Source organism: Dendropsophus ebraccatus, chromosome 8 (genome assembly GCF_027789765.1).
Source record: "Dendropsophus ebraccatus isolate aDenEbr1 chromosome 8, aDenEbr1.pat, whole genome shotgun sequence".
NCBI lineage: Eukaryota > Metazoa > Chordata > Amphibia > Anura > Hylidae > Dendropsophus > Dendropsophus ebraccatus.
The window spans coordinates 5952004-6024092 of record NC_091461.1 but is presented as its reverse complement, the minus strand read 5'-3'; the positions used below and the strand labels follow the sequence as shown (position 1 = coordinate 6024092).

Below are 72089 nucleotides of genomic sequence, written 5' to 3'. Positions count from 1 at the left end.
CAGTAGTCCTCTATACTATACTCTTACCCCAGTACTCCTCTATACTATACTCTTACCCCAGTACTCCTCTATACTATACTCTTACCCCAGTACTCATCTATACTATACTCTTACCCCATTCTCCTCTACACTATACTCTTACCTCATACTCCTCTATACTATACTCTTACCCCATACTCCTCTATACTATACTCTTACCTCATACTCCTCTATACTATACTCTTACCCCATACTCCTCTATACTATACTCTTACCCCATACTCCTCTATACTATACTCTTACCCCAGTATTCCTCTATACTATTTTCTTACCTCATACTCCTCTATACTATACTCTTACCCCAGAACTCCTCTATACTATACTCTTACCCCAGTACTCCTCTATACTATACTCTTACCCCATACTCCTCTATACTATACTCTTACCCCAGTACTCCTCTATACTATACTCTTACCCCATACTCCTCTATGCTATACTCTTACCTCATACTCCTCTATACTATACTCTTACCCCAGTACTTCTCTATACTATACTCTTACCCCATACTCCTCTATACTATACTCTTACCCCAGAACTCCTCTATACTATACTCTTACCCCATACTCCTCTATACTATACTCTTACCCCAGTACTCCTCTATACCATACTCTTACCCCAGTACTCCTCTATACTATACTCTTACCCCAGTACTCCTCTATACTATACTCTTACCCCAGTACTCCTCTATACTATACTCTTACCCCAGTACTCCTCTATACTATACTCTTACCCCAGTATTCCTTTAAACTATACTCTTACCCCAGTACTCCTCTATACTATACTCTTACCCCATACTCCTCTATACTATACTCTTACCCAAGTACTCCTCTATACTATACTCTTACCCCAGTACTCCTCTATACTATACTCTTACCCCAGTACTCCTCTATACTATACTTTTACCCTAGTACTCCTCTATACTATTCTCTTACCCCAGTACTCCTCTATACTATACTCTTACCCCAGTACTCCTCTATACTATACTCTTACCCCAGTAGTCCTCTATACTATACTCTTACCCCAGTACTCCTCTATACTATACTCTTACCCCAGTACTCCTCTATACTATACTCTTACCCCAGTACTCATCTATACTATACTCTTACCCCATTCTCCTCTACACTATACTCTTACCTCATACTCCTCTATACTATACTCTTACCCCATACTCCTCTATACTATACTCTTACCTCATACTCCTCTATACTATACTCTTACCCCATACTCCTCTATACTATACTCTTACCCCATACTCCTCTATACTATACTCTTACCCCAGTATTCCTCTATACTATTTTCTTACCTCATACTCCTCTATACTATACTCTTACCCCAGTACTCCTCTATACTGTACTTTTACCCCAGTACTCATCTATACTATACTCTTACCCCAGTACTCCTCTATACTATACTCTTACCTCAGTACTGCTCTATACTATACTCTTACCCCATACTGCTCTATACTAAACTCTTACCCCATACTTCTCTATACTATACTCTTACCCCAGTACTCCTCTATACTATACTCTTACCCCATACTCCTCTATACTATACTCTTACCCCATACTCCTCTATACTATACTCTTACCCCATACTCCTCTATACTATACTCTTACCCCATACTCCTCTATACCATACTCTTACCCCAGTACTCCTCTATACTATACTCTTAACTCATACTCTTCTATACCATACTCTTACCCCAGTACTCCTCTATACTATACTCTTACCCCATACTGCTCTATACTATACTCTTACATCATACTCCTCTGTACTATACTCTTACCCCAGTACTCATTTATACTATACTCTTACCCCATTCTTCTCTATAATATACTCTTACCTCATACTCCTCTATACTATACTCTTACCCATACTCCTCTAAACTATACTCTTACCCCATACTCCTCTATACTATACTCTTACCCCAGTATTCCTCTATACTATACTCTTACCTCATACTCCTCTATACTATACTCTTACCCCATATTCCTCTATTCTATACTCTTACCCCAGTACTCATCTATACTATACTCTTACCCCATACTCCTCTATACTATACTCTTACCCCATACTCCTCTATACTATACTCTTACCCCAGTACTCCTCTATACTATACTCTTACCTCATACTCCTCTATACTATACTCTTACCCCATACTCCTCTATACTATACTCTTACCCCAGTATTCCTCTATACTATACTCTTACCCCATACTCCTCTATACTATACTCTTACCCCAGTATTCCTCTATACTATACTCTTACCCCATACTCCTCTATACTATACTCTTACCCCGGTACTCCTCTATACTATACTCTTACCCCATACTCCTCTATACTCTACTCTTACCCCATACTCCTCTATACTATACTCTTACCCCAGTACTCCTCTATACTATACTCTTACCCCATACTCCTCTATACTATACTCTTACCCCAGTACTCCTCTATACTATACTCTTACCCCATACTCCTCTATACTATACTCTTACCCCATACTCCTCTATACTATACTCTTACCCCAGTATTCCTCTATACTATACTCTTACCCCATACTCCTCTATACTATACTCTTACCCCAGTACTCCTCTATACTATACTCTTACCCCAGTACTCCTCTATACTATACTCTTACCCCAGTACTCCTCTATACTACACTCTTACCCCAGTACTCCTCTATACTATACTCTTACCCCATACTCCTCTATACTATACTCTTACCCCAGTACTCCTCTATACTATACTCTTACCCCAGTACTCCTCTATACTATACTCTTACCCCAGTACTCCTCTATACTATACTCTTACCCCAGTACTCCTCTATACTATACTCTTACCCCATACTCCTCTATACTATACTCTTACCCCAGTACTCCTCTATACTATACTCTTACCCCATACTCCTCTATACTATACTCTTACCACAGTACTCCTCTATAGTATACTATTACCCCAGTACTCCTCTATACTATACTCTTACCCCAGTACTCCTCTATACTATACTCTTACCCCAGTACTCATCTATAATATACTCTTACCCCAGTACTCCTCTATACTATACTCTTACCCCAGTACTCCTCTATACTATACTTTTACCCCATACTTCTCTATACTATACTGTTACCCCAGTACTCTTCTATACTATACTCTTACGCCAGTACTCCTCTATACTATACTCTTACCCCAGTACTCATCTATACTATACTCTTACCCCATTCTCCTCTATACTATACTCTTACCTCATACTCCTCTATACTATACTCTTACCCATACTCCTCTATACTATACTCTTACCCCATACTCCTCTATACTATACTCTTACCCCAGTATTCCTCTATACTATATTCTTACCTCATACTCCTCTATACTATACTCTTACCCCATATTCCTCTATTCTATACTCTTACCCCAGTACTCATCTATACTATACTCTTACCCCATGCTCCTCTATACTATACTCTTACCCCATACTCCTCTATACTATACTCTTACCTCAGTACTGCTCTATACTATACTCTTACCCCATACTCCTCTATACTATACTCTTACCCCATACTCCTCTATACTATACTCTTACCCCAGTACTCCTCTATACTATACTCTTACCCCAGTACTCCTCTATACTATACTCTTACCTCATACTCCTCTATACTATACTCTTACCCCATACTCCTCTATACTATACTCTTACCCCAGTATTCCTCTATACTATACTCTTACCCCATACTCCTCTATACTATACTCTTACCCCAGTACTCCTCTATACTATACTCTTACCCCATACTCCTCTATACTATACTTTTACCCCATACTCCTCTATACTATACTCTTACCCCAGTACTCCTCTATACTATACTCTTACCCCATACTCCTCTATACTATACTCTTACCCCAGTACTCCTCTATACTATACTCTTACCCCATACTCCTCTATACTATACTCTTACCCCATACTCCTCTATACTATACTCTTACCCCAGTATTCCTCTATACTATACTCTTACCCCAGTACTCCTCTATACTATACTCTTACCCCAGTACTCCTCTATACTATACTCTTACCCCAGTACTCCTCTATACTATACTCTTACCCCATACTCCTCTATACTATACTCTTACCCCAGTACTCCTCTATACTATACTCTTACCCCAGTACTCCTCTATACTATACTCTTACCCCAGTACTCCTCTATACTATACTCTTACCCCAGTACTCCTCTATACTATACTCTTACCCCAGTAGTCCTCTATACTATACTCTTACCCCAGTACTCATCTATACTATACTCTTACCCCATTCTCCTCTATACTATACTCTTACCTCATACTCCTCTATACTATACTCTTACCCCAGTACTCCTCTATACTATACTCTTACCCCATACTCCTCTATACTATACTCTTACCCAAGTATTCCTCTATACTATACTCTTACCTCATACTCCTCTATACTTTACTCTTACCCCATACTCCTCTATACTATACTCTTACCCCATACTCCTCTATACTATACTCTTACCCCATACTCCTCTATACTATACTCTTACCCCAGTATTCCTCTATACTATACTCTTACCTCATACTCCTCTATACTATACTCTTACCCCAGTACTCCTCTATACTGTACTTTTACCCCAGTACTCATCTATACTATACTCTTACCCCATACTCCTCTATACTATACTCTTACCCCATACTCCTCTATACTATACTCTTACCCCAGTACTCCTCTATACTATACTCTTATCTCAGTACTGCTCTATACTATACTCTTACCCCAGTACTCCTCTATACTATACTCTTACCCCAGTACTCATCTATACTATACTCTTACCCCATACTCCTCTATACTATACTCTTACCCCATACTGCTCTATACTATACTCTTACCCCATACTCCTCTATACTATACTCTTACCCCAGTACTCCTCTATACTATACTCTTACCTCATACTCTTCTATACTATACTCTTACCTCATACTCTTCTATACTATACTCTTACCCCATACTCCTCTATACTATACTCTTACCTCATACTCCTCTATACTATACTCTTACCTCATACGCCTCCATACTATACTCTTACCCCAGTACTCCTCTATACTATACTCTTACCCCAGTACTCCTCTATACTATACTCTTACCCCATACTCCTCTATACTATACTCTTACCCCAGTACTCATCTATACTATACTCTTACCTCATACTCTTCTATACTATACTCTTACCTCATACTCCTCTATACTATACTCTTACCCCAGTACTCCTCTATACTATACTCTTACCTCATATTCCTCTATACTATACTCTTACCTCATACTCTTCTATACTATACTCTTACCCCATACTCCTCTATACTATACTCTTACCTCATACTCCTCTATACTATACTCTTACCTCATACGCCTCTATACTATACTCTTACCCCAGTACTCCTCTATACTATACTCTTACCCCAGTACTCCTCTATACTATACTCTTACCCCAGTACTCCTCTATACTATTCTCTTACCCCATACTCCTCTATACTATACTCTTACCCCAGTACTCATCTATACTATACTCTTACCTCATACTCTTCTATACTATACTCTTACCTCATACTCCTCTATACTATACTCTTACCCCAGTACTCCTCTATACTATACTCTTACCTCATACTCCTCTATATTATACTCTTACCTCATACTCCTCTATACTATACTCTTACCTCATACTCTTCTATACTATACTCTTACCCCATACTCCTCTATACTATACTCTTACCTCATACTCCTCTATACTATACTCTTACCCCATACTCCTCTATACTATACTTTTACCACAGTACTCATCTATACTATACTCTTACCCCATACTCCTCTAGACTATACTCTTACCCCAGTACTCCTCTATCCTATACTCTTACCCCAGTATTCCTCTATACTATACTCTTACCCCATACTCCTCTATACTGTACTCTTACCCCAGTACTCCTCTATACTATACTCTTACCTCATACTCCTCTATACTATACTCTTACCTCATACTCTTCTATACTATACTCTTACCTCATACTCCTCTATACTATACTCTTACCCCATACTCCTCTATACTATACTTTTACCCCAGTACTCATCTATACTATACTCTTACCCCATACTCCTCTATACTATACTCTTACCCCATACTTCTCTATACTATACTCTTACCCCAGTACTCCTTTATACTATACTCTTACCCCAGTACTCCTCTATACTATACTCTTACCCCAGTACTCCTCTATACTATACTCTTACCCCAGTATTCCTCTATACTATACTCTTACCCCAGTACTCCTCTATACTATACTCTTACCCCAGTACTCCTCTATACTATACTCTTACCCCAGTACTCCTCTATACTATACTCTTACCCCAGTACTCCTCTATAATATACTCTTACCCCATATTCCTCTATACTATACTCTTACCTCATACTCCTCTATACTATACTCTTACCTCATACTCCTCTATACTATACTCTTACCCCAGTACTCCTCTATACTATACTCTTACCCCAGTACTCCTCTATACTATACTCTTACCCTAGTACTCCTCTATACTATACTCTTACCCCATACTCCTCTATACTATACTCTTACCTCATACTCTTCTATACTATACTCTTACCCCAGTACTCATCTATACTATACTCTTACCTCATACTCTTCTATACTATACTCTTACCCCATACTCCTCTATACCATACTCTTACCCCAGTACTCCTCTATACTATACTCTTACCCCAGTACTCCTCTATACTATACTCTTACCTCATACTCCTCTATACTATACTCTTACCCCATACTCCTCTATACTATACTCTTACCCCAGTACTCCTCTATACTATACTCTTACCCCAGTACTCCTCTATACTATACTCTTACCCCATACTCCTCTATACTATACTCTTACCCCAGTACTCATCTATACTATACTCTTACCTCATACTCTTCTATACTATACTCTTACCCCATACTCCTCTATACTATACTCTTACCTCATACTCCTCTATACTATACTCTTACCCCATACTCCTCTATACTATACTCTTACCCCATACTCCTCTATACTATACTTTTACCCCAGTACTCATCTATACTATACTCTTACCCCATACTCCTCTAGACTATACTCTTACCCCAGTACTCCTCTATACTATACTCTTACCCCAGTATTCCTCTATACTATACTCTTACCCCATACTCCTCTATACTGTACTCTTACCCCAGTACTCCTCTATACTATACTCTTACCTCATACTCCTCTATACTATACTCTTACCTCATACTCTTCTATACTATACTCTTACCCCATACTCCTCTATACTATACTCTTACCCCATATTCCTCTATACTATACTCTTACCTCATACTCCTCTATACTATACTCTTACCTCATACTCCTCTATACTATACTCTTACCTCATACTCTTCTATACTATACTCTTACCCCATACTCCTCTATACTATACTCTTACCTCATACTCCTCTATACTATACTCTTACCTCATACTCCTCTATACTATACTCTTACCCCATACTCCTCTATACTATACTCTTACCCCAGTACTCCTCTATACTATACTCTTACCCCAGTACTCCTCTATACTATACTCTTACCCCAGTATTCCTCTATAATATACTCTTACCCCAGTACTCCTCTATACTATACTCTTACCCCAGTACTCATCTATACTATACTCTTACCTCAGTACTCATCTATATGCTCTTAGGCTGCGTTCACACTACGTATATTTCAGTCAGTATATGTATAGTTCAGTCAGTATTGCAACCAAAACCAGGAGTGGATTAAAAACACAGAAAGGCTCTGTTCACACAATGGTGAAATTGAGTGGATGACCGCCATATAACAGTAAATAACGGCCATTATTTCAATATAACAGCCGTTGTTCTAAAATAACAGCAAATATTTACCATTATATGGCGGCCATCCACTCAATTTCAACATTGTGTGAACAGATCCTTTCTGTGTTTTTAATCCACTCCTGGTTTTGGTTGCAATACTGACTGAACTATACATATACTGACTGAAATATACGTAGTGTGAACCCAGCCTCATGCATTACTTTCTAGTACTCATTTATACTCTGCTTTATGGTATAGTTCAGTTCTCATCTATAGCCTGCTTTAAATAATAATGTAACACTTATCTTGTCTGTATTCTGCCATATTTATAAGTACCCGTTTACACAGCTATAGAATACAATGTAACCTTTATTGGATCAGTTAAAAGGTTACTGGAGGATAAAGATAAGTGCAGGAACGCTCTGTGCGCGGCAAATTAAAACATACGGACAATTGAGCCGCAGGTCTGAGTGTAAAAGCCGTGGACTCCTTCTGGCAGACATATGGAGAAGAGAAATGATCTGGACATTGAAAGGCACAGGAAACCCCTACATACAAAACACTACACGTCTGTGTGAAACGCCAGGGTATAAAAAGGCTTCTAGTGCTTTAAGGGTCTTTCATATGGGGCGATTATTGTGTAAAATATTACCGTACTGTGAGTACAGGTTTGCAGTAATTGGCCGCTGCATCAGGTGGCTTAATGGAAAGGAACATGGCTCTGTAGGAAAGTGGATGTGGCCTGGGGGCAACCTTTTGTTCTTTAGAGGATGGCCGGCTGTAGACTTGTCCAGTCTTAGTTTGCAGAGTATTAGTAAATTTGACATAAATTACTAAAGCCACTTTTACACAGGCCATTTATTAGCAAGGAGTATTGCTAGAAACGCTACTGTGGTCAATAATTGGCCTGTGTGAAAGTTTCAGCCCAGCTCTCATCTATTATCTGCTTTTTATTACACCCCAGTACTATCTGCTCTATATTATAACTCAGTACTCATCTGTACTCTGCTCTGTATTATACTCCAGGAATCATTCATACTCCCCAATGTATTATACTTCAGTACTCATCTATACCCTGCTCTATACCCCAGTACTCATCTATACCCTTCTCTATACTCTGCTCTCTACTCCAGTACTCATCTATACTCTGCTCTATACCCCAGTACTCATCTGTACTCTGCACTGTATTATACTCCAGGAATCATTCATACTCCCCAATGTATTATACTCCAGTACTCATCTATACCCTGCTCTATACCCCAGTACTCATCTATACTCTGCTCTATACCCCAGTACTCATCTATACTCTTCTCTATACTCCAGTACTCATCTATACCCTGCTCTATACCCCAGTACTCATCTATACTCTGCTCTATACCCCAGTACTCATCTATACTCTGCTCTATACCCCAGTACTCATCTATACTCTTCTCTATACTCCAGTACTCATCTATACTCTTCTCTATACTCCAGTACTCATCTATACCCTGCTCTATACCCCAGTACTCATCTATACTCTGCTCTATACCCCAGTACTCATTTATACCCTGCTCTATACCCCAGTACTCATCTATACCCTGCTCTATACCCCAGTACTCATCTGTACTCTGCTCTGTATTATACTCCAGGAATCATTCATACTCCCCAATGTATTATACTTCAGTACTCATCTATACTCTGCTCTATATCCCAGTACTCATCTATACCCTGCTCTATACCCCAGTACTCATCTATGCCCTGCTCTATACTCCAGTACTCATCTATACTCTGCTCTATACCCCAGTACTCTGCTCTATACTCCAGTACTCATCTATACCCTGCTCTATACCCCAGTACTCTGCTCTATACTCCAGTACTCATCTATACTCTGCCCTATATCCCAGTACTCATCTATACTCTGCTCTATACTCCAGTACTCATCTATACTCTGCTCTATACTCCAGTACTCATCTATACTGTGCTCTATTCCCCAGTACTCATCTATACTCTGCTCTGTATTATACCCCAGTACTCATCTATACTCTGGCCTTTATCCCAGTACTCATCTATACTCTGCTCTATACTCCAGTACTCATCTATACCCTGCTCTATACTCCAGTACTCATCTATACTCTGCTCTGTATTATACCCCAGTACTCATCTATACTCTTCTCTATACCCCAGTACTCATCTATACCCTGCTCTATACCCCAGTACTCATCTATACCCTGCTCTATACCCCAGTACTCATCTATACTCTGCTCTATACTCCAGTACTCATCTATACCCTGCTTTATACCCCAGTACTCATCTATACTCTGCTCTATACCCCAGTACTCATCTATACTCTGCTCTATACCCCAGTACTCATCTATACCCTGCTCTATACCCCAGTACTCATCTATACTCTACTCTATACCCCAGTACTCATCTATACCCTGCTCTTTACCCCAGTACTCATCTATACTCTGCTCTATACCCCAGTACTCATCTATACTCTGCTCTATACCCCAGTACTCATCTATATCCTGCTCTATACTCCAGTACTCATCTATACTCTGCTCTATACTCCAGTATTCATCTATACCCTGTTCTATACCCCAGTGCTCATATATACTATGCTCTATACTCCAGTACTCATCTATACTCTTCTCTATACTCCAGTACTCATCTATACCCTGCTGTATACCCCAGTACTCATCTATACTCTGCTCTGTATTATTCCCCAGTACTTATCTATACTCTGCTCTATACTCCAGTATTCATCTATACCCTGTTCTATACTCCAGTACTCATCTATACTCTTCTCTATACACCAGTACTCATCTTTACTCTGCTCTATACCCCAGTACTCATATATACTCTTCTCTATACTCCAGTATTCATATATACTCTTCTCTATACTCCAGTATTCATATATACTCTGCTCTATACTCCAGTACTCATCTATACTCTGCTCTCTACTCCAGTACTCATCTATATTCTGCTCTATACCCCAGTACTCATCTATACTCTGCTCTATACTCTGCTCTATACTCCAGTACTCATCTATACCCTGCTCTATACCCCAGTACTCATCTATACTCTGCTCTATACCCCAGTACTCATCTATACTCTGCTCTATAGTCCAGTACTCATCTATACTCTGCTCTATACCCCAGTACTCATATATACTCTTCTCTATACTCCAGTATTCATATATACTCTTCTCTATACTCCAGTACTCATCTATACTCTGCTCTATACTCCAGTACTCATCTATACCCTGCTCTATACCCCAGTACTCATCTATACTCTGCTCTATACCCCAGTACTCATCTATACTCTGCTCTATACTCCAGTACTCATCTATACCCTGCTCTATACCCCAATACTCATCTATACTCTGCTCTGTATTATACTCCAGTACTCATCTATACTCTGCTCTATACCCCAGTACTCATCTATACTCTGCTCTATACTCCAGTACTCATCTATACCCTGCTCTATACCCCAGTACTCATCTTTACTCTGCTCTTTACCCCAGTACTCATCTATACCCTGCTCTATACTCCAGTACTCATCTATACTCTGCTCTATACTCTGCTCTATACTCCAGTACTCATCTATACCCTGCTCTATACCCCAGTACTCATCTATACTCTGCTCTATACCCCAGTACTCATCTTTACTCTGCTCTTTACCCCAGTACTCATCTATACCCTGCTCTATACTCCAGTACTCATCTATACTCTGCTCTATACCCCAGTACTCATCTTTACTCTGCTCTATACCCCAGTACTCATATATACTCTTCTCTATACTCCAGTATTCATATATACTCTTCTCTATACTCCAGTATTCATATATACTATGCTCTATACTCCAGTACTCATCTATACTCTGCTCTATACCCCAGTACTCATCTATACTCTGCTCTATACCCCAGTACTCATCTATACTCTGCTCTATACTCTGCTCTATACTCCAGTACTCATCTATACCCTGCTCTATACCCCAGTACTCATCTATACTCTGCTCTATACCCCAGTACTCATCTTTACTCTGCTCTGTATTATACCCCAGTACTCATCTTTACTCTGCTCTGTATTATACCCCAGTACTCATCTATACTCTGCTCTATACTCCAGTACTCATCTATACTCTGCTCTATACCCCAGTACTCATCTATACTCTGCTCTATACTCCAGTACTCATCTATACTCTGCTCTATACACCAGTACTCATCTATACTCTGCTCTATACTCCAGTACTCATCTATACTCTGCTCTATACTCCAGTATGTTTCTCTCGGTCCCAGTGATTTTCCAGCTCTCTCTCTGATGGGAGGAATATGTTACTGATAAAATGCAGGGTACCTCTGGTGTGCAGTCATCTCGTCCGGCACATTATCGCCCTTGTGAATGGGGCAAGACGCAGAAACCATGTGAGAATGAAATAAAGGCCGGGCTTCTGTGCCCATTTTACAGGACATTAATGACGCTGTCATAGGAGACAATTAGACAGTTTCATGGGATTGTCCGTCCTCCATTCTGCCTTCCATCTGTGTTGTCTGCGAGCGGCGAGGGCCATTGTTCGCTCTGGGCCTCCATACTGCTCGGGCTTTTTGTGGAAAGCGTCAATCTTTAGGCCAATATGAAAGCTATGAGGAAATTAGAAGAGAGCGGCCCCATGACAGCTCTGACGCCTGGCAGGGTGTCTGCTCTATGCCACTAATTAGGCACCAAGTAACAAAGTAACCTGTCAGTGCCCGCGAGGCCTTTCACATGGGCACACCTGCATCTCAGGGGCTAATCAGCCCGGCCCGCCAGACACAAGGGTTACCCACTCAAGTGTGAAGAATGAACACCTACCTGACTGCCAATTATCCCCCAGCGCCAGGTGGATCCTCAGGGAGCGGGGAACCCCCAGATCGCTGGGAACCAGGGGCAGACCGCAATGCCACATACATAGTATCCAACAGCCAGTGATGTGTATCTAATCCTCTACTGTCACCCTGTGTATCTAAGCCCAACTTATTTGCTGAGTTGCTGTATCTAAGTTTATAATATGTGATACAGTGTTCTGGGTGGATTTATCTAGGCCTATAATGTGTGATACTGTCTTCTGAGCAGCTGTATCTAATCTTGTAATTTGTGATACTGTCTGCTCAGATATTGTATCTAACCCTATCATACATTGTATTGTTTTCTGAGCTGCTGTATCTAATCTTGTAATATGTGATACTGTCTGCTGAGCTGCTATATCCAGGCCTATGATATGTAGTAGTGTCCTCTGAACCAATGTATCTAAGCATCCTGTTATGTGTGATACAGTATTCTCAGCTGCTGTATCTAAGCCTATAATTTGTGATAATAATTTGTGTCTTTTGTGCAGCTGTATCTAACCCTATCATGCTTTGTATTGTCTTCTAAACTTCTGTATCTAATCTTGTAATGTGTGATACTGTCTGCTCAGCTACGGTATCTAACCCTATCATGCATTGGATTGTCTGCTGAGCTGCTGTATCTAATCTTTTGATATGTGATAATGTCTTTTTAACCACATTACATCTAACCCCATCATAATATTGTCTTCTGCTGTATCTAAGCCCGTCTTGTGTATTACTGTCTTCTGAGACGCAGTATTTACGCTGGTGTAACTAACTCTATCATATGTATTTAAGCTTGATGTGTTTGCCTGCTGAGCTACTGTATCCAAGGCTATATTGTATCATACTGTCTCCTGAGCTGCTGTATCTAAGCCTATAATGTGTAATACAGTCTGCTGAGTTGCTGTATCTAAGCCTGAATTGTGCGATACTATATTAGCACCTGACTATATTCCTCATCCTGGTATCTTACAGTTATTAGACATGGCGCCTTCCTGAGGTCGGTCACATTATGATGTCATGTGATAAATCACGACGAGGTCAGGATGATGTCAGCGAGCGGAGGTCACGATGACGGTAAAGAGACAGACGCTACATGATGTCACTATTTGCTGTTTCTAAGGAAAGTATAAGATGTGCTCCATTACATTTGATAGTTGGGGTGACTCAGTATAAGGCCCCTTGCACAGGGATCTGTAATTGCCGATAGTCTTCTATGGTCAGTGCACATCCCGCCAGCCATTAGGGCGCGGTCCCTGGTTGCAGGCGGTCTGTGGATAACACTTTAGGGCACATTTATAAATGTGAGCCCCTCGCCTGGAAACGGTGGAAACCATTGCAGAAAACTATACCTGCAGATGTCGTCTTCTTTGCCCAACATGTCGGCAGGTCTAGCCTCTTAGTTAATACGTGGGACTACATGGGGGCAGGGCTTTATTTATTTGGTATACACCTTATACTTCTACGGCAGGGACGTAACTATGATTCATGGGCCCCATAGCAAAAAACTGTATCCCCCCCCCCCGACACAGTCACATGGCCCTCCGTGGTCCCCCGGGGAGCAGCTGTGAGAAAGAAGGAACGCTGCACCAGACAGGGGTGGGTGCTCTGGTGGCTGGAGGTGCACAGCTTCCTCCGGCCACAAGAGAGACCCTCAGCGCTGTGACATACGACGTGTTGTCAGACGCTACCATGAAGGCAGACTGGGGGGTTCCAGAGGTCACATTGGTGCCTGGGCCACAAAGACGTTGCGTCTGCCTTTATGGTAGCTACGCCACTGCCCCTAATATGTATATAATACCCTGATATATGTATATATATACACCTCTCTAATATGCATATAATACCCTGATATATATGTATACACCTCTCTAATATGTATATAATACCCTCATATATACACACCTCTCTAATATGCATATAATTCCCTGATATATATATATATATATATATATACACACACTCACTGGCCACTTTATTAGGTACACCTGTCCAACTGCACGTTACCACTTAATTTCTAATCAGCCAATCACATGGCGGCAACTCAGTGCATTTAGGCATGTAGACATGGTCAAGACAATCTCCTGCAGTTCAAACCGAGCATCAGTATGGGGAAGAAAGGTGATTTGAGTACCTTTGAACGTGGCATGGTTGTTGGTGCCAGAAGGGCTGGTCTGAGTATTTCAGAAACTGCTGATCTACTGGGATTTTCACGCACAACCATCTCTAGGGTTTACAGAGAATGGTCCGAAAAAGAAAAAACATCCAGTGAGCGGCAGTTCTGTGGGCGGAAATGCCTTGTTGATGCCAGAGGTCAGAGGAGAATGGGCAGACTGATTCGAGCTGATAGAAAGGCAACAGTGACTCAAATAGCCAACCGTTACAGCCAAGGTAGGCAGAAGAGCATCTCTACAGTACGGCCAACTTTGAGGCAGATGGGCTACAGCAGCAGAAGACCACCCGTTACTAGCATGGTGTACCTAATAAAGTGGCCAGTGAGTGATTATATATATATATATATATATATATATATATATATATTACACACACACCTCTAATGTGTATATAATACCCTGAAATATATATACACTTCTCTAATATGTATATAATACCCTCATGCCAGTGTTGTAGCATCATGAAGGCAGATCATGCTTTGCCATGGTAGGTCCAGGCCCCATAGACATTGCCAGGTCTGCCTCCATTGTAGCTACGCCACTGTGTATGGGGCTCTCCCAACTGATCACAAACAGGTGATGTCGGCGGTGATAGGGGTCGGGCATAATGGAAAATCACTGGCCAACCTTAACCCTTTCCTCCCAACAGAGAACCCAGAACCGATCGGCCATCAGTAACTAAAGCTGTATGGGCACTAATGTCGTAGCTATCATAAAGGCAGACCATGCCACTGCTACGGGGGCCGTGCACTAAGGGGGTCTTCAGGCTCTTTACCTGTTACCATTTGATGAACACTCACGGTTTAATGCTGCAGCACTCTGACTGACAGGCGTACAGGATTTATCGGGCCCTGTACAGTTTTCTGTTATGGGGCCCCATGACTCTTACCTACACCCCTGATGGGGACCTTCAATGTGTCCTATAGTAGGGTAAAGTCCTTATGGGACCTCCGGGCTGTCGGTGGACGTCACCCACTGACAAGTGGATGATGGTTGTGGAGACCCCCTCTGTGTTATGGGGGTCCCCTGCACACTGTGATGTTAGGGTACCATGTACACAGTGCTGTACGGCCGGGGGCACTTGTTTGGGATGCAGCCTGTGTGCAGGTCGGGCAGCTCCTCTTAATCTGCCGGGCCCTTTGTATGCTTCCATGTTAATTGGTTCTAATCCGCTCCAACAATCTGCCTGAACCCCTGACCCGACACCCTGCAGGACACCTGTGTGCGGCCGGGGAGATGAGGGTCCATTGATAGAAAACTAAAAGGCAGCTCTGAGCATTCCAACACTTCTCAGTACAGGAATGTGCGGGCGGAGGAGCGGGGGCAGTGCCAGCTCAAGAGACCCCACAAAGACTGCAATCAGGGGGGCAGATCTGAGGGGTGAGGGGCACAGGATCAACCTCTCACACTGTCAGCCCCTCTGCTCCCTACTGCATCTATAATATGCATTGTACTGCGACACAGAGAATGGGGGCGACATACAGTATCCAAAGGTTCAGATACCTGGCTCTGCAGACAGTATCACATCTCATAGGATCAGATACCTGACTCAGCAGACAGTATCACATGTCATAGGATCAGATACCTGACTCAGCAGACAGTATCACATGTCATAGGATCAGATACCTGACTCAGCAGACAGTATCACATGTCATAGGATCAGATACCTGACTCAGCAGACAGTATCACATGTCATAGGATCAGATACCTGGCTCAGCAGACAGTATCACATGCCATAGGATCAGATACCTGGCTCAGCAGACAGTATCACATGCCATAGGATCAGATACCTGGCTCAGCAGACAGTATCACACATTATAGGATTAGATACCTGACTCAGCAGACAGTATCACATGTCATAGGATCAGATACCTGGCTCAGCAGACTGTATCACACATTATAGGATTAGACACCTATCTCAAGAGACAGTATCAAACATTATAGGATTAGATACCTGGCTCAAGAGACAGTATCACACATTATAGGATTAGATACCTGGCTCAGCAGACAGTATTACACATCAGGATTAGATACCTGACTCAGAAGACTGTATCACATGTCATAGGATTAGAAACCTGTCTCAGCAGACAGTATCACATGTCATTGGATTAGATACCTGTCTCAGTAGACAGTATCACACGTCATAGGATTAGATACCTGGCTCAGCAGACAGTATCACACATTATAGGATTAGATACCTGACTCAGCAGACAGTATCACATGTCATAGGATCAGATACCTGGCTCAGCAGACAGTATCACATGTCATAGGATTAGATACCTGTCTCAGTAGACAGTATCACACGTCATAGGATTAGATACCTGTCTCAGTAGACAGTATAACACATCATAGGATTAGATACCTGGCTCAGCAGACAGTATCAGGCATCATAGGATTAGATACCTGGCTCAGCAGACCGTATCACATGTCATAGGATTAGATACCTGTCTCAGTAGACAGTATCACACATCATAGGATTAGATACCTGGCTCAGCAGACAGTATCAGGCATCATAGAATTAGATACCTGGCTCAGCAGACCATATCACATGTCATAGGATTAGAAACCTGTCTCAGCAGATAATATCACACAATAGGATTAGATACATGGCTCAGCAGACATCCATATACATATACACAGATAACATGACACCTTTAATGGTTTTAAAACAATCCCAGAAGTGCTGAGTACTTGTTGGCTGCTTTCTCTTTGCTGTATGGTCCAACTTATCCCTAACCATCTGAACAGGGTTTATGTCGGGTGATTGTGGACTCCGTGGGATCGGCTGATTGTGGACTCCGTGGGATCGGCTGATTGTGGACTCCGTGGGATCGGCTGATTGTGGACTCCGTGGGATCGGCTGATTGTGGACTCCGTGGGATCGGCTGATTGTGGACTCCGTGGGATCGGCTGATTGTGGACTCTGTGGGATCGGCTGATTGTGGACTCCGTGGGATCGGCTGATTGTGCCCACCTCAGTATGGAAGTAGAGATAAGCGAACCTGGAGCATGCTGGAGTCCATCCGAACCCGAACTTTCGGCATTTGATTAGCGGTGGCTGCTGAAGTTGGATAAAGCCCTAAGGCTATGTGGAAAACATGGATATAGTCATTGGCTGTATCCTTGTTTTCCAGACAACCTTACAGCTTTATCCAACTTCAGCAGCCACCACTAATCAAATGCTGAACGTTCGGGTTCGGATGGACCCGAACCCGGTTCACTCATCTCTATATGGAAGCTTAACCTGGCTGCTAGGGGGCGCCATGTGGCTTCCTACCAGTGAGCTGGCACTTAGCCAGGTGAACGTGCCGGTATAAGGGTCCTATTAGACAAAGCAATTTATAATGATAATTACAATAAATGATCGCAATGATTTACAAGAAAATAATTTTTCCTGCCAACCTTCTTGACGTTCACAATGTCCTTAATTATACATTGTAGCCAGAGCCCACAACCACAGGAGCAGACACAGATGAGGAGTTAAAGGGGTACTCCAGTAGAAAATCTTTTTCTTTCAAATCAACTGGTTTCAGAAAGTAATTCAGATTTGTAATTTACTTCTATTTAAAAAAAATCTCCAGTCTTTCAGTGCTTGTCAGCTGCTATATGTCCTGCAGGAAGTGGTGTATTCTCTCCAGTCTGACACAGTGCTCTCTGCTGCCACCTCTGTCCATGTCAGGAACTGTCCAGAGCAGCAGCAAATCCCCATAGAAAACCTCTCCTGCTCTGACAGTTACTGGTATGGACAGAGGTGGCAGCAGGGAGCACTGTGTCAGATTGGAGAGAATACACCACTTCCTGTAGGACATACAGCAACTGATAAGTACTGGAAGAATGCAGAATTTAAATAGAAGTAAGTTACCCCTTTAAGAACCAGAGACAAATGAAGCTGACTTGATATGCTTCATTCCCCCCATATAGACACACAGGAACCTAGGAGCAAATCTATACCTAGGAATCTTCATACAGATGTCTATAGAAGAGGGTCCAGCTTTTTCATTCATGACCACATTTCACTAATGATGGATTAGTCCAGGATTTAGTGCCAGATCTATAAGTTAATATAAGAATTATTTGCTGGTAGCTCGGATGGTGTGGGAACAGGTGGAGGAACAAGACGGTGTTTGGATGTAGACTATGAAGATTGGAGAGGGTCTAGTGGATTTGCCAGTAGGGTTATTGTACAAACACTGTGCCCAGGGAGGAAACAATGCTCAGCTGCCGTGTAGGGAGGAGATGATAGTTTTCTAGAATCCAGTCCATATGCTGCACTTTCTCATTAGACTATGAATGATATCCTCAGCAGAAGTCCAACGGAACCTCCAGGATGCTCTTAATGTTAGAATCAGTTGCTTACATATATAGCAGCAATGGTATATAACCTTGGTATATATAAATACCAGCATATAAAAATATATATATATGAGCGCTGAATACAGTATACGGCACAAGTAACTATATACCAGCATTGAATATACTGCAAACATATATACCAGCAATCAACATAAATATATACCAGCACTGAATATACTGCAGATGTAACTATATACCAGCACTGAATATACTACACATGTAACTATATACCAGCAATGAATATAACGCACACATAAATATATACCAGAACTGAATATACTGCACATGTAACTATATACCAGCAATGAATATTACTGCACACATAAATATATACCAGCAATGAATATACTGCACATGTAACTATATACCAGCAATGAATATACCTGACACATAAATATATACCAGCACTGAATATACGTCACACAGAAATATATACCAGCACTGAATATACTGCACACATAAATATTTACCAGCAATGAACAGGTCAACAGCCAGGTCAGCAGGATGTACCACAATAAGGCAGTCCTGGTAGGTGGCCAGCTCAGGAGTACAGGGAATACCTAGGGGGGGGCTATAGACTGCGTCATGAGACATCATAGCAGCTAGTCTACATCCACTAGCTCAGGGACAACTGAACAGTAGAGAAGGAGCCCTGACAGGGGAAAACTGGTGAAAAATGCCACTATATACAGCTACTCCTCACTACATGTAGATGTAATGGCCAGGAGGGGCTATGGACTGTGTGATGAGCAGTAGTGTGTTACCTCATCTACAGGACGCCATCATAGCACAGACACAGTGAAATAAGTGATGCCAGACGGAGCCGATCACCCAGATCGAGTTATTAGCCATTTAATTTCAGATCCAAACATCCAGATAATGGAACATAAATGTTGCGGGGCGGCGTTCGGGATCTGTCACATCATCCACATATCAAATAATAATCATTTGGTGTTTAAATAGAATGTGAAAAATACATAAATCTCTTCTCATATATATATACGGCATTCTATATATATATATGCATCAAGTCACTCGCACAACATCAACACAAAACGCCCCTGACGGCCAGAACGAAACCACGAGGCCAATCTCGCCCGGATCTCGTCCCGTTTCCCTTCATTAAATAATTTACAATAAAATTACTATAATTAAATCAGGGCGCCGAGTGCTGCCCCCGACCAGCCGGTCACATGACGCTGAGGTCAGCTGGTCGAAAGGCACCGGTGCCCTGCGACACATTCAAGTACTACCGACAAATCGCTGGTGGTTTAATCATCCAAACAAATTCACATATCTGATCCTAACGTGCGGTCACTGAAAGTCCCCGACGGTGGATATTGCAGCGTGTGGCGGGTCACGGACGCCACCTGATACTTGTAAGGGCCACACCTTGTCTCTTCTGTGCTGGATTTGTGATCCACAAACCAAAATGGAGGGTAGGGGGGGGTCATACTGCGGAATGTTCCAGATCTCCAGATGTGTCAGTCTTCTCTATTTATTTTTTTTTTTGGGGGGGGGGGGGATTCACATATCTGTAAGAACATTGCATAAGGAGCGATTCCCCTAGAAGCTTCTGGCTCCAGGGTTAAGACATTCGCGCTGTAGCCAGTGATTCCCATAGAGGAACCTCCAGGAATTGCTGTTTTGGTGATTTCCTGCTGCATCTCAGCATTATAAGATGTTGCTGTAGATACTATGTGGAATATTTGAAAGACTTGCTGAGAAAACATAACATAATACATAAATGGTATTATTGATCTTGTATCCTTCAGAGCTGCACTCATAATTCTGCTCTTTATGTTTTATATTGCAGTCACATTCCAAGCTATGGTCACAATTGTACTGTTATATAATGTTTTATACTTCAGAGCTGCACTCATAATTCTGCGGTTATGTCATGTTTTAGAATATGCTTTCTGCACTACTTATAGTCCTATCCAGAGCAACAGTCACAATTCTGGTGTTAGATCTTTCCTTATACAATTGGATCTGGGTGTGGCTGTAGGAGAATTCACTGAGCTCCTGGGGACAAGGTATGATGGGACTGGTGTCACTGTCTGTAATCTGAGCAATATTCTGGCACTGTATAAGTAACAGGAAATATATGGGAAAACTATGTATAAAAAAGGCCATGGATGTGACCTGTATCGCCTGAAGTCCTATGTAGAAATATCAGCAGTGGGAGTTGTCAACCCTCCTGTATATGTTACAGGAGGAAGAAGGGAAAGGGGGGACATGATGGAAACCTTTATATATGTTACAGGAGGAAGAAGGGAAATGGGTGGGGGGGACATGATGGAAACCTTTATATATGTTACAGGAGGAAGAAGGGAAATGGGGGGGGGGGACATGATGGAAACCTTTATATATGTTACAGGAGGAAGAAGGGAAAGGGAGGACATGATAAAAACCTTTATATATGTTACAGGGGGAAGAAGGGAAAGGGGGGACATGATGGAAACCTTTATAGATGTTACAGGAGGAAGAAGGGAAAGGGAGGACATGATGGAAACCTTTATATATGTTACAGGAGGAAGAAGGGAAAGGGAGGACATGATGGAAACCTTTATATATGTTACAGGGGGAAGAAGGGAAAGGGAGGACATGATGGAAACCTTTATATATGTTACAGGAGGAAGAAGGGAAAGGGGGGACATGATGGAAACCTATATATATGTTACAGGAGGAAGAAGGGAAAGAGGGGACATGATGGAAACCTTTATATATGTTACAGGAGGAAGAAGGGAAAGGATGGACATGATTGAAACCGTTATATATGTTACAGGAGGAAGAAGGGAAAGGGGGGACATGATCGAAACCTTTATATATGTTACAGGAGGAAGAAGGGAAAGGGGGGGCATGATGGAAACCTTTATATATGTTACAGGAGGAAGAAGGGAAAGGGGGGGGGACATGATGGAAACCTTTATATATGTTACAGGAGGAAGAAGGGAAAGGGAGGACAGGATAGAAACCTCTATATATGTTACAGGAGGAAGAAGGGAAAGAGAGGACATGATGGAAACCTTTATATATGTTACAGGAGGAAGAAGGGAAAGGGGGGACATGATGGAAACCTTTATATATGTTACAGGAGGAAGAAGGGAAAGGGAGGACATGATAGAAACCTCTATATATGTTACAGGAGGAAGAAGGGAAAGAGAGGACATGATCGAAACCTTTATATATGTTACAGGAGGAAGAAGGAAAAGGGAGGACATGATGGAAACCTTTATATATGTTACAGGAGGAAGAAGGGAAAGGGAGGACATGATGGAAACCTTTATATATGTTACAGGAGGAAGAAGGGAAAGGAGGGACATGATGGAAACCTTTATATATGTTACAGGAGGAAGAAGGGAAAGGGAGGACATGATGGAAACCTTTATATATGTTACAGGAGGAAGAAGAGAAAGGAGGGACATGATGGAAACCTTTATATATGTTACAGGAGGAAGAAGGGAAAGGAGGGACATGATGGAGTCTTTTATGTTTCTATGAGGGCTGGTTCCCTGCAGTGCTGAATGTGATTGTGGTATAAGACATAATAGCAGAGTTGTGATTCCAGCTCTGGACAGCATTCTAGTATATGATATTAGAGAGATGGTGTGACTGCGGAGTGCAGCTCTGGAGGTGACGGGGATATAAGGCATTGCGTAGCTGCGGCTGATCAGTAAGGAGTTCCACATTGCGCAGCTTTATAGGAGGTGACATCCCGTGACGTGTTCCGCTGCGGAGCTTGGTCTTTGTGTTAATCTAACACAGTTTCCCTGAGGATCAATCAGCAAATCACAGGTTACAGCAGCTTGTAGTCCGCAAATCTGCAGTGTACATACAGGGGGTGGAGCAGGATCTCTAATGCCATACTGCTGGTGATGGCCGTACATCCGACTACACCTGGACGGCCCCCACGTGTTCCTCTGGGCTGGCCGGTGAGGGATGTTCAGTGGCTGTCCTGTGAACCCCCCTGCAGCGGGTGAGAATGGAAGCTGCCAGAACCATGGGCTGCTCCAATCCCCAGAGCCAGGCGGACAATGTGCTTACAAAGTGACTGCTGGTGCCTGAATTTGGGGAGTCATTTTCCATGAGGTCAGTGGATGCTTTGACTCCCTAAGTGACCCACTGACTCCTTCTTTTGACTGCCTGGCTTGTGAATTCTGCATGATTCTGCCCACCTAGGCCTGGGGCTGACATTACGGTGGGGGGCACCTAACTCCCCTGTGGCTCGGGATTTGGGGGTACAGTGCTCTTACAGTAATGCTTGGGGTACAGTTACACCTATCAGGAGATGATCTTCACACATGACACAGATACACACACAATCTGCATGGTCACTCCAGTGACTTTTTATCTAGAGCTTCCTTGGAGGAGTTTCTAGAGTAGGGCTCAAAGGCGGAGGAGCTGAGGTACCGGGCGGACAGTTCCTGGAGGTTTCCTGCCATTGTCAGGGGGTTGGACGTTAGCCGGTTGGCGACTGTGCCCAGGAGAGATGGTACTGGCATGCTAAAGATGCTGTGTCCTGTAGGGGAGCTGTGGAGTCCAGACTGGTGGGAGGGAGCACTGGCTACTTCAGGGAGGGATGGGGCCCCTGGACCAGAACTGCTTGGGGCCCTTAAAGCACCTGTGGCACAAGCAGGGATTAGTCCAGGCAAGCCAGGAGGGGACAGGAGGCGACCTTGTTCCAGAAGTCTGAGGACACTGCAGGTGGCCGCCGTCTCCGATACCACCGACCTCAACTCAGAGTCTTTCCCCTGGTCCTTCTTCTGCTTTGTCCTACGGTTCTGAAACCAAACCTTCACCTGCAATGGGAAAACAACGGACATTAGATACAAGTAGATACATAGGAGATAGATAGATAGATAGATAGATAGATAGATAGATAGATAGATAGATAGGAGATAGATAGATAGATAGATAGATAGATAGATAGATAGATAGATAGATAGATAGATAGATAGATAGGAGATAGATAGGAGATAGATAGATAGATAGATAGATAGATAGATAGATAGAAGATAGATAGATAGATAGATAGGAGATAGATAGGAGATAGATAGATAGATAGATAGATAGATAGATAGATAGATAGATAGATAGATAGATAGGAGATAGATAGATAGATAGATAGATAGGAGATAGATAGATAGATAGATAGATAGATAGATAGATAGATAGATAGGAGATAGATAGATAGATAGGAGATAGATAGATAGGAGATAGATAGGAGATAGATAGGAGATAGATAGATAGGAGATAGATAGATAGGAGATAGATAGGAGATAGATAGATTTTGAAAGTCTTCAGCCCCAATCTCTGTTTTCACACTTTGTTATCTTGTTCCTTATTCCCAACCTTCTCTCCTCAATCCTTCACAATGATCAGTAAGCAGGGCCGGGTAGGGTAGGCCAGGGTAGGCGATGGCCTAGGGCGCCATCTCCTGCTGAATTACAGGGGGCGCAATCCTCCCTTCCACTCTCTGCTGAAGGCTCTAGCTCCGCCGGGGCAGGCACCTGCTCGCCTCCTCTCTTCTGCTTGGCGCTTCTTATTATTGTCACATGACATCCAAAACCAAGTAGGAGAGGGGAGAAGTAGAGTGGACAACTGTAGTGACAGATGGGCAGTGCCCGGTCTCCTCCTCACTGTAGGGATGGTATGGGGGCAGGTGATGGCAGTGCCTGGTCTCCTCCTCACTGTAGGGATGGTATGGGGGCAGGTGATGGGCAGTGCCCGGTCTCCTCCTCACTGTAGGGATGGTATGGGGGCAGGTGATGGGCAGTGCCCGGTCTCCTCCTCACTGTAGGGATGGTATGGGGCAGGTGATGGGCAGTGCCTGGTCTCCTCCTCACTGTAGGGGTGGTATGGGGCAGGTGATGGGCAGTGCCCGGTCTCCTCCTCACTGTAGGGATGGTATGGGGGCAGGTGATGGGCAGTGCCCGGTCTCCTCCTTACTGTAGGGATGGTATGGGGGCAGGTGATGGGCAGTGCCTGGTCTCCTCCTCACTGTAGGGATGGTATGGGGGCAGGTGATGGGCAGTGCCCGGTCCCCTCCTCACTGTAGGGATGGTAAGGGGGCAGGTGAGGGTCAGTGCCTGTTCTCCTCCTTACTGTAGGGATGGTATGGGGGCAGGTGATGGGCAGTGCCCTGTCTCCTCCTCACTGTAGGGATGGTATGGGGCAGGTGATGGGCAGTGCCCGGTCTCCTCCTTACTGTAGGGATAGTATGGGGGCAGGTGATGGGCAGTGCCCGGTCTCCTCACTGTAGGGATAGTATGGGGGCAGGTGATGGGCCCGGTCTCCTCCTCACTGTAGGGATGGTATGGGGGCAGGTGATGGGCAGTGCCCGGTCTCCTCCTCACTGTAGGGATGGTATGGGGCAGGTGATGGGCAGTGCCCGGTCTCCTCCTCACTGTAGGGATAGTATGGGGGCAGGTGATGGGCAGTGCCCGGTCTCCTCCTCACTGTAGGGATGGTATGGGGGCAGGTGATGGGCAGTGCCCGGACTCCTCCTCACTGTAGGGATGGTATGGGGCAGGTGATGGGCAGTGCCCGGTCTCCTCCTCACTGTAGGGATGGTATGGGGCAGGTGATGGGCAGTGCCCGGTCTCCTCCTTACTGTAGGGATGGCATGGGGCAGGTGATGGGCAGTGCCCGGTCTCCTCCTCACTGTAGGGATGGTATGGGGGCAGGTGATGGGCAGTGCCCAATCTCCTCCTCACTGTAGGGATAGTATGGGGGCAGGTGATGGGCAGTGCCCAGTCTCCTCCTCACTGTAGGGATGGTATGGGGGCAGGTGATGGGCAGTGCCCGGTCTCCTCCTTACTGTAGGGATGGCATGGGGCAGGTGATGGACAGTGCCCGGTCTCCTCCTCACTGTAGGGATGGTATGGGGGCAGGTGATGGGCAGTGGTCTCCTCCTTACTGTAGGGATGGTATGGGGGCAGGTGATGGGCAGTGCCCGGTCTCCTCACTGTAGGGATGGTATGGGGCAGGTGATGGGCAGTGCCTGGTCTCCTCCTCACTGTAGGGATGGTATGGGGCAGGTGATGGGCAGTGCCCGGTCCCCTCCTCACTGTAAGGATGGTATGGGGGCAGGTGATGGGCAGTGCCTGGTCTCCTCCTCACTGTAGGGATGGTATGGGGGCAGGTGATGGGCAGTGCCCGGTCCCCTCCTCACTGTAAGGATGGTATGGGGGCAGGTGATGGGCAGTGCCCGGTCTCCTCCTCACTGTAGGGATGGTATGGGGCAGGTGATGGGCAGTGCCCGGTCCCCTCCTCACTGTAAGGATGGTATGGGGGCAGGTGATGGGCAGTGCCCGGTCACCTCCTCACTGTAGGGATGGTATGGGGGCAGGTGATGGGCAGTGCCCGGTCTCCTCCTCACTGTAGGGATGGTATGGGGGCAGGTGATGGGCAGTGCCCGGTCTCCTCCTTACTGTAGGGATGGCATGGGGCAGGTGATGGACAGTGCCCGGTCTCCTCCTCACTGTAGGGATGGTATGGGGGCAGGTGATGGGCAGTGGTCTCCTCCTTACTGTAGGGATGGTATGGGGGCAGGTGATGGGCAGTGCCCGGTCTCCTCACTGTAGGGATGGTATGGGGCAGGTGATGGGCAGTGCCTGGTCTCCTCCTCACTGTAGGGATGGTATGGGGCAGGTGATGGGCAGTGCCCGGTCCCCTCCTCACTGTATGGATGGTTTGGGGGCTGGTGTTGGGCTGGGCCCGGTCTCCTCCTCACTGTAGGGATGGTATGGGGCAGGTGATGGGCAGTGCCCGGTCCCCTCCTCACTGTAAGGATGGTATGGGGGCAGGTGATGGGCAGTGCCCGGTCCCCTCCTCACTGTAGGGATGGTATGGGGGCAGGTGATGGGCAGTGCCCGGTCTCCTCCTCACTGTAGGGATGGTATGGGGGCAGGTGATGGGCAGTGCCTGGTCTCCTCCTCACTGTAGGGATGGTATGGGGCAGGTGATGGGCAGTGCCCGGTCCCCTCCTCACTGTAAGGATGGTATGGGGGCAGGTGATGGGCAGTGCCCGGTCTCCTCCTCACTGTAGGGATGGTATGGGGCAGGTGATGGGCAGTGCCCGGTCCCCTCCTCACTGTAAGGATGGTATGGGGGCAGGTGATGGGCAGTGCCCGGTCTCCTCCTCACTGTAGGGATGGTATGGGGGCAGGTGATGGGCAGTGCCCGGTCTCCTCCTTACTGTAGGGATGGTATGGGGCAGGTGATGGGCAGTGCCCGGTCCCCTCCTCACTGTAAGGATGGTATGGGGCAGGTGATGGGCAGTGCCCGGTCTCCTCCTCTCGGTAGGGATGGTATGGGGGCAGGTGATGGGCAGTGCCCGGTCTCCTCCTTACTGTAGGGATGGTATGGGGGCAGGTGATGGGCAGTGCCCAGTCTCCTCCTTACTGTAGGGATGCGGCTTCTTCCTTGCTACTCTGCCATAAAGCTCGGATAAGTGGAGGCTGCAATGATGGTTTTCTGGAATATTCTCCCATCTGCACACGGAATCTCTGGAGCTCAGCCCCTTTGAGGGTACTGAGGGCAGAACCATGGTGGAAAACTTGATTTCTTATATTTTGGCACAAGAAGCAACGTAACAAAATGTAAAAATAATTAAAGGGTCTGAAGATTTTTTGAGTGTATTGTAGATAAATATATAGATTTGAGATAGAAAAGGTAATAAAAGATATAGAGAGAGCTGTAAAATAGAAATATATGTAACACAGAGCAATAGAACATAGTCTGCTTTCATTGTATTATAATAACCCCTGTACATCCAGACACACTTTACTGACTATATAATAACATGGACTAGCAACAACATCACCACATATATTCTGTATACTGAGGGCAGGACGGGCAATAAAGTCCGATGTGTAAGGGCCGCATTACACAGCCTGATATTCAGGATGTGCTCGCTTACTGGGCCTATTAGATGGCTCAATAATTGTGCAGCAAGGGTTGTATGTATATATATATATATATATATATATATATATATATATATATATATATATATATATATGTTAGTTAGTTATGTCTGTACCTTGCCTTAAAGTGACACTGTTATAACTTTCAAAATGTAAACCAGCAGATGTGAAATAAAGCAAGTTTGCAATAAACATTCATTATTGTTAATATTATTTTTTGCTATCATGCTGTAAAACAAAGCTATACTTACTGTATCCAGGACCAGTCTCCTGAAGGCAGCTATATAACAGCTATACTTACTGTATCCAGGTCCAGTCTCCTGAAGGCTGCTATATAACAACTATACTTACAGTATCCAGGTCCAGTCTCCTGAAGGCTGCTATATAACAGCTATACTTACTGTATCCAGGTCCAGTCTCCTGAAGGCAGCTATATAACCGCTATACTTACTGTATCCAGGTCCAGTCTCCTGAAGGCTGCTATATAACAGCTATACTTACTGTATCCAGGTCCAGTCTCCTGAAGGCTGCTAAATAACAGCTATACTTACTGTATCCAGGTCCAGTCTCCTGAAGGCAGCTATATAACAGCTATACTTACTGTATCCAGGTCCAGTCTCCTGAAGGCAGCTATATAACAGCTATACTTACTGTATCCAGGTCCAGTCTCCTGAAGGCTGCTATATAACAGCTATACTTATTGTATCCAGGTCCAGTCTCCTGAGGGCAGCTATATAACAGCTATACTTACTATATCCAGGTCCAGTCTCCTGAAGGCTTCTACATAACAGCTATACTTACTGTATCCAGGTCCAGTCTCCTGAAGGCTGCTATATAACAGCTATACTTACTGTATCCAGGTCCAGTCTCCTGAAGGCAGCTATATAACAGCTATACTTACTGTATCCAGGTCCAGTCTCCTGAAGGCTGCTATATAACAGCTATACTTACTGTATCCAGGTCCAGTCTCCTGAAGGCAGCTATATAACAGCTATACTTACTATATCCAGGTCCAGTCTCCTGAAGGCTTCTACATAACAGCTATACTTACTGTATCCAGGTCCAGTCTCCTGAAGGCTGCTATATAACAGCTATAATTACTGTATACAGGTCCAGTCTCCTGAAGGCAGCTATATAACAGCTATACTTATTGTATCCAGGTCCAGTCTCCTGAAGGCTGCTATATAACAGCTATACTTACTGTATCCAGGTCCAGTCTCCTGAAGGCTGCTATATAACAGCTATACTTACTGTATCCAGGTCCAGTCTCCTGAAGGCTGCTATATAACAGCTATACTTACTGTATCCAGGTCCAGTCTCCTGAAGGCAGCTATATAACAGCTATATTTACTGTATCCAGGTCCAGTCTCCTGAAGCTTTTTAGTCTTGTGCTGGTTGAAAAAAAAGAGACTAAACAAATGAAGTCCTGGCCAGTACAGAGAGTCATGGCTTAATGTGTCCGTGCCTTCTCTGAGAGTGCAGATGACCTGGTAAAAACACTGGACTTCCTGTGTTCAAACTTTTTAGAAAAAAAAAAAAAGTCGAAAAACAGAAAGTGCCGTGTTTTCCATAATAACAGAAAAAAATAATAAATATAAATTGCAAACTTGCTTTATATCACATCTACTGTCGATTGTGGTTTTCAAAGTTATGACGACAGGAACACTTTAAGTGTAAAATAATAAACCTTATACATACCTGTCCACACTTCCCGCTGTTCTCCTCACTTCTGCCCCATTCCCGGCATAGGCCACTTCTTAGTCGGTCTATAAAGTGACAGGCCGCTTAGCCAATCACCAGCCAAGATGGAACAGCACCATGGGCAGTGATTGGCTGAGTGGCCTGTCACCTTAGAGACTGGCTCAGAAGTTCCAGCGGCGGCTGCCGGGAGTTGGCAGAAGCGATGAGAACACCGGGGAACGTGGAGAGGTAAATATAAGGCTTAATATTTATTTTACACATTCATCGGCCGTGGCTGCACATCACTTTTACAGGTAGCGATGCTTGGTTGGCAGACAATGATCAGTTAATGATGGCGGACAATGATCAGTTAATAATGGTTTCTTCAGCTGATTGTTGTCTTTATTACACAAAGCGATAATCTACCAAATCGGCCTGGTTGAGTAGATTATTGCGCTGTGTAATAGGGCGTTAAGACTCAATGTTCTTCTATGACTCGGTTGTGGACACTCAAATATGGTATAAGATTCAGAGAGGTCATGTGCCAAAGACCTGATCCATGAGAGGAGCATTGCTCATCTATAATGTAGTAGTAATTAGAGATGAGCGAAAATACAGTAAGGACGAATGAAGCGCTTCGTCCCTATCTGTATTCCGCTCATCCGGCTGCGGCTCTTTGAAGTATGCTCCGCTCCTTCCCAGGTGCTGGGAAAAGATAGATCCCATCCTGGGAATCTTTTCCCAGTTTCCCAGGACAGGATCCATCTTTTTTCAAGCACCTTGGAAGGAGCGGCATGGAGCGGAGCGCACTTCAAAGAGCCGCAGCCGGATGAGCGGAATACAGATAGGGACGAAGCGCTTCGCTTCGTCCTTACTGTATATTCGCTCATCTCTAGTAGTAATACTAATAAAAATAATAATAAAACAATTATAATAAATGATAATAAGTGACAGATTCTACTCTTATCATAATAACAATAAATCATAAAAACTAAAAGATCCAGCTGGTCCACAGATCACTACTAGGGCCGTACATAATTGTCTGCCAATCGATCTCCAGTGTGGTGTTTAGAGGCTACAATATCTACGATTAATAATGATATTAGGCTATGTTCACACTGCGTATGAGTCCGGCCGCATTTCGTACGCCGCCGTACATGTGCGGCTGAAACTACGGGGGTGGGAAAAATAGACATGCGGCCGGATGCGTACGAACCGCGAACATAGGCCCGCAGTAGAGTTCTGCTTCCCTAGCTTGTTTCGAAGTGATCTGAAACAGGTCATTTACTTGGAAATCTTCGCCCAGCCCAATAAAACTCACAGAACCTTTTGGATCTAAAAATCAAGTTCTATTTGGCTGAAATAAGTACTCCGTACGGGACCGCATGGAAATCCACGGCCGTGAGTTGGAACATTTCCATCCTCAAACAATGGTCTTGTTCATTTTTCACGTCGCTGTATACGATCCGGCCGTAAGCTCATACGTAGTGTGCACTGTGCGGCCGTATATCGTATACTTTTAAGCAAACGAATCAACCTCAAAACTACGTGTGTATATTCGCGGTTCGCACTACGGCCAGACTCATATGCAGTGTGAACATAGCCAGGGCTGCATTTACACTACGTATATTTCAGTCAGTATTGCAACCAAAACCAGGAGTGGATTAAAAACACAGAAAGGATCTGTTCACATAATGTTGTAATTGAGTGGATGGCCGCCATTTAATGGCAAATATTTGCTGTTATTTTAAAACAACGGCTGTTATATTGAAATAATGGCCGTTATTTACTGTTATATGGCGGCCATCCACTCAATTTCACCATTGTGTGAACAGATCCTTGTGGTGTTTTTAATCCACTCCTGATTTTGGTTGCAATATGAGGACCACAATACTGACTGAAATATACGTAGTGTGCAAAATGATGAAGGAATCAAGTGTAAACATAAAAAAACAAAATAAGGCTATGTGCACAAATCGTAAGAGACCGGACGTTCCGTGACTTGGCCGGGTCATGGAACGGCCAGTCTTTGAAACCGCATCAGTCTCTGAAATGATCTTTTCGGCTGCAGTGTTCTGATGCGGACGCATTCATGCTCGCCAGCATCGGAACTCCCCAGAACAAACTATGGACGAGCAGCCGGAGCCGCTTGCTCCACAGTGTGTACTGACAGGGTTTTCTAAGGCCGTTATTCACTGAATAGCGGCCACAGAAAACTGACTTGTCAGTTGTTTGCGACACCGCTAGAGATCCCGGTCGGAGCGTATACTATGTGTATACACTCCGGCCTAGATCCCATAGATGGAAAGGGAACATATATTTTCGTAATAATTTTAAGAAAATATACGTTGTGTGAACATACTGGAACCTAAAGATGTTATTATAAGATCTATGCATTGCACCTCAACGCTGGTACAAGCCATCACTGTACCATTGTAGTAGTATATATACATAGTGATATACATCACACTATATATCATATACAGTGGTACCTCAGTTCTCGAACTTAATTGGTTCCGGAAGGCAAAGTTCGAGTTCCAAAGACTACTTCTGGGTAAATTTTCATTCGAATACCAAGAAGTTCGAGTTCCAAAGCGTTCAAAAACCGAGGTATTACTGTATATGCATATGTATATAGAGGACAGGCAGAATTCTGTATGTCAGGATTTCATACTGGAGGGAGATGTATAATATAATCATGTAATGAAAAATATATAATCCAAAGAAAATACAGTATAAGGCTCTATTCATACGTCCTGTTCATGTCCTTAATTGCGGATCCGCAATAATATAGGACCAATGTATTTCAATGGACCTATACACACATCCGTGTTGTGTACTGGGCTGCAATCCGTTCCGCAAAAAAAAAAGGACAGGCCCTAGTACGGACAGTAACTGACACATCCAATACAACTCTATGGGGTCTGTATTTTACTGAAGCAATACGGATGCAATACGGATGCAATACGGATGCAATACGGACTGAATTTGCGGATTGTATACTGACTGAAATTTGCGGATTGGAAAAATATACTGACGTGTGAATAGACCCTTAAGCTATGTTCACACTACATAAAACTACGGCCGTAGTTTTGCGGTGTGTAACATAGCCTTATGTTCAATGGGATCCCGGCCAGAGCGTACACACATCGTATACGCTCCAGCCAGGATCCCATGCGGCGCCGGAAAAAACTGACAGGTCACTTTTCTGCGGCCGGAATTCAGTGAATTCCGGCCGCAGAAAGCCATGTCAGTTCACACAGTGAAGCGAGCGGCTCCGGCCCTTGCTTCACTGTGTGCTGTGAGAAGCTCTGATGCGGGCGCACGCTGATGTGCCCGAATCTGAGCTCCGCGGCCGGAAAGATCACCCGGCCGGTACTTAAGTTAAGATGATCCGGCCTAAGACCGGCCGTTCCGTGACCTGGCCGGGTTCACAGAACGGCCGGTTGTTCACGTAGTGTGAACATAGCCTAATACAACAATTTCTATAATGTAATAATACAGCATAGCAGCCTTGTGTCCATACCGGCTGTAATGTCCCCTAAAACAATATATAAGATGATAATAGATATACACTTAACCATAAATAATAAATATATGGAGGTATAAATAATGTTGGTCTCATCTATGTAATATCACAACTGTACAGCCTGCAGATAATATGTATCTATATCCAGCTATAAAATAATATGTAATACATCTCTACAGCCTGCATATAATATATATCTATACCAAGCATAAATAACAACATATAACAGACCTGTACTGCCTATATATTATTCATATACCATCGGTAAGATAGGTATTTAATATGCTGACCATTTGGCAAGTGACTGTACCTGTTGGGATCTTGGCGTGTTCAGTGTTCTCAGGTGTCTGTGGTTGGAAATCAGGGGTCTGGTCCAATCACATTCTGGACCTGACCTCCTATATTACATTCATCCATGTATTAACCCCTCACTGGCTATTGATTCTAGTTCCCCCCTACCAAGCTCAGCTCCTCCTGCGAATTTCCTGCCTGTTACCTTTGGCTTATCTGACCCATGCTCTGTACCTTGACTTTCCTTGCCTTCCGCATTCCCTGACCATTTCCTACCTGACCTGACCATCTGCCTGCCTCTGATTCTTTGTAATCCCTATGGAGTGTCCACCAGGGGACGCCCTATATGTAGAAGTCTATGGGACTTTATTGTTTCTATGGATTTCTATGTAAAGTAATGTAATGTTATGTACAGTGTGCTTTATTGAATGAATACATCTATGGAATACTTTGGGGAGCAAGTGTCCTTGCTCCCCAAAGTAATTGTATAAATGTATTCAATCAGTACATTAGGATATCACAGTAAGCTCGCCGATCCACCGCACTCCCGCCGCACTCCCACCGGTCCGGACTATATACACTAAACTTTAAGCAAGTTTTGCCACCTGCACAGAATGCAGCGGTGTGTAATATTTCTGGTCGGTAAGGTCACCTGTGAGAAACAGAATCTATAGAACATTCCAGATAATCACATTGTAGGATTTATAAATAATTGTTTACCATTTTATTACGTAAAATAAGGATCTGATGACAGACCAACCAGAAGGAATTCTGCCACTCACTGAGCTGTTATTTCTCTATAAGAAGCTCCTCCCACTCTGCCCTCATTACCTGGATTACCTGCATATCCAAGACAACTAAGGGGGGACAACTAAGGAGGAAACACACAGCCGGGACAACTAAGGAGGAGACCCCCAGCCGGGACAACTAAGGAGGAGACCCCCAGCCGGGACAACTAAGGAGGAAACCCACAGCCAGGACAACTAAGGAGGAAACCCCCAGCCGGGACACCTAAGGAGGAGACCCCCAGCCGGGACAACTAAGGAGGAGACCCCCAGCCGGGACAACTAAGGAGGAAACCCACAGCCGGGACAACTAAGGAGGAAACCCCCAGCCGGGACAACTAAGGAGGAAACCCACAGCCAGGACAACTAAGGAGGAAACCCCCAGCCAGGACAACTAAGGAGGAAACACACAGCCGGGACAACTAAGGAGGAGACCCCCAGCCGGAACAACTAAGGAGGAAACCCCCAGCCGGGACAACTAAGGAGGAGACCCACAGCCGGGACAACTAAGGAGGAGACCCACAGCCGGGACAACTAAGGAGGAGACCCACAGCCGGGACAACTAAGGGGGAAACACACAGCCGGGACAACTAAGGAGGAAACCCACAAATGGGACAACTAAGGAGGAAACCCCCAGCCGGGACAACTAAGGGCCCTATTCCACCGGACGATTATCGTTCAGATTATCGTTAAATCGTTCGAATCTAAACGATAATCGTTCGGTTGAAATGCAGTAACGATTAACGACCGAACGAGAAATCGTTGATCGCTTTATAAGACCTGGACCTATTTTTATCGTTGCTCGTTCGCAAAACGTTCGCAAATCGTTCGCATTGAATAAGACATCGTTCGGTCGTTCGCAATAGATACGAACGCAATAGCGAAGAAATACGGAAGAAGAAACGATCGCAATTACGATCATAAGTAACGATTATCGTTCCATGGAAATGAGTGAACGTTTTCAGGTCTTTCGCAATAGCGGTCGTTTGAGATCGTTAATCGTTAACGATTATGCTAACGATAATCGTCCGGTGGAATAGGGCCCTAAGGAGAAAACACACAGCCGGGACATCTAAGGGGAAAACACACAGCCTGGTTAAATAAGGAGGAAACACAAGGCCGGGACAACTAAGGAGAAAACACACAGCCGGGACAACTAAGGAGGAAACACACAGCCGGAACAACTAAGGAGGAGACCCACAGCCAGAACAACTAAGGAGGAAACACACAGCCGGGACAACTAAGAAGGAAACCCACAGCCGGGACAACTAAGGGGAAAACCCACAGCCGGGACAACTAAGGAGGAGACCCACAGCCGGGACAACTAAGGGGGAAACCCCCAGCCGGGACAACTAAGGAGGAGACATACAGCCGGGACAACTAAGGGGGAAACCCCCAGCCGGGACAACTAAGGAGGAGACCCACAGCCGGGACAACTAAGGAGGACACGCACAGCCGGAACAACTAAGGAGGAAACCCACAGCCAGGACAACTAAGGAGAAAACACACAGCCGGGACAACTAAGGAGAAAATGCAAAGCCGGGACAACTAAGGAGGAAACACACAGCCGGGACAACTAAGAATGAAACACACAGCCAGGACAACTAAGGAGGAGACCCACAGTCAGGACAACTACAGAGAAAACACACAGCCGGGACAACTAAGGAGGAGAGACACAGCCGGGACAACTAAGGAGGAAACACACAGCCGGGACAACTAAGGAGGAGACCCACAGCCGGGACAACTAAGGAGGAAACACACAGCCGGAACAACTAAGGAGGAGACCCACAGCTGGGACAACTAAGGAGGAGACACACAGGACAACTAAGGAGGAAACACACAGCCGGGACAACTAAGGAGGAGACCCCCAGCTGGGACAACTAAGGAGGAAACACACAGCCAGGACAACTAAGGAGGAAACACACAGCCGGGACAACTAAGGAGGAGACCCCCAGCCGGGACAACTAAGGAGGAGACCCCCAGCCGGGACAACTAAGGAGGAAACCCACAGCCGGGACAACTAAGGAGGAAACCCCCAGCCGGGACAACTAAGGAGGAAACCCACAGCCAGGACAACTAAGGAGGAAACCCCCAGCCAGGACAACTAAGGAGGAAACACACAGCCGGGACAACTAAGGAGGAGACCCCCAGCCGGGACAACTAAGGAGGAAACCCCCAGCCGGGACAACTAAGGAGGAGACCCACAGCCGGGACAACTAAGGAGGAGACCCCCAGCCGGGACAACTAAGGGGGAAACACACAGCCGGGACAACTAAGGAGGAAACCCACAAATGGGACAACTAAGGAGGAAACCCCCAGCCGGGACAACTAAGGAGAAAACACACAGCCGGGACATCTAAGGGGAAAACACACAGCCTGGACAAATAAGGAGGAAACACACAGCCGGGACAACTAAGGAGAAAACACACAGCCGGGACAACTAAGGAGGAAACACACAGCCGGAACAACTAAGGAGGAGACCCACAGCCAGAACAACTAAGGAGGAAACACACAGCCGGGACAACTAAGAAGGAAACCCACAGCCGGGACAACTAAGGAGGAAACCCACAGCCGGGAACACTAAGGAGGAGACACACAGCCGGGACAACTAAGGGGAAAACCCACAGCCGGGACAACTAAGGAGGAGACCCACAGCCGGGACAACTAAGGGGGAAACCCCCAGCAGGGACAACTAAGGAGGAGACATACAGCCGGGACAACTAAGGGGGAAACCCCCAGCCGGGACAACTAAGGAGGACACGCACAGCCGGAACAACTAAGGAGGAAACCCACAGCCAGGACAACTAAGGAGAAAACACACAGCCGGGACAACTAAGGAGAAAATGCAAAGCCGGGACAACTAAGGAGGAAACACACAGCCGGGACAACTAAGAATGAAACACACAGCCAAGACAACTAAGGAGGAGACCCACAGTCAGGACAACTACAGAGGAAACACACCGCCGGGACAACTAAGGAGGAGAGACACAGCCGGGACAACTAAGGAGGAAACACACAGCCGGGACAACTAAGGAGGAGACCCACAGCCGGGACAACTAAGGAGGAAACACACAGCCGGAACAACTAAGGAGGAGACCCACAGCTGGGACAACTAAGGAGGAAACACACAGCCGGGACAACTTAAGGAGGAAACCCATAGCCGGGACAAATAAGGAGGAGACCCACAGCCGGGAAAAGTAAGGAGGAAACCCACATCCGGGACAACTAAGGAGGAGACCCACAGCCGGGACAACTAAGGAGGAAATACACAGCCGGAACAACTAAGGAGGAGACCCACAGCTGGGACAACTTAGGAGGAAACACACAGCCGGGACAACTAAGGAGGAAACCCATAGCCGGGACAACTAAGGAGGAGACACACAGCCGGGACAACTAAGGGGAAAACCCACAGCCGGGACAACTAAGGAGGAGACCCACAGCCGGGACAACTAAGGGGGAAACCCCCAGCCGGGACAACTAAGGAGGAGACATACAGCCGGGACAACTAAGGGGGAAACCCCCACCCGGAACAACTAAGGAGGAGACCCACAGCCGGGACAACTAAGGAGGACACGCACAGCCGGAACAACTAAGGAGGAAACCCACAGCCAGGACAACTAAGGGGGAAACCCCCAGCCGGGACAACTAAGGAGGAGACACACAGCCGGGACAACTACGGAGGAAACACACAGCCGGGACATCTAAAGAGGAAACACACAGCCGGGACAACTAAGGAGGAGACCCACAGCCGGGACAACTACGGAGGAAACACACAGCCGGGACATCTAAAGAGGAAACACACAGCCGGGACAACTAAGGAGAAAATGCAAAGCCGGAACAACTAAGGAGGAAACACACAGCCGGGACAACTAAGAATGAAACACACAGCCAGGACAACTAAGGAGGAGACCCACAGTCAGAACAACTACAGAGGAAACACACAGCCGGGACAACTAAGGAGGAGAGACACAGCCGGGACAACTAAGGAGGAAACACACAGCCGGGACAACTAAGGAGGAGACCCACAGCCGGGACAACTAAGGAGGAAACACACAGCCGGAACAACTAAGGAGGAGACCCACAGCTGGGACAACTAAGGAGGAAACACACAGCCGGGACAACTTAAGGAGGAAACTCATAGCCGGGACAAATAAGGAGGAGACCCACAGCCGGGAAAAGTAAGGAGGAAACCCACATCCGGGACAACTAAGGAGGAGACCCACAGCCGGGACAACTAAAGAGGAGACCCCCAGCCGGGACAACTAAGGAGGAGACCCACAGCCGGGACAACTAAGGAGGAAATACACAGCCGGAACAACTAAGGAGGAGACCCACAGCTGGGACAACTTAGGAGGAAACACACAGCCGGGACAACTAAGGAGGAGACACACAGCCGGGACAACTAAGGGTAAAACCCACAGCCGGGACAACTAAGGAGGAGACCCACAACCGGGACAACTAAAGAGGAAAACCACATCCGGGACAACTAAGGAGGAGACCCACAGCCGGGACAACTAAGGGGGAAAACCCCAGCCGGGACAACTAAGGAGGAGACATACAGCCGGGACAACTAAGGAGGAAACAAACAGCCGGGACAATTAAGGAGGAAACCCACAGCCGGGACAACTAAGGGAGAGACCCACAGCCGGGACAACTAAGGGGGAGACACACAGCTGGGACAACTAAGGAGGAAACCCACAGCCGGGACAACTAAGGAGGAAACCCACATCCGGGACAACTAAGGAGGAGACATACAGCGGGACAACTAAGGGGGAAACCCCCAGCCGGGACAACTAAGGAGGAGACACACAGCGGGGACAACTAAGGAGGAAACACACAGCCGGGACAACTATGGAGGAAACCCCCAGCCGGGACAACTAAGGAGGAGACCCACAGCCAGGACAACTACGGAGGAAACACACAGCCGGGACAACTACGGAGGAAACACACAGCCGGGACAACTACGGAGGAAACACACAGCCGGGACAACTAAGGAGGAAATCCACAGCCGGGACAACTAAGGAGGAGACCCACAGCCAGGACAACTAAGGAGGAAACCCCCAGCCGGGACAACTAAGGAGGAGACACACAGCCGGGACAACTAAGGGGAAAACCCACAGTCGGGACAACTAAGGAGGAGACCCACAGCCGGGACTACTAAGGAGGAGACACACAGCCGGGACAACTAAGGGGAAAACCCACAGTCGGGACAACTAAGGAGGAGACCCACAGCCGGGACAACTAAGGGGGAAACCCCAGCCGGGACAACTAAGGAGGAGACATACAGCCGGGACAACTAAGGGGGAAACCCCCAGCCGGGACAACTAAGGAGGAGACCCACAGCCGGGACAACTAAGGAGGAAACACACAGCCGGGACAACTAAGGAGGAAACCCATAGCAGGGACAACTAAGGAGGAGACACACAGCCGGGACAACTAAGGGGAAAACCCACAGTCGGGACAACTAAGGAGGAGACCCACAGCTGGGACAACTAAGGGGGAAACCCCCAGCCGGGACAACTAAGGAGGAAACCCACAGCCAGGACAACTAAGGGGGAAACCCCCAGCCAGGACAACTAAGGGGGAAACCCCCAGCCGGGTCAACTAAGGAGGAGACACACAGCCGGGACAACTAAGGAGGAAACCCCCAGCCGGGACAATTAAGGAGGAAACACACAGCCGGGACACCTAAGGAGGAAACCCCCAGCTGGGACAACTAAGGGAGAGACCCACAGCCGGGACAACTAAGGGGGAGACACACAGCTGGGACAACTAAGGAGGAAACCCACAGCCGGGACAACTAAGGAGGAAACCCACAGCCGGGACAACTAAGGAGGAAACCCACATCCGGGACAACTAAGGGGGAAAACCCCATCCGAGACAACTAAGGAGGAGACACACAGCCGGGACAACTAAGGAGGAAACACACAGCTGGGACAACTAAGGAGGAAACACACAGCCGGGACAACTAAGGAGGAAACCCACATCCGGGACAACTAAGGAGGAGACATACAGCGGGACAACTAAGGGGGAAACCCCCATCCGAGACAACTAAGGAGGAGACACACAGCCGGGACAACTAAGGAGGAAACACACAGCCGGGACAACTAAGGAGGAGACCCACAGCCAGGACAACTAAGGAGGAGACCCCCAGCCGGGACAACTAAGGAGGAAACACACAGCCGGGACAACTAAGGAAGAGACCCCCAGCCGGGACAACTAAGGAGGAAACACACAGCCGGGACAACTAAGGAGGAAACCCACAGCAGGGACAACTAAGGAGGAAACGCAAAGACGGGACAACTAAGGAGGAAACCCACAGCCGGGACAACTAAGGAGGAAACCCCCAGCCGGGACAACTAAGGAGGAAACCCCCAGCCGGGACAACTAAGGAGGAAACCCCCAGCCGGGACAACTAAGGAGGAAACCCCCAGCCGGGACAACTAAGGAGGAAACCCCCAGCCGGGACAACTAAGGAGGAAACCCCCAGCCGGGACAACTAAGGAGGAAACCCCCAGCCGGGACAACTAAGGAGGAAACCCCCAGCCGGGACAACTAAGGAGGAAACCCCCAGCCGGGACAACTAAGGAGGAAACCCCCAGCCGGGACAACTAAGGAGGAAACACACAGCCGGGACAACTAAGGAGGAAACACACAGCCGGGACAACTAAGGAGGAGACTTCCAGCCGGGACAACTAAGGAGGAGACCCACAGCCGGGACAACTAAGGAGGAGACCCCCAGCCGGGACAACTAAGCAGCACCTCTGTAAGAAGCATTTCAGGGTCCTGGAGCCGCCAGTCTCCACACCGGAACCCAATAGAAAATCTTTGGAGGAGCTGAATCTCAGTGTTGCCCCAGTGACAGCTCTTAAACCTGGAAGCTGTGGAGAAGATGTGTATGGGGGAGGGGGACACAATCCCTGCTGCAGGGTCTGCAAACCTGGTCAGGACGTCCAGGAAACGTCCCACCTCTGTAACTGCAAAGATTTCTGCACCAAATAGGAACTTCTCCTCTTCTATTGTATCACATCCTTATTTCATAGGATAAAATTGTGAATAAGTGTAAATCCTACAATGTGATTATCTGGAATGTTCTATAGATTCTGACTGTCACAGGTGACCTTACCGACCAGAGATATTACCCCCCAATCTATTCTGTGTAGGTGGTCGGCAGTGGATCAGATACTTTTACCCACTGTGTCCTTGTAGTAGTGTCTGTCACAGTGCCCCTATAGTAATATCTATCATAGTGTCCCTATAATAGTGTCTGTCACAGTGCCCCTATAATAGTATCTGTCACAGTGCCCCTATAATAGTATCTGTCACAGTGTCCCTATAATAGTTTCTGTCACAGTGCCCCTATAATAGTGTCTATCACAGTGTCCCTATAATAGTATCTGTCACAGTGTCCCTATAGTAATATCTATCATAGTGTCCCTATAATAGTGTCTGTCACAGTGTCCCTATAATAGTGTCTGTCACAGTGTCCCTATAATAGTATCTGTCACAGTGTCCCTATAGTAATATCTATCATAGTGTCCCTATAATAGTGTCTGTCACAGTGTCCCTATAATAGTGTCTGTCACAGTGTCCCTATAATAGTATCTGTCACAGTGTCCCTATAATAGTATCTGTCACAGTGTCCCTATAATAGTATCTGTCACCGTGTCTATATAATAGTGTCTGTCACAGTGCCCCTATAATAGTGTCTGTCACAGTGCCCCTATAATAGAGTCTGTCACAGTGCCCATATAATAGTGTCTGTCACAGTGCCCCTATAATAGTGTCTGTCACAGTGCCTCCATATTAGTGTCTGTCACAGTGTCCCTATAATAGTATCTGTCACCGTGTCCATATAATAGTGTCTGTCACAGTGTCCATATAATAGTGTCTGTCACAGTGCCCATATAATAGTGTCTGTCACAGTGTCTCTATAATAGTGTCTGTCACAGTGCCCCTATAATAGTGTCTGTCACAGTGTCCATATAATAGTGTCTGTCACAGTGTCCCTATAATAGTGTCTGTCACAGTGTCCCTATAGTAGTGTCTGTCACAGTGTCCCTATAATAGTGTCTGTCACAGTGCCCCTATAATAGTGTCTGTCACAGTGCCCATATAATAGTATCTGTCACCGTGTCTATATAATAGTGTCTGTCACAGTGTCCCTATGATAGTGTCTGTCACAGTGTCCCTATAATAGTATCTGTCACCGTGTCTATATAATAGTGTCTGTCACAGTGCCCATATAGTAGTGTCTGTCACAGTGTCCATATAGTAGTGTCTGTCACAGTGCCCCTATAATAGTGTCTGTCACAGTGCCCCTATAATAGTGTCTGTCACAGTGCCCCTATAATAGTGTCTGTCACAGTGCCCCTATAATAGTGTCTGTCACAGTGCCCCTATAATAGTGTCTGTCACAGTGTCCCTATAATAGTATCTGTCACAGTGCCCCTATAGTAGTGTCTGTCACAGTGCCCCTATAATAGTGTCTGTCACAGTGCCCCTATAATAGTGTCTGTCACAGTGCCCCTATAATAGTGTCTGTCACAGTGCCTCCATATTAGTGTCTGTCACAGTGCCCCTATAATAGTGTCTGTCACAGTGCCCCTATAATAGTGTCTGTCACAGTGCCCCTATAGTAGTGTCTGTCACAGTGCCCCTATAATAGTGTCTGTCATAGTGTCCCTCTAGTACTGCCTGTCACAGTGCCCCTATAATAGTGTCTGTCACAGTGCCCCTATAATAGTGTCTGTCACAGTGCCCCTATAATAGTATCTGTCACAGTGCCTCAATATTAGTGTCTGTCACAGTGCCCCTAAAATAGTGTCTGTCACATTGCCCCTATAGTAATATCTGTCATAGTGCCCCTATAATAGTGTCTGTCACAGTGTCCCTATAACAGTGTCTGTCACAGTGCCCCTATAATAGTGTCTGTCACAGTGTCCCTATAATAGTGTCTATAAAAAAAAAAACAAGCTAAACACCAAAACTGGGTTCACACTACGTATTTTTGAGGCTGTATGTTTGAGGCTGTATAGCAACCAAAACCAGGAGTGGATTGAAAACACAGAAAGGATCTGTTCACATAATGTTGTAATTGAGTGGATGGCCGTCATTTAATGGCAAATATGTGCTGTTATTTTAAAACAACGGCTGTTATATTGAAATAATGGCTGTTATTTACTGTTATATGGCGGCCATCCACTCAGTTACACCATTGTGTGAACAGAGCCATTCTGTGTTTTCAATCCACTCCTGGTTTTGGTTGCTATGAGGACCTGACATGAGGACCAAATACAGCCTCAAATATACATAGTGTGAACCCAGTTTAATAGCGCACACCACCAAAATGAAGTATATAATCAAATTTTATTTGTACATGATTCCAAAAAAACAAAAACAAGACAGACAGAAAGAAAGAAAGAAAGAAAGAAAGAAAGAAAGAAAGAAGCACCATAGCAAACATGATTAAAAGCAATTAAAAAACCATATAGGTAAATGAACAATCCAAAAAGTGAGAGGATATGATAGTCCTCCCACTACATCAGGACATCACCAGAAAAAACAAATCCTTCCTCATGGTCAAAACAAAATATATAGTAGTATGCAAAGACTCTATCTTATTGTGCAGTATGATACAATACACAGACTGGCGTGAAAAAATTGTTTAACAAAAATATAATTAAACCCAAACGTCACAACAAATTATCTAAATATCCTCTACTAAAGTGTCAATAATTATCACAAATAATGTGATAATGTGATAATAGTCTGTCACAGTGTCCCTATAATAGTGTCTGTCACAGTGCCCCTATAATAGTGTCTGTCACAGTGTCCCTATAATAGTATCTGTCACAGTGTCCCTATAATAGTATCTGTCACAGTGTCCCTATGATAGTGTCTGTCACAGTGCCCCTATGATAGTGTCTGTCACAGTGCCCCTATGATAGTGTCTGTCACAGTGCCCATATAATAGTGTCTGTCACAGTGTCCCTATGATAGTGTCTGTCACAGTGTCTCTATAATAGTGTCTGTCACAGTGCCCCTATAATAGTGTCTGTCACAGTGTCTCTATAATAGTATCTGTCACAGTGTCCATATAATAGTGTCTGTCACAGTGCCCCTATAATAGTGTCTGTCACAGTGTCCCTATAATAGTGTCTGTCACAGTGCCCCTATAATAGTGTCTGTCACAGTGTCTCTATAATAGTATCTGTCACAGTGTCTCTATAATAGTATCTGTCACAGTGTCCATATAATAGTGTCTGTCACAGTGCCCCTATAATAGTGTCTGTCACAGTGTCCCTATAATAGTGTCTATCACAGTGCCCCTATAGTAGTGTCTGTCACAGTGTCACTATAATAGTGTCTGTCACAGTGCCCATATAATAGTGTCTGTTACAGTGTCTCTATAATAGTGTCTGTCACAGTGCCCATATAATAGTGTCTGTCACAGTGCCCATATAATAGTGTCTGTCACAGTGCCCCTATAGTAGTGTCTGTCACAGTGCCCCTATAGTAGTGTCTGTCACAGTGTCACTATAATAGTGTCTGTCACAGTGCCCATATAATAGTGTCTGTTACAGTGTCTCTATAATAGTGTCTGTCACAGTGCCCATATAATAGTGTCTGTCACAGTGCCCCTATAGTAGTGTCTGTCACAGTGTCCCTATAACAGTGTCTGTCACAGTGCCCCTATAATAGTGTCTGTCACAGTGCCCCTATAGTAGTGTCTTTCATAGTGTCCCTATAACAGTGTCTGTCACAGTGCCCCTATAATAGTGTCTGTCACAGTGTCCCTATAGTAGTGTCTTTCATAGTATCCCTATAATAGTGTCTGTCACAGTGCTGCTATAATAGTGTCTGTCACAGTGCCCCTATAGTAGTGTCTGTCACAGTGTCCCTATAACAGTGTCTGTCACAGTGTCCCTATAATAGTGTCTGTCACAGTGCCCATATAGTAATGTCTATCATAGTGCCCCTAAAATACTGTCTGTCACAGTGTCCATATAATAGTGTCTGTCACAGTGTCTCTATAATAGTGTCTGTCACAGTGTCCCTATAATAGTATCTGTCACAGTGCCCCTATAATAGTGTCTGTCACAGTGCCCCTATAATAGTGTCTGTCACAGTGTCCCTTTAATAGTGTCTATCACAGTGCCCCTATAGTAGTGTCTGTCACAGTGCCCCTATAATAGTGTCTGTCACAGTGCCCCTATAGTAGTGTCTTTCATAGTGTCCCTATAACAGTGTCTGTCACAGTGCCCCTATAGTAGTGTCTTTCATAGTGTCCCTATAATAGTGTCTGTCACAGTGTCCCTATAATAGTGTCTGTCACAGTGCCCATATAATAGTGTCTGTTACAGTGTCTCTATAATAGTGTCTGCCACAGTGTCCCTATAATAGTTTCTGTCACAGTATCCCTATAACAGTGTCTGTCACAGTGTCTCTATAATAGTGTCTGTCACAGTGCCCCTATAATAGTGTCTGTCACAGTGTCTCTATAATAGTGTCTGTCACAGTGTCCCTATGATAGTGTCTGTCACAGTGTCCCTATAATAGTGTCTGTCACAGTGCCCATATAAAAGTGTCTGTTACAGTGCCCATATAATAGTGTCTGTCACAGTGTCCCTATAACAGTGTCTGTCACAGTGCCCATATAATAGTGTCTGTCACAGTGTCTCTATAATAGTGTCTGTCACAGTGTCCCTATAATATTGTCTGTCACAGTGTCCCTATAATAGTGTCTGTCACAGTGTCCCTATAATAGTGTCTGTCACCGTGTCCATATAATAGTGTCTGTCACAGTGCCCATATAATAGTGTCTGTCACAGTGTCCCTATAATAGTGTCTGTCACAGTGTCTCTATAATAGTGTCTGTCACAGTGTCCCTATAATAGTGTCTGTCACAGTGCCCCTATAATAGTGTCTGTCACAGTGCCCCTATAATAGTGTCTGTCACAATGCCCATATGGTAGTGTCTGTCATCGTGCCCATATGGTAGTGTCTGTCATCGTGCCCATATAATAGTGTCTGTCACCGTGTCCCTATAATAGTGTCTGTCACCGTGTCCATATAATAGTGTCTGTCACAGTGCCCCTATAATAGTGTCTGTCACAGTGCCCCTATAATAGTGTCTGTCACAGTGCCCCTATAATAGTGTCTGTCACAGTGCCCCTATAATAGTGTCTGTCACAGTGTCTCTATAATAGTGTCTGTCACAGTGCCCCTATAATAGTGTCTGTCACAGTGCCCATATAATAGTATCTGTCACCGTGTCTATATAATAGTGTCTGTCACAGTGCCCCTATAACAGTGTCTGTCACAGTGCCCCTATAACAGTGTCTGTCACAGTGCCCCTATAATAGTGTCTGTCACAGTGTCCCTATGATAGTGTCTGTCACAGTGCCCCTATAATAGTGTCTGTCACAGTGTCCCTATGATAGTGTCTGTCACAGTGTCCCTATAATAGTATCTGTCACAGTGTCCCTATAGTAATATCTATCACAGTGCCCCTATAATAGTGTCTGTCACAGTGCCCCTATAATAGTGTCTGTCACAGTGCCCCTATAATAGTGTCTGTCACAGTGCCCCTATAATAGTGTCTGTCACAGTGCCCATATGGTAGTGTCTGTCACAGTGCCCCTATAATAGTGTCTGTCACAGTGCCCCTATAATAGTGTCTGTCACAGTGTCCCTATGATAGTGTCTGTCACAGTGCCCCTATAATAGTGTCTGTCACAGTGCCCATATGGTAGTGTCTGTCACAGTGCCCCTATTTTTTATTTGGGCCTTTTACGTTCGTTTTTATGAACAGCAGTCACTATGACGCCAGAATGTGGGCGTATTATGCAGGTTATGGCTGTAGTAATATGCCTGTGATTTGGCGTAAAAAGTATATAAAAATGGCTGCAAAATGGTCCCAGTTCCCTGATAATACTGTCAGACCAAATGCCCCTATAGTAGTGTTATAATACAACAGATAAATAGCATACATAATCCCATAGATAATACAGGCAGGCAGTGGTGTATATAATACTATATATAATACAGGCAGTGGGGTATATAATACTATATATAATATAGACAGGCAGTGGGGTATATAATACTATATATAATACAGGCAGGCAGTGGGGTATATAATACTGTATATAATACAGGCAGGCAGTGGGGTATATAATACTGAATATAATACAGACAGGCAGTGGTGTATATAATACTATATATATAATACAGGCAGTGGGGTATATAATACTATATGTAATACAGACAGGCAGTGGTGTATATAATACTATATATATAATACAGGCAGTGGGGTATATAATACTATATATAATACAGACAGGCAGTGGTGTATATAATACTGTATATAATACAGGCAGGCAGTGGTGTATATAATACTATATATAATACAGGCAGTGGGGTATATAATACTATATATAATACAGGCATGCAGTGGGGTATATAATACTATATATAATATAGACAGGCAGTGGTGTATATAATACAGGCAGGCAGTGGTGTATATAATACTATATATAATACAGGCAGTGGGGTATATAATACTATATATAATACAGGCATGCAGTGGGGTATATAATACTATATATAATACAGGCAGTGGGGTATATAATACTATATATAATACAGACAGGCAGTGGTGTATATAATACAGACAGGCAGTGGTGTATATAATACTGTATAAAATACAGGCAGGCAGTGGTGTATATAATACTATATATAATACAGGCAGTGGGGTATATAATACTATATATAATAGAGGCAGTGGGGTATATAATACTATATATAATACAGGCAGGCAGTGGGGTATATAATACAGGCAGGCAGTGGTGTATATAATACTATATATAATAGAGGCAGTGGGGTATATAATACTATATATAATACAGGCAGTGGGGTATATAATACTATATATAATACAGGCAGTGGGGTATATAATACTATATATAATACAGGCAGTGGGGTATATAATACTATATATAATACAGGCAGTGGGGTATATAATACTATATATAATACAGGCAGTGGTGTATATAATACTATATATAATACAGGCAGTGGTGTATATAATACTATATATAATACAGGCAGTGGTGTATATAATACTGTATATAATACAGGCAGGCAGTGGTGTATATAATACTATATATAATACAGGCATGCAGTGGGGTATATAATACTATTTATAATATAGGCAGCGGTGTATATAATACTATATATAATACAGGCAGTGGGGTATATTATGCTATATATAATACAGGCAGGCAGTGGGGTATGTAATACTATATATAATACAGGCAGTGGGGTATATAATACTGTATATAATAGAGACAGGCAGTGGTGTATATAATACTATATATAATACAGGCAGGCAGTGGGGTATATAATACTATATATAATACAGGCAGTGGGGTATATAATACTATATATAATACAGGCAGTGGGCTATATAATACTATATATAATACAGACAGTGGGGTATATAATACTATATATAATACAGGCAGTGGGGTATATAATACTATATATAATACAGGCAGTGGGCTATATAATACTATATATAATACAGGCAGTGGTGTATATAATACTATATATAATACAGGCAGGCAGTGGTGTATATAATACTATATATAATACAGGCATGCAGTGGGGTATATAATACTATATATAATACAGGCAGTGGGGTATATAATACTATATATAATACAGGCAGTGGGCTATGTAATACTATATATATTACAGGCAGGCAGTGGGGTATATAATACTATATGTAATACAGGAAGGCAGGGGGGGTATATAATACTGTATATAATAAAGGCAGTGGGGTATATAATACTGTATATAATACAGGCAGTGGGGTATATAATACTGTATATAATACAGACAGGCAGTGGTGTATATAATACTGTATATAATACAGACAGGCAGTGGTGTATATAATACTATATATAATACAGGCAGTGGGGTATATAATACTGTATATAATACAGACAGGCAGTGGTGTATATAAAACTATATATAATACAGGCAGTGGGGTATATAATACTATATATAATACAGGCAGTGGTGTATATAATACTATATATAATACAGGCAGTGGGGTATATAATACTATATATATTACAGGCAGGCAGTGGGGTATATAATACTATATGTAATACAGGAAGGCAGTGGGGTATATAATACTATATATAATACAGGCAGTGGGGTATATAATAATACTATATATAATACAGGCAGTGGGGTATATAATACTATATATATTACAGACAGGCAGTGGTGTATATAATACTATCTATAATACAGGCAGTGGGGTATATAATACTATATACATTACAGACAGGCAGTGGTGTATATAATACTGTATATAATACAGACAGGCAGTGGTGTATATAATACTATATATAATACAGGCAGTGGGGTATATAATACTGTATATAATACAGACTGGCAGTGGTGTATATAAAACTATATATAATACAGGCAGTGGGGTATATAATACTATATATAATACAGGCAGTGGGGTATATAATACAGGCAGGCAGTGGTGTATATAATACTATATATAATACAGGCAGTGGGGTATATAATACTATATATAATACAGGCAGTGGGGTATATAATACTATATATAATACAGGCAGTGGGGTATATAATACTATATGTAATACAGGCAGTGGGGTATATAATACTATATATAATACAGGCAGTGGGGTATATAATACTATATGTAATACAGGCAGTGGGGTATATAATACTATATATAATACAGGCAGTGGGGTATATAATACTATATGTAATACAGGCAGTGGGGTATTTAATACTATATATAATACAGGCAGTGGGGTATATAATACTATATATAATACAGGCAGGCAGTGGGGTATATAATACTATATATAATACAGGCAGTGGGGTATATAATACTATATATAATACAGACAGGCAGTGGTGTATATAATACAGACAGGCAGTGGTGTATATAATACTGTATAAAATACAGGCAGGCAGTGGTGTATATAATACTATATATAATACAGGCAGTGGGGTATATAATACTATATATAATAGAGGCAGTGGGGTATATAATACTATATATAATACAGGCAGGCAGTGGGGTATATAATACAGGCAGGCAGTGGTGTATATAATACTATATATAATAGAGGCAGTGGGGTATATAATACTATATATAATACAGGCAGTGGGGTATATAATACTATATATAATACAGGCAGTGGGGTATATAATACTATATATAATACAGGCAGTGGGGTATATAATACTATATATAATACAGGCAGTGGGGTATATAATACTATATATAATACAGGCAGTGGTGTATATAATACTATATATAATACAGGCAGTGGTGTATATAATACTATATATAATACAGGCAGTGGTGTATATAATACTGTATATAATACAGGCAGGCAGTGGTGTATATAATACTATATATAATACAGGCATGCAGTGGGGTATATAATACTATTTATAATATAGGCAGCGGTGTATATAATACTATATATAATACAGGCAGTGGGGTATATTATGCTATATATAATACAGGCAGGCAGTGGGGTATGTAATACTGTATTTAATACAGGCAGTGGGGTATATAATACTGTATATAATAGAGACAGGCAGTGGTGTATATAATACTATATATAATACAGGCAGGCAGTGGGGTATATAATACTATATATAATACAGGCAGTGGGGTATATAATACTATATATAATACAGGCAGTGGGCTATATAATACTATATATAATACAGACAGTGGGGTATATAATACTATATATAATACAGGCAGTGGGGTATATAATACTATATATAATACAGGCAGTGGGCTATATAATACTATATATAATACAGGCAGTGGTGTATATAATACTATATATAATACAGGCAGGCAGTGGTGTATATAATACTATATATAATACAGGCATGCAGTGGGGTATATAATACTATATATAATACAGGCAGTGGGGTATATAATACTATATATAATACAGGCAGTGGGCTATGTAATACTATATATATTACAGGCAGGCAGTGGGGTATATAATACTATATGTAATACAGGAAGGCAGGGGGGGTATATAATACTGTATATAATAAAGGCAGTGGGGTATATAATACTGTATATAATACAGGCAGTGGGGTATATAATACTGTATATAATACAGACAGGCAGTGGTGTATATAATACTGTATATAATACAGACAGGCAGTGGTGTATATAATACTATATATAATACAGGCAGTGGGGTATATAATACTGTATATAATACAGACAGGCAGTGGTGTATATAAAACTATATATAATACAGGCAGTGGGGTATATAATACTATATATAATACAGGCAGTGGTGTATATAATACTATATATAATACAGGCAGTGGGGTATATAATACTATATATATTACAGGCAGGCAGTGGGGTATATAATACTATATGTAATACAGGAAGGCAGTGGGGTATATAATACTATATATAATACAGGCAGTGGGGTATATAATAATACTATATATAATACAGGCAGTGGGGTATATAATACTATATATATTACAGACAGGCAGTGGTGTATATAATACTATCTATAATACAGGCAGTGGGGTATATAATACTATATACATTACAGACAGGCAGTGGTGTATATAATACTGTATATAATACAGACAGGCAGTGGGGTATATAATACTATATATAATACAGGCAGTGGGGTATATAATACTGTATATAATACAGACTGGCAGTGGTGTATATAAAACTATATATAATACAGGCAGTGGGGTATATAATACTATATATAATACAGGCAGTGGGGTATATAATACAGGCAGGCAGTGGTGTATATAATACTATATATAATACAGGCAGTGGGGTATATAATACTATATATAATACAGGCAGTGGGGTATATAATACTATATATAATACAGGCAGTGGGGTATATAATACTATATATAATACAGGCAGTGGGGTATATAATACTATATATAATACAGGCAGTGGGGTATATAATACTATATGTAATACAGGCAGTGGGGTATATAATACTATATATAATACAGGCAGTGGGGTATATAATACTATATGTAATACAGGCAGTGGGGTATTTAATACTATATATAATACAGGCAGTGGGGTATATAATACTATATATAATACAGGCAGGCAGTGGGGTATATAATACTATATATAATACAGGCAGTGGGGTATATACTATATATAATACAGGCAGTGGGGTATATAATACTATATATAATACAGGCAGTGGGGTATATAATACTATATATAATACAGGCAGTGGGGTATATAATACTATATATATTACAGACAGGCAGTGGTGTATATAATACTATATATAATACATGCAGTAGTATATCTATATACCCTCCTATATACCTGTGTCTCGGAGAGGCTGAGCTGTATATAGTACATACAGTGGTATATATATATACTCCTATATACCTGTGTCTCGGAGAGGCTGAGCTGTATATAGTACATACAGTGGTATATATATATACTCCTATATACCTGTGTCTCGGAGAGGCTGAGCTGTATATAGTACATGCAGTGGTATATATATATACTCCTATATACCTGTGTCTCGGAGAGGCTGAGCTGTATATAGTACATGCAGTGGTATATATATATATACTCTCCTATATACCTGTGTCTCGGAGAGGCTGAGCTGTATATAGTACATACAGTGGTATATATATATACTCCTATATTCCTGTGTCTCGGAGAGGCTGAGCTGTATATAGTACATGCAGTGGTATATATATATACTCCTATATACCTGTGTCTCGGAGAGGCTGAGCTGTATATAGTACATGCAGTAGTATATCTATATACTCTCCTATATACCTGTGTCTCGGAGAGGCTGAGCTGTATATAGTACATACAGTGGTATATATATATATACTCCTATATACCTGTGTCTCGGAGAGGCTGAGCTGTATATAGTACATGCAGTGGTATATCTATATACTCTCCTATATTCCTGTGTCTCGGAGAGGCTGAGCTGTATATAGTACATGCAGTAGTATATCTATATACTCCTATATACCTGTGTCTCGGAGAGGCTGAGTTGTCGGGCCAGCTCGGTCCGCTCCCGCCCCACCACGTACTGACATCTCTGGAACTCCATCTCCAGCCGGTAGAGCTGCTCGGCAGTGAATGAGGTCCGGGTCCGCTTGGGTCGGTCCAGGTCCAGTCCTTTGGGCAGGATGATCTCCCGGATGGAGCCCTTGGCATCTAGGGGAGCAAATCCAGAGGATGAGGAAGGTGACCCGCACAGGACCCCCTGCACCCCATTACACCACCTGTACAGGACCCCCTGCACCCCATTACACCACCAGTACAGGTCCCCTGCACCCCATTACACCACCTGTACAGAACCCCCTGCACCCCATTACACCACCAGTACAGGACCCCCTGCACCCCATTACACCACCTGTACAGGACCCCCTGCACCCCATTACACCACCTGTACAGGACCCCCTGCACCCCATTACACCACCTGTACAGGACCCCCTGCACCCCATTACACCACCTGTACAGAACCCCCTGCACCCCATTACACCACCAGTACAGGACCCCTGCACCCCATTACACCACCTGTACAGGACCCCCTGCACCCCATTACACCACCTGTATAGGACCCCCTGCAGCCCATTACACCACCTGTATAGGACCCCCTGCACCCCATTACACCACCTGTACAGGACCCCCTGCACCCCATTACACCACCTGTATAGGACCCCCTGCACCCCATTACACCACCTGTATAGGACCCCCTGCACCCCATTACACGACCTGTATAGGACCCCTGCACCCCATTACACCACCTGTACAGGACCCCCTGCACCCCATTACACCACCTGTATAGGACCCCCTGCAGCCCATTACACCACCTGTATAGGACCCCCTGCACCCCATTACACCACCTGTACAGGACCCCCTGCACCCCATTACACCACCTGTACAGGACCCCTGCAGCCCATTACACCACCTGTATAGGACCCCCTGCACCCCATTACACCACCAGTCTAACCAGGTGCAGGGAGCGCCCCTAAATCACAGTCCCCGGCCGCGCTGTGTGGGTGCTGCCCCCTCTCCTATACTATATAGTATAATAGCATGTATATACAGTATCCTATATCCTGCGGTGTATAATAACACTGAGGGGCCGCATCATTATTACTATTATTGCTGCTATTATTATATACTGTATAATATAACTATATATAATTATATACCGATTACTACACTTATACAGCAGCACATTATATACTAGGAATCCTGTGTAGTATGGCATTTATATTGTCTCTCCGCTCACAAGTAATAATAATAATAATAACCAGAAGTATATAATACATCATCTGCTATCTAATCGGAATACTGATAATAAATTATAATAAAATTATTATTATTATTATTATTTGTTTTATTTTATATTATTTATAATAATGATAATCAGCATCATCAATATATTATACATAATCTAGTATATAATAAGAATAATATTGATAACAATATTGATATCAGTATATAATACATCATCTAGTATGTTATAGGAAGATATAATAATAATGATAATAATAATAATAATAATAATATTCAGTATATATTACATCATCTAGTATGTTATAAGAAGATATAATAATATTCTGTATATATATATAAGAAGGATAATAATAATAATAATAATAATAATTATTATTATTATTATTATTATTATTATTATTATTATTATTATTATTATTATTATTATTCATCATCTAATAAGTGTCAGCCTTCCTCCCTGATCTATCACTGGGGTGTAAGGTCTTGTACCTTCTCATCATTTTAATATATATATATATATATATATATATATATATATATATATATATATATATATATATCCTGTGTAAACTGTGGCCTAATAAAGTGATAAACAGCAAAGAAAGTGGAAGAAGCAAAGACACTAATGTAGACCAGAGCGTTTATGTGGAGGTGAGTGATCGGCAGGTGTGATATACAGGAGTGATCGGCAGGTGTGATATACAGGAGGGATCGGCGGGTGTGATATACAGGAGGGATCGGCGGGTGTGATATACAGGAGGGATCGGCGGGTGTGATATACAGGAGGGATCGGCAGGTGTGATATACAGGAGGGATCGGCGGGTGTGATATACAGGAGGGATCGGCAGGTGTGATATACAGGAGGGATCGGCGGGTGTGATATACAGGAGGGATCGGCAGGTGTGATATACAGGAGGGATCGGCGGGTGTGATATACAGGAGGGATCGGCAGGTGTGATATACAGGAGGGATCGGCGGGTGTGATATACAGGAGGGATCGGCGGGTGTGATATACAGGAGGGATCGGCAGGTGTGATATACAGGAGTGATCGGCAGGTGTGATATACAGGAGTGATCGGCGGGTGTGATATACAGGAGTGATCGGCGGGTGTGATATACAGGAGGGATCGGCAGGTGTGATATACAGGAGGGATCGGCGGGTGTGATATACAGGAGGGATCGGCGGGTGTGTCGCTGTGGGGGATATAGGAGGCGCTGTGGGGGACGCTGTGGTGGATGTGGGGGGCGCTGTGGTGGATGTGGGGGGCGCTGTGGGGGATGTGGGGGGCGCTGTGGTGGATGTGGGGGGCGCTGTGGTGGATGTAGGGGGCGCTGTGGGGGATGTAGGAGGCGCTGTGGGGGATGTGGGGGGCGCTGTGGTGGATGTAGGGGGCGCTGTGGGGGGCGCTGTGGGGGATGTGGGGGGCGCTGTGGTGGATGTGGGGGGCGCTGTGGTGGATGTAGGGGGCGCTGTGGGGGATATAGGAGGCGCTGTGGGGGATGTGGGGGGCGCTGTGGTGGATGTAGGGGGCGCTGTGGGGGGCGCTGTGGGGGATGTGGGGGGTGCTGTGTGGGATGTAGGGGGCGCTGTGGGGGACGCTGTGGGGGATGTGGGGGCGCTGTGGGGGATGTGGGGGCGCTGTGGGGGATATAGGAGGCGCTGTGGTGGATGTAGGGGGCGCTGTGGGGGATGTGGGGGACGCTGTGGGGGATGTAGGGGGCGCTGTGGGGGGCGCTGTGGGGGATGTAGGGGGCGCTGTGGGGGGCGCTGTGGGGGATGTAGGGGGTGCTGTGGGGGATGTGGGGGGCGCTGTGGGGGATGTAGGGGGCGCTGTGGGGGATGTGGGGGGCGCTGTGGGGGATGTGGGGGGCGCTGTGGGGGATGTGGGGGGCGCTGTGGGGGATGTAGGGGGCGCTGTGGTGGATGTAGGGGGCGCTGTGGGGGATGTAGGGGGCGCTGTGGGGGATGTAGGGGGCGCTGTGGGGGATGTAGGGGGCGCTGTGGGGGATGTGGGGGGCGCTGTGGGGGATGTAGGGGGCGCTGTGGGGGATGTAGGGGGCGCTTTGGGGGATGTAGGGGGCGCTGTGGGGGATGTAGGGGGCGCTTTGGGGGGCGCTGTGGGGGATGTAGGGGGCGCTGTGGGGGGCGCTGTGGGGGATGTAGGGGGTGCTGTGGGGGATGTGGGGGGCGCTGTGGGGGATGTAGGGGGCGCTGTGGGGGATGTGGGGGGCGCTGTGGGGGATGTAGGGGGCGCTGTGGGGGATGTGGGGGGCGCTGTGGGGGATGTAGGGGGCGCTGTGGTGGATGTAGGGGGCGCTGTGGGGGATGTAGGGGGCGCTGTGGGGGATGTAGGGGGCGCTGTGGGGGATGTAGGGGGCGCTGTGGGGGATGTGGGGGGCGCTGTGGGGGATGTAGGGGGCGCTGTGGGGGATGTAGGGGGCGCTTTGGGGGATGTAGGGGGCGCTGTGGGGGATGTAGGGGGCGCTTTGGGGGGCGCTGTGGGGGATGTGGGGGGCGCTGTGGTGGATGTGGGGGGCGCTGTGGGGGATATAGGAGGCGCTGTGGGGGATGTGGGGGGCACTGTGGGGGATGTGGGGGATGTGGGGGGCGCTGTGGGGGATGTGGGGGGCGCTGTGGGGGGCGCTGTGGTGGATGTAGGGGGCGCTGTGGGGGGCGCTGTGGGGGATGTGGGGGGTGCTGTGTGGGATGTAGGGGGCGCTGTGGGGGGCGCTGTGGTGGATGTAGGGGGCGCTGTGGGGGGCGCTGTGGGGGATGTAGGGGGCGCTGTGGGGGGCGCTGTGTTGGATGTGGGTGCTCGGGTCTTGTTTGCTGCAGCAACCAAATCTCCAGGTGATTACATAGGAGATCACTATATAGAGGTGATTACATAGGAGATCACTATATAGAGGTGATTACATAGGACATCACTATATAGGGGTGAATGCTTTGGGGATTATGATATAGGGGTGAATACATAGGATATAACTATACAGGGGTGAATACATAGGGGATCACTATAACTGCACTGAAGTGAGTGTACAGAGGTTCCTCTATAGGGGTGAGTGTATAGAGGTTCCTCTATAGGGGTGAGTGTACAGAGGTTCCTCTATAGGGGTGAGTGTACAGAGGTTCCTCTATAGGGGTGAGTGTACAGAGGTTCCTCTATAGGGGTGAGTGTACAGAGGTTCCTCTATAGGGGTGAGTGTACAGAGGTTCCTCTATAGGGGTGAGTGTACAGAGGTTCCTCTATAGGGGTGAGTGTACAGAGGTTCCTCTATAGGGGTGAGCGTACAGAGGTTCCTCTATAGGGGTGAGTGTACAGAGGTTACTCCATAGGGGTGAGTGTACAGAGGTTACTCTATAGGGGTAAGTGTACAGAGGTTACTCTATAGGGGTGAGCGTACAGAGGTTACTCTATAGGGGAGAGCGTACAGAGGTTACTCTATAGGGGTGAGCGTACAGAGGTTCCTCTATAGGGGTGAGTGTACAGAGGTTACTCCATAGGGGTGAGTGTACAGAGGTTCCTCTATAGGGGTGAGTGTACAGAGGTTCCTCTATAGGGGTGAGTGTACAGAGGTTACTCCATAGGGGTGAGTGTACAGAGGTTACTCTATAGGGGTGAGCGTACAGAGGTTCCTCTATAGGGGTGAGCGTACAGAGGTTACTCCATAGGGGTTAGCGTACAGAGGTTACTCTATAGGGTTGAGTGTACAGAGGTTACTCTATAGGGTTGAGTGTACAGAGGTTCCTCTATAGGGGTAAGTGTACAGAGGTTCCTCTATAGTGGTGAGTGTACAGAGGTTACTCTATAGGGGTAAGTGTACAGAGGTTACTCTATAGGGGTTAGCGTACAGAGGTTACTCTATAGGGTTGAGTGTACAGAGGTTCCTCTATAGGGGTAAGTGTACAGAGGTTCCTCTATAGTGGTGAGTGTACAGAGGTTCCTCTATAGGGGTAAGTGTACAGAGGTTACTCTATAGGGGTGAGTGTACAGAGGTTACTCTATAGGGGTAAGTGTACAGAGGTTACTCTATAGGGGTGAGTGTACAGAGGTTACTCCATAGGGGTGAGTGTACAGAGGTTACTCCATAGGGGTGAGCGTACAGAGGTTACTCTATAGGGGTGAGTGTACAGAGGTTACTCTATAGGGGTGAGTGTACAGAGGTTACTCTATAGGGGTGAGTGTACAGAGGTTACTCCATAGGGGTGAGTGTACAGAAGTTCCTCTATAGGGGTGAGTGTACAGAGGTTCCTCTATAGTGGTGAGTGTACAGAGGTTACTCTATAGGGGTGAGTGTACAGAGGTTACTCTATAGGGGTGAGTGTACAGAGGTTACTCTATAGGGGTGAGTGTACAGAGGTTACTCCATAGGGGTGAGTGTACAGAGGTTACTCCATAGGGGTGAGCGTACAGAGGTTACTCTATAGGGGTGAGTGTACAGAGGTTACTCTATAGGGGTGAGTGTACAGAGGTTATAGGGTAGGTGTTCAGATGGAGGTCAGTGTAAGTAGGGCAGGTATATGGAGCGAGAGGTAGACGTTTAGAGGTGTATATACTGTATCAGATGTCAATATATAGGAAGTGGGATTATAAGGGAATTATACAAGGGGAGAGGGGTGTGAGTATGTAAGGACAGGGGTATATAAGGGGCATTAAGTCCATAGTGAGAGTTCTTGGAACAGACTACAGTATATAGGAGTGAGGTGTATATGGGGACACTGGACATTATATGTAATAGGAGTTGGGGCAGTAATGTGGTGTAGAGGGGCAGGTTGGTGGGGTCAGAAATGGATATAAATATATATGGAAGCATGTAGATCAATGTATATACACCCGGGTAGGCTCAGGGGGCTAAATGGTTACAGGTAAGTGCACAGAGTTGTGAATAGAGGGGTAAGTTACTAGGATATATATATATATATATATATATATATATATATATATATATAGAGGAATGTATAGAACATATAAACTGATATACAGCACATGTCAAGCATATAAAAGTGCATGTATACAGGTGTAGGTATATGAGGGGGCTCATACGGAGGAATGTATGAAGGTTATTGGAGTAATGTATATAAGGAAGGAGTATAGAAAGTTTTCTATAGGGTTTAGGATATGTAGGGACAAAGAGGTGAGGGTGTAGAGCTGTATATGATTGTGGGATTGGGTATATATGAAGTCTGTAGTGTTTCTAGGGTTAGTGATCTCATTTGATGTGATATTGTATAATCTCTATATGAGTTTGGGTGTATATGGGGTTCTCATGTTACCTCGCACCAGGATCCTCCTGCAGTAGTCCGGGTCTGTGCTCTTGCCCTTAGTACAGGGGTCGGAGGCTCCCGGGGCGGAGGGGTAGGTGCCCTGCGACTGTTGCTCCTTCAGATAAGGGCTGGGCATGCCTGGCTGGGGGTCCCTGGGGTCCTTGCCCTCCTTGTGCCCAGGCTTTGAGCCCCTGGTGTTCTCCTCCCTCAGGTCCATGCTGCGCACCTTCTCGAACATAGATGTCTGATCCGGCGCTGATCCGGCGCAGTGCTGCTGCCTCCTGATCAGGTCCAGCACTGTGCACACCAGCTGACTGCGCTACATGATGTGGAGGCTGCGCTGAGTGCAGGGAGTCTTCAGCCTCCACACTGAGGTCTCCTCATCAATGCACCAGAGTCTTCTGTAGATGGAGAAGATGTCAAGTGGCCCCAATCAATGAGAAGAGATGATGAGGGGCCCTAATTACTAAGGATGGTGCATGAGGGGCCCAAATCGCTGACAGGAGAGGATGGAGGGCCCCACTCACAGAGGATCGATGGGTTGATAAAGAAGAGACCCCCTTAACTAAAGGAAATATTAGGGGACCCCAATGGGTGAGGGAGGGGGTGAAGGTCCTGGTAACTAAGCAGAGTTCAGAGACCACAGTCCCCAGGGGTCCAATGACTGTGGGGAGATGATGGGGGGCCCCAGTGACTGATGAGAGGTGTCGAGGGGACGCTGCTCTTATCCTGCACTGGCCAGACGAGTCCTCATTGCCGAGTGTCAGCCCCTGTGCCCAGTATTTATCCCTGCCCTCCAGTCCTCTGATGACACCAAATTATACTCCTTTGTTGGAATGTGCAGCTTAGGAGCAGCAGCTCAATGAAGCCTTACGGAGATAGTCCTGGGGAGCGCGTCTTCCTCCTGTCCCTGCCCTCCACCTTTTACATGGGGAGATGGGGGGTATGAGCAGCTTCGCACATTACTGTCCATCCAGGAGGTGGCTGAGGTGCTGGGATGGGCGCACAATCCTCAGGGGAACAGCAGAAAGTTTCTCCAGGCAGGAGCCGCCTATTGTCCTAGTCCCAGGTCTCAGAGAGGCGCAGCCAGTAATCCAATAAACCATTGATTAGGCCACAATGGCTCAATTCAAATCAATGGCCTGGTGGAGAGAGGATGGAGATCTCCTTGTCACCTCGTACAGGACCCCTCCTCACAGACCTGCTCATTCAGCTCCTTTCTGAAGAACGGAGAATGGGCTGAGAGATGGAAATTATCTAATGGGGCCGGGTATTAACACTCAGGCCTGTCAGGGTGGGGGGCTGCCAATGGCTCCTGCCAGGGGGAAAGTAGACAAACTCCACCAGGCTGAATGAGGAGCTGAGATCTGGGCAGAGAGGCAAGGAAACCTAACAGAGTCAACTTGACTCCTACCAGGGGCCTGCCATTAACCCCTGGAAGGCCATGACACTCTCAGCCCACTCCCCCTCACCTGGAAGTTCTGCAGAGATCAAATTGGAAAAGATTTACTGCTACGTGATGTTTACCAAGGTCAAAACCCAGAGCAGAAGCTGCAGTGGAGTGAGGTATAGAGCATGGAAGAGAGCGAGGAGAAGAGAGCAGAATAAAGTGAGGACTAGATCCAGGACTAGGGCACGGAACAGAGAGCGGAAGAGTGCGAGGAAAACCGCAAGAGACAGAGCACAGGATATATGGAGGAGAAGAGCGAATATAAAGTGGGAAATAGAGTGCAGAATAGATAGCAAATATATAACGTGAGGAATAGAGTGCAGAATAGATAGCAAATATATAGTGTGAGGAATAGAGTGCAGAATAGATAGCAAATATATAGTGTGAGGAATAGAGTGCAGAATAGATAGCAAATATATAGTGTGAGGAATAGAGTGCGGAATAGATAGCAAATATATAACGTGAGGAACAGAGTGCAGAATAGATAGCAAATATATAGTGTGAGGAATAGAGTGCGGAATAGATAGCAAATATATAACGTGAGGAACAGAGTGCGGAATAGATAGCAAATATATAACGTGAGGAACGGAGTGCAGAATAGATAGCAAATATATAGTGTGAGGAATAGAGTGCAGAATAGATAGCAAATATATAGTGTGAGGAATAGAGTGCAGAATAGATAGCAAATATATAGTGTGAGGAATAGAGTGCGGAATAGATAGCAAATATATAACGTGAGGAACAGAGTGCAGAATAGATAGCAAATATATAGTGTGAGGAATAGAGTGCGGAATAGATAGCAAATATATAAGGTGAGGAATAGAGTGCGGAATAGATAGCAAATATACAGTATAATGTGAGGAATAGAGTGCAGAATAGATAGCAAATATATAACGTGAGGAACAGAGTGCAGAATAGATAGCAAATATATAATGTGAGGAACAGAGTGCGGAATAGATAGGAAATATATAACGTGAGGAACAGAGTGCGGAATAGATAGCAAATATATAATGTGAGGAATAGAGTGCAGAATAGATATCAAATATATAATGTGAGCAATAGAGTGCAGAATAGATAGCAAATATATAATGTGAGGAATAGAGAGCGGAATAGGTCTAGGAATAAGGAACGGAACAGAGAGCAGAACAGTGTGAGGGGAAAAAAAAGAGGCAGAGCACAGGATAGAACAAGGAGGAGAGCGAATATAAAGTGAGAAATAGAGTGAGAAATAAATAATATAAAAAAGAATAAAGGTGAGGAATAGAAAGGGAATATAACGTGAGGAATAGAGTGCGCAATAGAGTGAGGAAGAGATAACAAATATAACGTGAGGAATAGAGTGAGGAATAGATAGCGAATATAACGTTAGGAATAGATAGCAAATATAACGTGAGAAATAGAGAATCGAAAAAGGAGTGATAAATAGATAGCAAATATATAATGTGAGGAATAGAGTGCGGAATAGATAGCAAATATATAATGTGAGGAATAGAGTGCGGAATAGATAGCAAATATATAATGTGAGGAATAGAGTGCGGAATAGATAGCAAATATATAATGTGAGGAATAGAGTGCGGAATAGATAGCAAATATATAATGTGAGGAACAGAGTGCAGAATAGATAGCAAATATATAATGTGAGGAATAGAGTGCGGAATAGATAGCAAATATATAATGTGAGGAATAGAGCGCAGAATAGATAGCAAATATTTTATCTGAGGAATAGAGAATCTAAAAAGTAATAGAGCGCAGAATAGATAGCAAATATATTATGTGAGGAATAGAGCGCGGAATAGATAGCAAATATATTATGTGAGGAATAGAGCGCAGAATAGGGTGAGGAATGAGGAATAGAAAAGGGAATAGAGAGGAATAGATAGCGAATATAAAGTGCAGAATAGAGTTAATAGAGAATAGAAAAAGGAATAGAGAGGAATAGATAGCGGGTATAAAGTGAGAAATAGAGTGAGGAATGGATAGCAACTATATGAGGCGAGGAATAGAGAGTGGAAAAGAATGAGGAAGAGAGCCCGGAATAAAGAGAGGAACAGAGGAATAGATTGAGGAATAGATAGCAAATATAACGTGAGGAATAGAGCAGGTAAAAGAATAAGGAAGATAGCGAATATAACTTAAAGAATAGAGGGCGGAATGGAGTGAGAAATAGCAAATTTATAATGTGATGAATAGAGAGCAGAATAGATAGCAAATATATAACGTGAGGAATAGAGAGCGGAATAGACAGCAAATATATAACGTGAGGAATAGAGAGCAGAATAGACAGCAAATATATAACGTGAGGAATAGAGAGCAGAATAGACAGCAAATATATAACGTGAGGAATAGAGAGCAGAATAGACAGCAAATATATAACGTGAGGAATAGAGAGCAGAATAGACAGCAAATATATAACGTGAGGAATAGAGAGCAGAATAGACAGCAAATATAAAACATGAGGAATAGAGAACACAATTGACGGAGGAAGAGAGTGAATATAAAGTGTGGAATAGCATGAGGAATAAAGGAATAGAGTGCGGAATACAAAGCGAATATAAAGCAAGAAATAGATTGTGGAATAAAGTAAGGAACAGAGTGCAGGATATAGGATGAGGATATAGGATATAGGAAGGAATAGAATGAGACTAAGAATTAGAATGCGGAATAACCTGAGGAATAGGGGGAAGAATAGAAATTGTGGAATACAGCAGAACAAAGTGCGGAATACAAGGAGGAATAGAGGGAGGAATGAGGCAAGGAATAGAGTGCATGCTGAATAGAGTGGAATACAGAGAAAATAGAGCGATGGATAAGGGGTATAATAGAGTGGGAAATACAGCAGGAAATAGGGTAAGGAACAGATCACAGAAAATACGGCACAGAATACGGCACAGAAAAGAAAGCTGGAAAGAGCAACAGAGTGAGGAATAGAGAGCGAAATAGAGAGAAAGAGTGATGGATAGAGATTAATGGATAAAGTGAAATAGAGCACAGTATATAGAGAGTGTATAGAGTGAAGAAAATAGAAAAGAATAGAACAAGGAACCGAGCATGGGATAAAGTGCGCAATAGAGCAGGGAATAGAGCACGGATAGAGTGAGGAATAGAGTGCGCAATAGAGCAGGGAATAGAGCACGGATAGAGTGAGGAATAGAGTGCGCAATAGAGCCTGGGATCGAGTGAGGAATAGAGCAGGGAATAGAGCAGGGAATAGAGCACGGATAGAGTGAGGAATAGTGTGCGCAATAGAGCACAGATAGAGTGAGGAATAGAGTGCGCAATAGAGCAGGGAATAGAGCACGGATAGAGTGAGGAATAGAGTGCGCAATAGAGCCTGGGATCGAGTGAGGAATAGAGCAGGGAATAGAGCAGGGAATAGAGCACGGATAGAGTGAGGAATAGTGTGCGCAATAGAGCACAGGATAGAGTGAGGAATAGAGTGCGCAATAGAGCAGGGAATAGAGCACAGATAGAGTGAGGAATAGAGTGCACAGTAGAGCAGGGAATAGAGCACAGATAGAGTGAGGAATAGAGTGCGCAATAGAGCACAGGATAGAGTGAGGAATAGAGTGCACAGTAGAGCAGGGAATAGAGCATGGATAGAGTGAGGAATAGAGTGCGCAATAGAGCACAGGATAGAGTGAGGAATGGAGCCAGGAATAGAGCATGGGATAGAGTGAGGAATAGAACACAGGATAGAGTGAGGAATAGAGTGCGCAATAGAGCAGGGAATAGAGCATGGATAGAGTGAGGAATAGAGTGCGCAATAGAGCAGGGAATAGAGCATGGATAGAGTGAGGAATAGAGTGCGCAATAGAGCACAGGATAGAGTGAGGAATAGAGTGCGCAATAGAGCACAGGATAGAGTGAGGAATGGAGCCAGGAATAGAGCATGGGATAGAGTGAGGAATAGAACACAGGATAGGGTGAGGAATAGAACACAGGATAGGGTGAGGAATAGAGTGTGCAACAGAGCACGGATAGAATGAGGTGGAAATTTCAAAGAGAATAAGCAGCCAGTCTCCTCGAGCTGTTCTATTACCTATAAGGTACTATATATAGTGTGTGTGGCGGGGGTCATGGACACTTTCATATACAGAACATTACGCCCCCTTACCTTCACCATCAGACAGACTCACCCCAGGGAACACTTGTACTCACATGCACCTCTATAGCCAGACCCGCAGATAAAGGGCCAGGCAGCTGTAGGTGTTGACTTACAAGTAGGTGGTAGAGCATCAATAACACTATAGTATATGGTCTCAGCAGTTCTTTACTTTTATTTAACCGCTAGGTGGCAGCACAGCATATACTGACCAATGATCATAAAGTGGAATATTCTACACATTGATCCGCAGAGAAAGCACCTGTGTCATTCATACACCCCATAGTTCTGTCTGTCATTGCAGGTAACGGACACTGTCTATAGTAACCCACAAAAATTACTCACAAGCCCAAGTACAGACCGTAATTACCGCGGCACAGATTGTCCTATAGAAGTCAATGGGAGCTTCCTTCATTTTTACAGAAAAAACATTTGTACCATCCGCAGTACATACGGATCACCTGGATGTAACTATCACCTTCCTGTTATTTGCGGACCCACAAAAAATACAAAATACGGATGCAATATGGATGAATTGCTATTCAGAACAGGCAGCTGATCAATAAGATCTAATAGTTTATTATTGGTGAATCATCCAATCAGAAGTAACTTTCATATAGGATTGTGGGGACGTTCTTCTGACCACCAGGAACTGGACACTAACTATTTCTCTGACTACCAGGGACTGGACGCTGAATGTTCCTCTGACCCCCAGGACTGGACACTGAATGTTCCTCTGACCCCCAGGACTGGACGCTGAATGTTCCTCTGACCCCCAGGACTGGACACTGAATGTTCCTCTGACCACCAGGGACTGGACGCTGAATGTTCCTCTGACCCCCAGGACTGGACACTGAATGTTCCTCTGACCACCAGGACTGGACGCTGAATGTTCCTCTGACCACCAGGACTGGACACTGAATGTTCCTCTGACCACCAGGACTGGACGCTGAATGTTCCTCTGACCCCCAGGACTGGACGCTGAATGTTCCTCTGACCACCAGGGACTCGGCACTGAATGTTCCTCTGACCACCAGGGACTGGACACTGAATGTTCCTCTGACCCCCAGGACTGGACACTGAATGTTCCTCTGACCACCAGGGACTGGACGCTGAATGTTCCTCTGACCCCCAGGACTGGACACTGAATGTTCCTCTGACCCCCAGGACTGGACACTGAATGTTCCTCTGACCCCCAGGACTGGACACTGAATCTTTCTCTGACCCCCAGGGACTGGACACTGAATGTTCCTCTGACCACCAGGGACTGGACACTAACTATTTCTCTGACTACCAGGGACTGGACACTGAATGTTCCTCTGACCCCCAGGACTGGACGCTGAATGTTCCTCTGACCCCCAGGACTGGACACTGAATGTTCCTCTGACCCCCAGGACTGGACACTGAATTTTCCTCTGACCCCCAGGACTGGACACTGAATCTTCCTCTGACCCCCAGGGACTGGACACTGAATGTTCCTCTGTCCACCAGGGACTGGACACTAACTATTTCTCTGACTACAAGGGACTGGACACTGAATGTTCCTCTGACCACCAGGGACTGGACACTAACTATTTCTCTGACTACAAGGGACTGGACACTGAATATTTCTCTGACCACCAGGGACTCGGCACTGAATCTTCCTCTGACCCCCAGGACTGGACACTGAATGTTCCTCTGACCACCAGGGACTGGACACTGAATCTTTCTCTGACCACCAGGGACTGGACACTGAATGTTCCTCTGACCCCCAGGACTGGACACTGAATGTTCCTCTGACCACCAGGGACTGGACACTGAATGTTCCTCTGACCACCAGGGACTGGACACTGAATGTTCCTCTGACCACCAGGGACTGGACACTGAATCTTTCTCTGACCACCAGGGACTGGACACTGAATGTTCCTCTGACCCCCAGGACTGGACACTGAATATTCCTCTGACCACCAGGGACTGGACACTGAATGTTCCTCTGACCACCAGGGACTGGACACTGAATGTTCCTCTGACCCCCAGGGACTGGACACTGAATCTTTCTCTGACCACCAGGGACTGGACACTGAATGTTCCTCTGACCACCAGGGACTGGACACTGAATGTTCCTCTGACCACCAGGGACTGGACACTGAATCTTTCTCTGACCTCCAGGGACTCGGCACTGAATCTTCCTCTGACCCCCAGGACGGGACACTGAATGTTCCTCTGACCCCCAGGACTGGACACTGAATGTTCCTCTGACCCCCAGGACTGGACACTGAATGTTCCTCTGACCACCAGGGACTGGACACTGAATGTTCCTCTGACCCCCAGGACGGGACACTGAATGTTCCTATGACCCCCAGGACTGGACACTGAATGTTCCTCTGACCACCAGGGACTGGACACTGAATGTTCCTCTGACCACCAGGACTGGACACTGAGTGTTCCTCTGACCACCAGGGACTGGACGCTGAATGTTCCTCTGACCACCAGGGACTGGACGCTGAATGTTCCTCTGACCACCAGGGACTGGACGCTGAATGTTCCTCTGACCACCAGGGACTGGACGCTGAATGTTCCTCTGACCACCAGGGACTGGACGCTGAATGTTCCTCTGACCACCAGGGACTGGACACTGCCCACCAGCGGCTGTAAACAACTATATATATATAGACCAACAAAACACAACAATCACTGAACTCAGGGAGAACAGTGAAAAATTCCAATGGAGTACTCATTTACGAGTCTCCATTGATTGTCCCATACAAAATTTAAATATGCAAAAAAGGGGTCCGTGGAGCCTCAGTTACGGGTCTCAAAACACGGGAATAGCCAGATATCCCTCTCTCCAGAGAAGGAAGCCCCTCTGACCACCAGGGACTGGACGCTGAATGTTCCTCTGACCCCCAGGGACTGGACACTGCCCACCAGCGGCTGTAAACAACTATATATATATATATATATATATATATATATATATATATATATATATATATATATAGGAAAAAATGAAACTCTAATAAGTCCTCCAGCTCTGTGAACAATAATTCTTTATTTTGTCATGTAAGAAGCCGACGCATTTCGGGCTCAGCTATCCCTTATTCATGGCTCTGATAGGAAGTCATATTCACTGCATAATAAGCAAATTTCAGCTTAAGAGCAGAAGTGTGAGCAGATGTGAAGAAGCCGTCCCTGGGAGAGCACAATATATATATATATATATATATATATATATATCCGCTATATACTATATATATATATACGCTATATACTATATGCTATAATCCAGATAGACAGAAAAAGGAAAGCAGTGACGGCACACACTCTTGTAGACTGCCTTTAGTTTCAAGAGAATGTCAGGAACTGTCCAGAGCAGCAGCAAATCCCCATAGAAAACCTCTCCTGCTCTGGACAGTTCCTGACATGGACAGAGATGGCAGCCGAGAGCACTGTGTCAGACTGGAGAGAGTACACCACTTCCTGCAGGACATACAGCAGCTGATAAGTACTGGAAGACTGGGGATTTTTAAATAGAAGTAAATTAAAATGTATTTTCTTTAAATAAACCGGTGTCAGAAAGTTATATAGATTTGTAGAGTATAACAAAAGAATAGTGAGTGCAGCTCTGGAGGTGACTGGGGTATAAGACATGATGTAACAGCAGAATAGTGAGTGCAGCTCTGGAGGTGACTGGTGTATAAGACATGATGTAACAGCAGAATAGTGAGTGCAGCTCTGGAGGTAACTCGGTTATAAAACATGATGTAACAGCAGAATAGTGAGTGCAGCTCTTGAGGTGACTGGTGTATAAGACATGATGTAACAGCAGAATAGTGAGTGCAGCTCTGGAGGTGACTGGGTTATAAGACATGATGTAGCAGCAGAATAGTGAGTGCAGCTCTGGAGGTGACTGGTGTATAAGACATGATGTAGCAGCAGAATAGTGAGTGCCGCTCTGGAGGTGACTGGTGTATAAGACATGATGTAGCAGCAGAATAGTGAGTGCAGCTCTGGATGTGACTGGTGTATAAAACATGATGTAGCAGCAGAATAGTGAGTGCAGCTCTGGAGGTGACTGGGTTATAAAACATGATGTAACAGCAGAATAGTGAGTGCAGCTCTGGAGGTGACTGGGTTATAAAACATGATGTAACAGCAGAATAGTAAGTGCAGCTCTTGAGGTGACTGGTGTATAAGACATGATGTAACAGCAGAATAGTGAGTGCCGCTCTGGAGGTGACTGGTGTATAAGACATGATGTAGCAGCAGAATAGTGAGTGCAGCTCTTGAGGTGATTCGGGTATAAGACATGATGTAGCAGCAGAATAGTGAGTGCAGCTCTGGAGGTGACTGGGGTATAAGACATGATGTAACAGCAGAATAGTGAGTGCAGCTCTGGAGGTGACTGGTGTATAAGACATGATGTAACAGCAGAATAGTGAGTGCAGCTCTGGAGGTAACTCGGTTATAAAACATGATGTAACAGCAGAATAGTGAGTGCAGCTCTTGAGGTGACTGGTGTATAAGACATGATGTAACAGCAGAATAGTGAGTGCAGCTCTGGAGGTGACTGGGTTATAAGACATGATGTAGCAGCAGAATAGTGAGTGCAGCTCTGGAGGTGACTGGTGTATAAGACATGATGTAGCAGCAGAATAGTGAGTGCCGCTCTGGAGGTGACTGGTGTATAAGACATGATGTAGCAGCAGAATAGTGAGTGCAGCTCTGGATGTGACTGGTGTATAAAACATGATGTAGCAGCAGAATAGTGAGTGCAGCTCTGGAGGTGACTGGGTTATAAAACATGATGTAACAGCAGAATAGTGAGTGCAGCTCTGGAGGTGACTGGGTTATAAAACATGATGTAACAGCAGAATAGTGAGTGCAGCTCTTGAGGTGACTGGTGTATAAGACATGATGTAACAGCAGAATAGTGAGTGCCGCTCTGGAGGTGACTGGTGTATAAGACATGATGTAGCAGCAGAATAGTGAGTGCAGCTCTGGAGGTGATTCGGGTATAAGACATGATGTAGCAGCAGAATAGTGAGTGCAGCTCTGGAGGTGACTGGTGTATAAGACATGATGTAGCAGCAGAATAGTGAGTGCCGCTCTGGAGGTGACTGGTGTATAAAACATGATGTAGCAGCAGAATAGTGAGTGCAGCTCTGGAGGTGACTGGGTTATAAAACATGATGTAACAGCAGAATAGTGAGTGCAGCTCTGGAGGTGACTGGGTTATAAAACATGATGTAACAGCAGAATAGTAAGTGCAGCTCTTGAGGTGACTGGTGTATAAGACATGATGTAACAGCAGAATAGTGAGTGCCGCTCTGGAGGTGACTGGTGTATAAGACATGATGTAGCAGCAGAATAGTGAGTGCAGCTCTTGAGGTGATTCGGGTATAAGACATGATGTAGCAGCAGAATAGTGAGTGCAGCTATGGAGGTGACTGGGGTATAAGACATGATGTAACAGCAGAATAGTGAGTGCCGCTCTGGAGGTGACTGGTGTATAAGACATGATGTAAAAGCAGAATAGTGAGTGCAGCTCTGGAGGTAACTCGGTTATAAAACATGATGTAACAGCAGAATAGTGAGTGCAGCTCTTGAGGTGACTGGTGTATAAGACATGATGTAACAGCAGAATAGTGAGTGCAGCTCTGGAGGTGACTGGGTTATAAGACATGATGTAGCAGCAGAATAGTGAGTGCAGCTCTGGAGGTGACTGGTGTATAAGACATGATGTAGCAGCAGAATAGTGAGTGCCGCTCTGGAGGTGACTGGTGTATAAGACATGATGTAGCAGCAGAATAGTGAGTGCAGCTCTGGATGTGACTGGTGTATAAAACATGATGTAGCAGCAGAATAGTGAGTGCAGCTCTGGAGGTGACTGGGTTATAAAACATGATGTAACAGCAGAATAGTGAGTGCAGCTCTGGAGGTGACTGGGTTATAAAACATGATGTAACAGCAGAATAGTGAGTGCAGCTCTTGAGGTGACTGGTGTATAAGACATGATGTAACAGCAGAATAGTGAGTGCCGCTCTGGAGGTGACTGGTGTATAAGACATGATGTAGCAGCAGAATAGTGAGTGCAGCTCTGGAGGTGATTCGGGTATAAGACATGATGTAGCAGCAGAATAGTGAGTGCAGCTCTGGAGGTGACTGGTGTATAAGACATGATTTAACAGCAGAATAGTGAGTGCCGCTCTGGAGGTGACTGGTGTATAAGACATGATGTAACAGCAGAATAGTGAGTGCAGCTCTGGAGGTGACTGGTGTATAAGACATGATGTAACAGCAGAATAGTGAGTGCAGCTCTGGAGGTGACTGGTGTATAAGACATGATGTAGCAGCAGAATAGTGAGTGCAGCTCTG

General features: G+C 44.8%; 1 protein-coding gene across 1 annotated transcript; it reads right to left on the bottom strand.

Moving 5' to 3' along the window:
• Nucleotides 1-23641: 23641 nt before the first annotated feature.
• Nucleotides 23642-60418, bottom strand: VAX1 (ventral anterior homeobox 1). The gene is made up of 3 exons (XM_069978809.1): nt 60190-60418; nt 53635-53822; nt 23642-24109 (listed from the first exon to the last, which is right to left on the bottom strand). The coding sequence occupies exons 1-3, from the start codon at nt 60416-60418 to the stop codon at nt 23642-23644; spliced, it is 885 nt and encodes a 294-aa protein (XP_069834910.1).
• Between the last annotated feature and the right edge of the window lie 11671 nt (nt 60419-72089).

Coding starts and splice junctions, on each gene's coding strand:
- VAX1 (XM_069978809.1), bottom strand. CDS start 60,418: ATGTTCGAGAAGGTGCGCAGCATGGACCTGAGGGAGGAGAACACCAGG. Junction 53,823..60,189: donor CAGGAGGATCCTGGTGCGAG/GTAACATGAGAA, acceptor TTGCTCCCCTAG/ATGCCAAGGGCTCCATCCGG. Junction 24,110..53,634: donor TCAGCCTCTCCGAGACACAG/GTATATAGGAGT, acceptor TTCCCATTGCAG/GTGAAGGTTTGGTTTCAGAA.